The 72,089-nt window shown below is 40.0% G+C and overlaps 3 protein-coding genes across 3 annotated transcripts; all 3 read right to left on the bottom strand.

Moving 5' to 3' along the window:
• Positions 1-1,847: 1,847 nt before the first annotated feature.
• Positions 1,848-2,531, bottom strand: LOC114658431 (odorant receptor 131-2-like). The gene has a single exon (XM_051932462.1). It carries the CDS (start codon positions 2,529-2,531, stop codon positions 1,848-1,850), a length of 684 nt encoding a protein of 227 aa, XP_051788422.1.
• A 40,938-nt stretch (positions 2,532-43,469) lies between these two features.
• LOC127529438 (uncharacterized) lies at positions 43,470-47,132 on the bottom strand. The gene is made up of 5 exons (XM_051933001.1): positions 46,794-47,132; positions 46,511-46,648; positions 46,171-46,311; positions 45,423-45,578; positions 43,470-44,517 (listed from the first exon to the last, which is right to left on the bottom strand). Exons 1-5 carry the CDS (start codon positions 46,914-46,916, stop codon positions 43,837-43,839), a joined length of 1,239 nt encoding a protein of 412 aa, XP_051788961.1. The 5' UTR covers positions 46,917-47,132; the 3' UTR covers positions 43,470-43,836.
• A 23,033-nt stretch (positions 47,133-70,165) lies between these two features.
• On the bottom strand, positions 70,166-71,376 carry LOC127529439 (odorant receptor 131-2-like). The gene has a single exon (XM_051933003.1). It carries the CDS (start codon positions 71,360-71,362, stop codon positions 70,343-70,345), a length of 1,020 nt encoding a protein of 339 aa, XP_051788963.1. The 5' UTR covers positions 71,363-71,376; the 3' UTR covers positions 70,166-70,342.
• Between the last annotated feature and the right edge of the window lie 713 nt (positions 71,377-72,089).

The following is a 72,089-nucleotide window of genomic DNA, read 5'->3' as shown; positions in this document are numbered from 1 at the left end:
CAAATAAATTATGAAGTGTAAGGTGAGACTGAAACTAATTGGCAGCTACTTTTTCAAGTATTTTAGAGAGAAGGATACATTTGAAATGGGTCTATAATTATTAAGAGATTTGAGCTATGCGGAGAGATTATGGAGTCAACTTTTCCAGATAAAGCAAACAAGATTAAGAGACAAAATGATCAAAGTCTTTCAAATTATGAATGGAATTAGTAGAGTGGATCCCAGCTGTTACTTTAAAAAATGGTGAAATGGTTGTAAACTTGTTAAGGGCTGATTTTGTACAGAATGTTTTACTTCACATAAAGAACCATGGACACATGGAATAAATAACAAAGTAGTGTGGTGAAGGGATGGGCTATAGGTATCTTTACATCTTGACTTGTTGTTGAGCTTGAATGGCTTGTTCTCATCACATTTGTTCTAATGTTCTCATGCATATGCTGTTTTATCTAAAGAAATAAGTAAAATCACAAGATATATTTTGAAGATACTGTTTCAAGATGGATGTTTTCAGCATAAACAGGTAAAAAAGTTTATTTACGCTTTTATTTTCAGTTTCTAAAATGTACATTAGACTTGGTTTTTCACATTTGTTTTTTCAATGACCAGCCAGTAAGAACACAGAGGCTGCAATCAGACAATATCTAGTTAGTCTTATTTCATACTACAGTACATAGAAGACATGCAATGTACTATAGTATACAACAATACACAGCATTCAAATGATAAGTAATACAATCAGATCAGGGGCCTGGCTTTTCAGTTTCTAGATCAAATTCTCATTAGATCACTCTACTCAGAGATTTGCCTAGTTATTAAATATAGAAGCACAATAACTGACACAAATCAGGGAAGCTATAAACTGTAGTCAAAATCTATCAGAGAAGAAGCGATTCACAACATTTTACCACATTAAGGTTGCTACTCATGTTGTTTTTAAATAACTGTCAGAACTAAAAAGGTAATGACTGTATCCAAAAATGTTAAAGGGGCTATTTAAATGGATAATGGAAATGTTTGCTATCTGAAAGACAGTCTGATAAGGCAGGAAAGAAGAAACTTCATGTTTATGAAATCCATCAACATTTGAAATACAGTAGGAGGGCAAATACAAGCAAATTCATATTTGTGGTCTTTAAACAAAAATGAAAAATATAGACCATTTTCACTGTGCTAGGTAAAAGAAGTGTAGAAATTAGAAAAAAAAACATTTTACAAAGATATCCCATGTTATCTGTTACTGCTGTATATCTGAATCAAGAACATTAATCTTCAAAAAGTATTTTCAGTTAATTTCTGCTGCTTTGAGTGTACTTAAAATATTTCTATGAAAAGTCATGTTATTTTTGGTCAGATGAGCAACTTTTTGCTTTGTTATGACCTTAGATATTTATTACCTCATCCATCCATCCATCCATTTTCCAACCCGCTGAATCCGAACACAGGGTCACGGGGGTCTGCTGGAGCCAATCCCAGCCAACACAGGGCACAAGGCAGGAACCAATCCTGGGCAGGATGCCAACCCACCACAGTATTACCTGATTCAATCTATAATTTCATTTTTCTCTTTTGTTGCTATCTAGAGGGACTTTATTTTACTATAGTACAAACCTTCACATATCCTTTCAGATATTATCTGAAGTTTTCCTCCCTCACTCCATAAATTAGAGGACTCAAAATACGTGGAAACAAAATTATCAATAAATATGTGAAATATATGGATTTTGATTTTGATAGTGCAGCCAAAGATTGGTGACAAGTGGATGGAGGAACATGAGTGAACTCAGAGTGAGCTAGATGGCATGTAGCAGTACCTTATTGTAGGCCTTCCTAGCAGAAGATTTCTCTCAGTGACTGACTGATCGTGCTGCAATGACAATATGAATGTATGTGTAAGCCATTGTAAGCCAAGCAACTGCAAAATATGTAAGGCTCATACAGCTCCTTTTAACAGACAGAAAATAAGTCCGAACAAAACTTTCACTATAACATATGATTTTGGTGCTGAAGAAGCTCATTGGCTCTGCATTTAAGATAATTATAAGGTCAGATGCCGGAGAAAGAAAACTGATCAGCCATATTATATTCAGAATGATGTACGTTCTTCGGAAAGTGCAGATATTTGGGTGATGCAGTGGTTTGCAGATTGCAATATAACGCTCAACAGCCATAAGGGCCAGATTCAGGGGAGTGTTGTAAGTTGTGGTAACAGCAATCGCCATTAAAAAGTAGCAGAGTGACACAGGCATGATATAGACAATCTCAGCCCAAATATGCATGAAGATTGCAATACTAATTTCCATCACATCATTCAACACAATGTGCATAAACAAAATGTAACGAGGGTTCCTATGGAATATATGGTGTTTAAAAAAAACAGCAATGAGCTTTCCATTTATATAGTTGGTTACAATATAAAAGAGCAGAACAAGTGAAATCTTCAGGATGGACTTTGTTTGGTTACTGAAACCTGGAATAGACAGCTCATCAGTACTCTGGGTTGACTGAATTGTATATTCTATATTATTCATAGTAACAGATCCGGCATTTCTGTGGGAAAATAAATGTGGGGTAAAACGAGTATATACTTAATGGCAGAGTATTTGAACTATGAAGGAATAAGAATATTTTCTGAAATATACCTAATACAACTCAATTAAACAATGAAACAATAATTAAAAAGGGAAGAACTTTTAAAATTTATTCTATCAGTACAGTGGGTCAAATGAACATTTTCATACATATTATTACCAATGGTAAATTTCAGCCTTAATTTTACATGAAATATATTTTCATTAGAAGTCAAGTTCCATCCAGGACTGTTTCCTTCCTTCCTTTTAATGTTGTTAGGATAAACTTCTCTATGCCAAAATCCTAGTATGAACCCTGAAATATAACTAAATACATTCAGAAAATGTATGGATGAATGGATTTGTCCTAAATAAATATATAGCATGTTTATTCAGTGTTAGTTTAACATTCTTCGCAACATTTTTTACTTAAGTCTGAAGAAAAAGGTAACTTAGTATAAAAATCACATTTTAGAAATGCAACATTATTTGTCGTTAATGTATGTTAATAACAATTTAGAGTACAGGAAAAATTAAATGCAACCCTGTACTGGAACAAACATAATGTGAAAAGGAATGACAGAATTAAAAGCATGAAGTGCTTTACCTGCTTACAGTACCTGCTGTGCTACTAGTGGACTGAGGGCTAGTAGGCTTCTAAACATTGTATTTATGCAAAAATAAATTAATTAGGTTAGTCTGATAACACTATACTTGATATTAACATCATTAGTACATTTAGATAGTCAAAGAGGTTATGCATTGGGTGTGTTTTTATTAAGTGCTGCAGAGGTTAAGCATCTTGTCAAATAAAGGTCAAACAGTCACAAAAAGGTTTGGGGTAGCCACCCCGTATAATGGATGTTAGGTTCAAAAACAGAACAGTGAAATCTTTTTCAGAACTGAGTCCAAGACAAAACTGATTTAGGAAAGACAAAATGGCAGTTTTAAAATCAGCCAGAGGAAGTGAGGTTATCAGGGTTGGAACTGGATGTGACATCATTGGGACTGGAACTGGAAGTGATGTCATTGGGCCTGGAACTGGAAGTATCGTCATCGGGGCTGGGCAGAATTTCCCATGACTGTGCTGCAGAAGGAAGAGAGAAAGGGTTAGTACACTCTTGTCACCCCCTGGTCCGGTGTGGATTTACCTTCATTCAAGCTCTTAAGCTGCCTCTATATAGTACTGTTTTCATCTGGCTTTCTTAAATTATGAGAATAGCATAGCAAAACAGTTTATTAAATAATATGTAAGGAAATACAGATGTCATATTTCCTAAATTAGACCATTTCAGGCTACAGCAATGGTACACTGAAATATTAAGAACCTATGAATGTTAATAATAATAAAATAAATCATCAGGGCCAATCCATTTAATATGTTCAAAATAAAGGCACCCTTGGATTAACTCTGTTGTTTGCTTACCAAATTCCAGTTTTACAAAAGCACTACTTCTCTACAGTAGGCCCTGGAAGGTTTCTGAGGGTAGAATGAATGCAGCGAAGTACAGTGGCATCATGGGGAGTAGTAGTACCATCAGAAAGGAACGGTCATAGGAGGTGTTATGAATGATTTATGACCTTAAGCTTCGGACCCAAATATGATTGATGACTTTAAGCCCCGCCCCAACATATGAAAATATGAAATATGAAAATATAGTTTATGATAATATGAATTATGAAATGTCCCCCGCCCCTAGGTCTGGGGAGGGAAAATGAAGGGTTGTACCACCGTCATAATTGATAAGCTCTAAACCCCGCCTTTAAGGAAGTTTTTTTTGTAAACCGAGCCCTTATCACTCCCCATTAACAATACCCACACCCACGAGGTACGCCTTTGTCTCTCTAACCACCTATAGGGTTAGGGGAGAGGCGTGTTGCTCCACCCGACTGCGTCAGTCAACGAAAGAGTTCTTGTATAAAACTCTAGTCATTTAGTGAAAATGCCATGACACACAACCAGATAGAATGGACAGTCTTGTGAATGCTCCTAAGAAACTGAAAACAAACAGGTTTTACAGAATGCTTGAGTTACGGGACCCTCGATTCAGCTCAGCTTGGTACGATTCTAATTGTGCTTTCCGCCAGGTAGAATTAAAAAGAAATACTCGGGGACATCTCACGGTGGTTGTTTCCAAGAAGGAGCCTATCCTTCCTGAATATAAAGAGGACGGTCACGAAGAGGGGGAAACATATCAAGAAAATGAGATAAAAGAACGAGTGAGTGAAATTCATTTTTCTATAAAAGACTGGACTTTTTTTAAATCTCTTATTCCAAATAATGATGAGGCTATTCATCAAGGAAAACTGTCCAATCAAATGAAAAGAATTAAAAGAAAATTGGAGCCAATGTTTTCAGAGGAGGAGATTTGCCTGTTGAATAATTCATGCTCGGAGGAGGAGGAAGAAAATTGGGAAACACCCACCCCTAAGTAAGTGGAGATAAATACAGAGGTCTTTTTTTCATAGAACACACTAGCCTAAAACACTCTCGAGATGTCTTCAACCAACTATCTTACTGAAATTGAACTCCTAGAAGCCGTTGATAGATTGGACCGGTCATCTCCCTGTTCTCTCGGACTCTGAGATGTCAGAAGTCCTGCACACTTTGATGTGCTCCAAAGAACCAACAGCCACCGTTGACTACATGTTTTGGCCGATTAACCCTCAAAACAATGCCGCCTACTCTACTCCAAACCAAATGATGACCGACACTAACCTACAACCCAGCTATTCTGCTCCAGACCAGATGTTGACCTCCAACGATGTGTTTTGGCCGGGTAACAACCAGCCCCTCTCCGGGCTATGCTCCTGATCAGGTTTGTTGGTCTATGGGGCAGACGGCGGCCGCCAATTACCTGTTTTGGTCCGATGATATCGTCCCCAGCTCCGGGTACTCTGCTCCTAACAACTCTCCTACAGATCAGCCATCTTGGCCGGACCTTCTGATGCCTTCAACCGACCAGATCTATTGGCCTGAGCCTCAGTTACCTGACCCTGATGATATGTATTGGTCGGACAGTCTCCTGGAGAACCGCACAGTACCTGACATTTTTGTCCCTGCTGATGATGTTCCAGGGAACCTAACAGGGGGTGAGGAGATTGCCATTCAGGCCATGCGGCAAGAAGAGGCCGTGGACTAACTGGTGGATGCTCTGGCCGCTTGGAAAATATCTCCCAAGGATACTGATTATGCGAGTATGGACCTTGAACAAACTGACGGGCCCCTGGGTGAAACACTTCGAAAGACTCTGAAACTGGTCGTTTGATTGTGGCTCTGCTGGACATAATAGTTGATCGGGACCTAAAAAGTACCTGTCAGGGGTGTTTAATAGATCACCCCAGCCAGACACAGCATACGTGTCTGTTTGAGCCTGACTCTGTTTATCGGGTTGGCCACTTTCAAGAGATTCTGACTGTTTTCCACGAACCGTGGCTCAGGAGCCTGGTCATAAAGACTCTGGGTTGCTTCAACATCTTTCCGCCTTTTCACAAGACTCACTCATTTGTACAAAATGCTGTTGACGACCTGGAAAATGAACATTCTATTAATGAGGCTATTGTACAAGCCTTTCATAACATGGACAATGACTCTTACACAAAAATATGTGAAATAGTCGATGCTTTCTATAAACGCCATTTTTCTGTACCTGACATGACCGATGCACCTTTGGGGTTTTACGGGGAATACGACATAGAAAAATCAGATGAAGTGTCTGAACTGAATGTGCCTGTGCTATAATATGTTTTTGTCTGTTTTTAATCATGCTGTTTTAAATTTTAATATTGTTTCTGATAAGTACCAATAAAGCACCATTTGATTTTTAAACCGTTGACATTTTTCTTTCACCGTCGATGATGGAGGGTTACATGAAAAAAGTTTATTACAACCCGGCAAATCCTGGCAGCTTTGGGGGATAAGACTCTTTGAAAAGAGCTCTTGAGGTTTTGGGTCAGAAAAGTAATGACCATCAGGTGTCGGATTGGTTATCCAGTCAATATGCTTATACAATTCACAAACCCACTAGAAGGCATTTTAGGAGAAATACTGTTTATATATCTGATATAGACTCACAGTGGCAGATGGATTTAATGGACATGACAAATGTGTCCGAGCATAACCGGGGTTATAAATATTTGTTAACCTGTATCGATGTACTTTTTAAATACGTATGGGTACGACCCCTGAAGAACAAAACGGGTAAGGAAGTGACAAGAGCCTTCCAAAAAATTCTGAGCGCTGGTAGAACTCCAAAGAAGCTCCAGACCGATAAGGGGAAAAAGTTTTTCAACCAAGATTTTCAAAAGTTGTGAAAGAAGATCGGAATAAAACATTTCACCACAGGAAATAAATTAAAGGCATCCGTGGTGGAGAGATTTAACCGCACACTAAAATCTAAAATGTGGAAATATTTCAGTGCGTATAATATGAGAACCTACATCAATAAATTGTCGGGTCTAGTATACTCTTACAACAAAAGTTATCATTGAAGCATAAAATGTCTCCTTCCGATGTAAACACGTTAAATTCCTGGAAAGTTTTCAAAAACTTATATGATGTAGCCAACCCCCCCGGGTCCTCCGTTGTTTAAGTTCAAAGTGGTAGATACAGTTAGGGTGTCTAAAACCAGACATCCTTTTGAGAAAGGTTATGAACAAACATTTTCAGATGAAATCTTTACCGTATCAGAGCTGGTACCTAGGGCACCGGCTGTGTACAAACTGAAAGACTATGATGGTGAAGAGATAGTAGGATCCTTTTATAACCCTGAATTGCAGAAAATTAAAGTTGATTCCACAGATGTTTACAGGATCAAAAGCTTGCTAAACCCATAGAATTAGAAGGTTCTTGGGAAGTCGGTCTAGCAGAAATACAGTACCCACATACGTGGAATACCATAGACAAGCCGGATAACGCATTCTACATTTCAGCTCCGGGGATAAAAAAATATTACTACATTCCGTGCGGGTATTATGAAGGTATTCACGACTTACTGTCTTCGACAACCTTAAGCCTACCCACTTTGACAGATGTTGCAGCTGGAACTATCCCTGGGGGACTGCCTAATATCGCAGAGTTCAAACTGTTATCCTTACAGAGCTGTTTTAGAAGGGCTGCTAAATTACAGCCAGGAGACTCTTCATTCTCAGTTTGCTACGGGACTTTTTTACAAAGATATACTTAACAAATTGGAAGAAACAGATCATGATGGAGAAAACATCGGTTTTAATAACAGAAGCGCCTATACGGCCGGTAGCGGGACTGTTGAACTTCTGGGGCACATACATACAGATCTCTTTTTCCAGAAAAAACTAATATTGAATGGAATAGACGTGAAGATTAAAATGGTTCGGAACAAAGATGAATTCTGCTTAATGTCAGGTGATGCCGAACGTTACAAAATAATCATAACATCAGTCTCCCTGTTTGTAAAAAAAGTAAAAGTTTCACCGGCCGTGAAACTAGGGCACGCTCATGCCCTTACATCCGCCAATGCTAAATACCCTGTGGAAAGGGTGAATATGAAAGTATTCAGTATGCCCGCGGGAATCCGAGTATGCAATCAAGAATACCTGTTTTTGGGTAAACTACCAAAGTATGTGGTGATTGGCATGGTGGATAATGAGGCCTTTTCAGATTCTTATACAAGGAATCCGTTCAATTTCAAACATAATGATGTAGAGTTCCTGGCTCTGTTCATGGACGGTGAACAGATTCCTGCCAAACCTTTTCAGCCAGACTTTGCAAACGGCAACAGTGCCAGAGGATAACCTGGTATTGGCTACTGGTAAGCATTTGAAGGATCAAGCTCTGTCTATCACCCGCTCAGAGTTCTCGCAAGGATATAATCTTTTCGCTTTTGATCTAACCCCCGATCAAGAATGCGGCGATCATTTTTCATTAGTTAAAACTGGTAACATGAGATTTGAATTACGCTTCCGCGTCCCTCTTCCTCGGACCGTCAATCTAATAGTATATGCAGTCTTTGACAACATCATCGAAATCAACCAGAGACATAATGTTCTATATGACTACTAATAAACACCATGAATACAAAACAATTGACAGAACTACTGTCCCAAGATCCCTATATTGAAAGATATTTCCACGGGGTGCTGGCATGTGATCAACTACCAGAAAAAAATAATGGCGTGCCTGCCATGTTTGTAGTAAATACTCACCGTCAAACCCAACCTGGAGAACACTGGCTGGGGATTTACCTTACAGAAGACTGAAATGGGGAGTTTTTTGATTCCTATGGAAATCCTCCGGACTTTATCTACTTGCGAATGACATTTACCGTTTCTTAAGCAAAAACTGTAAACAAATCATTTACAACAACAGACAGCTTCAAAGTTGGATCACAGACAACACTGCCTCTTCTGTCTGCATCAGAGAGGAAAAGGAATTCCGTACACCTCTGTAATAAAAAAGTATTCTGAGGACCGTGAACAATAATGATGCTATGGTCTCTAAATTTGTTCGTTCCTGGCTTCCTTCATCGGGACGCTGTTTTTATCAGTACCCTTGCGTGCAAAGATCAGAGACCTATAAATACTGCAATAGACGGTTAAAGGATGACGACACTCTGTAATGACATAAAATTGTATTTAATAAACAAACAATTTACAAATTAATAAGCAATCCATTCCAGTCTTTTTTTTCTCGGTTTCCGCCTGTAGGGGCTAACTTCAGGTTGATGAACAGGAAGGGGGGTGGCAGGCAGCTTAAAACTTTCAAGGAGTTGTGTCGTCTCGTCATTAGGCACGACAAAAAATGGAATGTTCAAACCAGCCATGGCGTTTACAAATTTTTACCAACCACGTGGTCGCCTATGTTCAGGTATTGTATGAGACGCTGTCAAATTACGTACCAAATCCACCATGTTGGAGCCAACCAAAGGTTTGCCTTATAACAGCAGCTCTCCACGATTATTCCAAAACGCGTGGTTGGGATTGACAGACATTTTATGTAAAACAAATGCAACATTTTTCTTTACCTTTATAGGCGCACTTCTCAAAACCTCTTGCCAAACCCGGTCCTTAGACACGTTGATTGTTTTAATGTCCCCCTCGACATTTTCCTCTTTTGGTAATACGAGAGTCAGACTGTTAGTTTCTTTATCAGCCTTTTTAACTAACGACAGATATCTTTGCAAGATAGAAGTGTAAAGCTTCACCTTCTCATCAGCCCCTATATCACAGCGTTGAAGGTCGTTTCTCATTTCCTTGTCCAGTTCAGTTTCTGTGGCACTCAAGAGATCATTCAGATTAGCACTCTTTTGCCGAAAACGAGACATTTGTTGCTGCGGTACCAAATACATTTTTTGAGCGTATTCCATGTTTATGCTCTAGAAACTAATAAACTGGTTATGAAGGGCACGGGGACACTTAAAAGATTCCCCAAAAAACTTCCTTTCTGGTTCAAAATAGTTTTCTTCTTTTTTAAGGTTAGTTTTTGGTCACTTATTTTTCTGACAGATGTTTTATGAATCTTGAGTTGCTTACACTGTTTGGGTGAAAGAGGTATATTACCTTTTAAAGTATTACAGACTATTTCGGACAAAGCATTAATTAAATCGTCAGAAGAGGCATTTATAAGAATTTTACGGTGATGACAAGAGCAACGGAGTAAGGCCTTGAGAGGCTGTAGGTTTCTACTTATTCTGACCGACATGCTGACAGAATATGTAACTTTGACTCAGAACAGCTTCTTTTATCTTTTCACGGTGTACACAACCGGCCAATCAGGCGGAAACAGACCTGTTCTTAATCGCAGTTCATCGGGAGTCTGTGTCTTCAGATTCACTAAGAGATAGCCGTACGATAATTTTGTAGCATCTTAGAAAGCTTCCAAAAAGAACTTAACACGCCCCGGATACATCTGGCAGGACAAAGTAGTAATCTGAAATTTGTCCCTGGGTTTTTTAAAAAGAGTACTATAATTGCCGTTAAGATTAATCGTTCGGCTTTTCTTTCCTTGAAAGAATAAATTTTGAACCAAGTAAATGATAGACAGATTCCGGTGATGAGTATATTTTGTGAAAGCTTTTTCTGGCTTTCGCTAGCCGGTTCCATCAGATCATCTATAATGACCAAATTTATTTTCTCAGGAGGGAGAAGTTCATTGTCGCATAAAGATTTTGGGAGCCTCTCAATAACTGTTGAAATTTAGCCGATAGCTTGTCGTACATTTTCTGCCAGCAACTATAAAACCAAATTATATTTTGAAAAGGTTGAGAAACAACGTGATTTGAATGTTCCAGTAATTTTTTTACATAATAGGATTTACCGGAACAAGAGGAACCCGAGATAATATTAGTGAAGGAGTGTTGAAGGCGTGTATCAAAATCTCTTTTAGTAGCCATAAGGTCTTGTGGTGTAATCTTTTAGGGGAACCCTCTTGTTATACACCTCAAATCGTACAACTCTAACCGGGCATATGCAGTGGAGAAAGCAGCAATGACAACATTAACACTACCAGGTAGGGTATACTTTTCATTGGTGCACTTCCATTGTACTTGAGCAATCTCATCGCCGATAAATTCAAAATAAGAAACATTATACTGTTTGGAGAAAATATATTGCAAGAATTCCTCACCGTCCTTGACTAAGCTAGTAGTGAGATGGAGAGGTTTTTGCCCAAATTTACCCCAAAGAGAATTTAAAAACAACTTTGAAATCTGTCTCTTAGCAGGATTTATGGCGATGTTATTGTGGTCCATTTGTACACCTTCCTTCTGATAATAATCTAAAATATACCGGTCTCGGGAAGCCTCATCCGTACACCAGGCAGGATAATCCGATGCCTCCTGCTTTCCCTTTAGATGAAGCTTGATATAGTCCGAGAATAACTCATAAGTACGTTCGGGGTAATGCCAAATCTTGTGTACTTTTGAAACTTTATAACCTTTGTCAATGGCCTTTGCTATTTCCACACTACACCAAGTCCCAGTTAAAGCTCTCTCATCCTCTGTGTGACGGCAGTCCACAGTCTGAGATTCTGTCTCTGCGCTGGTGCGACAGAGGGTGAACATTAATTTCCCGCAAACCTGAGAGGAAGGACTGGAAAATTGAGACCACGTGGAGGCTGGACGGTGGCTTTAATCAATTCAAAATACTGGCCGAGATCTCCAAACTGCTGAAAAATGATGGTGGGTTGACCGATCAGGTACATTTTTGTTTTATTCATAAATGGTGTACAAAGTAGTGAAATCATATTAGTGACTCTGCTCGGTGCCCATGGCCTTGTGGTACAATTTTATGGCGTTGGTACGACCGCCAAACAACGAGTCCCTCGGTTTTATACGTTGAGGGAAATCGCAGTATTTTAAGAAAACTTGTAGTCTGAGGTCGTGTTTTTTCATCGTCTCCCAAGAATGCTCCCAGAGCATGCGCACATCTACATTAAATTTTGTCCTAACTATTTCCAATTTACGCATAAACTTTTGGTACATAACTGCACAAGTCATGCCGGTTAAAGGATGGGTACTGTTTAAATCATAACATTCTGGACAGCCGTGATAAAAACAACCGACAAATTCAAAGGTGGTCGGAATACCTTTAATTTTGGCATAGCCGTCAAGAAAAAAGGAACCCTTCTTTACTTCCCCAAGGTTTAGAGCGTGCTGAATGTTCAACTTTTCTGTTTCACAGAGATACAATAACCACTGAATAGAGGGTTTGAATAGTTTTTCTGACTACTAATGTAATGGTCAGAAGGAATTATACCAATAGATTTTGGAGGCATACAGTTTTGCCGGTACATGGCCATACATAGAGAGGCTAGGGTCATGCACTGAAATGGATCAATATTGCCAATTTTGATGACCTCGTCTCTGAATTTGATGCATGTGGTTCTAAGAATTTCAAAGTCATTTTTACAATAAAAAGCCATCTCTTTAAAATTAAAAACGCCATGTTTGACACTCTCATACCAGGTAAGAAATTCTTCTTTTTCTTTGGTCATCATGCTCTGGACACCGTAGCATTCAGGTTCAGGGTAGGTGCCGATATAATTCTGATTTTCAACCGTATTGAAGAAATGGGGGAAATACCCTTTTGCGGCTTCAAAACCCATGGCTTTAGGCATGACACTCAATTTCATTGTTAAAAAATTTAAAGAATCTATAAAATGTAATTGATAACCATCATCTGTGAAACTTATTTCCTTGAGTGGTAACACGAGGGTTCACACCATTTTCAAGCAAATACTTCATTAAAAAGTACCCATCATAACCTTTTGAATTGTGTGCTATGAAGGTATAGCCTTGATACTTGGGACGACAGTATCTGGCAAAGAACTGGTGTACACAATTTAACCCACCCAGAACCAGGATTTCCACCGCAAGGACTTACAGTATACATAATTCGGAATGTGCACACCCGTTTCTTGCCGACTTTCAAAATCATCAAATACGTATTTCTCACACCGATCCCCACACTTCAAGGTTTCTATAAAGCACTGATGGTTTTCTGCATCATTTTCAATTTTTGCTTTACAAACACGGCATTCCTTGGACCGACATTTGTGGGGTTTTGAGGTGGCATTCACTGTGTAAGTTTTGTAGATAGATAGATAGATAGATAGATAGATAGATAGATAGATAGATAGATAGATAGATAGATAGATAGATAGATAGATAGATAGATAGATAGATAGATAGATAGATAGATAGATAATTTATTAATCCCAAGGGGAAATTCACATACTCCAGCAGCAGCATACTGATGCAAAAACAATATTAAATTAAAGAGTAATAAAAATGTAATAAAATGTAACACAGGGGACATATTTTTGCAGTGTTGCAGGCCACTTCCATGTCATTGGTCTTGTCATTAAATTTAGGAATCGTATGCTGAATAAAACAAAATTGGGACCAATAGTAACGGTTGCAATCAACACACTTGATAAGCTCTTCAGGGATCGGCCTGCAATCGGGGGAGAAACAGTGGCCTTCACAGCGATGGCTAAGGATTGAGTGGTAGCTTGTGTAACAGTAGTCACACAAGTATTTCACACCCAGAAAACCCTTTAAATTCAAAATGCCGTAGTACTGGTTGTCATGCAAGAACATAAAATAGGTTTTAGGTCTGTTGAAGAAAACCGTTTACATTAATATTAGAGTCAGTCATCTGTATAAAAATCTGTATAAAGGAATCATCACGCAATTCTAACTGTACAACATCTTGTGGATTTAAAGTACCTGAAAAACTATCCAGAATTCTTTGCAGCGTCTCATGAATACTGTTAAACACCTCCTTGTAAGACTCTAGTTCATAGGCATCGGTGAAATTTAAGGGGTGTCTTATTTCTGTATGATTAAAAGACTGTCTGTCGATCTGCTGACAAATTCTCCAATTGTCAGCACTAGAGACAGCAGAGGGACCGGCCATAACTGTTACACCTGAAGTAGAAGTAGTTGAAGGTTTAGACACGACAGAACCACCGGACATAACTGATGCGACTGAAGAGGTTAAAGGGACAGCCACAACTGGCTGTGCAACAGGGGCTGAGGAAACAGGGGCTGAAGCAGAGGGGACAGAGGGGCATTCTGAAGCAGAGGTGTTAGCTACTGAGACTAAAGCAGAGGGCCTAGAAGGGATAGAAGCAGGGGACAAGACTGAAGCAGAGGTATTAGCTACTGGGACTAAAGCAGAGGGGACAGAGGAGCATACTGAAGCAGGTGTGTTAGCTACTGGGACTAAAGTAGAGGACCCAGAAGAGATAGTCATAGAGGTGTTAGCTACTGAGACTAAAGCAGAGGGTCTAGAAGGGATAGAAGCAGGGGACAAGACTGAAGCAGAAGTGTTAGCTACTGGGACTAAAGCAGAGGGGACAGAGGAGCATACTGAAGCAGATGTGTTAGCTACTGGGACAAAAGCAGAGGACCCAGAAGAGATAGCTACAAAGGTGCTAGCTACAGGGATTGAAACAGTTGGGCAAGACTGAAGCAGAGGTGTTAGCTACTGGGACTAAAGCAGGGGGCCCAGAAGGGATAGAAACAGGGGGCAAGACTGAAGCAGAGGGCCCAGAAGGGTTAGCAATAGCTGAAGTAACACAGACCGAGGAGACTGAAGCAGAGGGTACAAAAGGTATAACTGAAACAGATGTAACCAAAGGGGTAGCTGAGACTGATATAACCATACTGTGAGAGGGGGCAGCATTCTGGGTGGGTGGCCCAAAAGGCTGAGCATTAACCACGACCCGTTTGAGTATTCACATTTTCATTCAAAGACCGCTGAAACCTTTCTCACAAGTTATTTAATGTAAGCATTTCATCAGGGATGGCTACTGGACACAGGGTTTCTAAAAGGCAGTCAAGCTGGTTAAAGTCAATGGGAGTGGTAACAGGTAAAGGAACTCTCATGGTAGCTATTATATTATTCATTTCTGTCATGTTTTGATTTTGCCAATTAATATAGTCCAATTCATTAAAATATCGGGGTGGTGGAGTAGGCATTTTTGGGGGCCGAATAGAGTAACTAAGTTCATTCACCATTGCATGCAATAAACCAGCATTTTGAGAACCGCTCCCAGCATCCAAGTCCTCACTTGCACGCCTTTTCCTGTTTTTACCATCGCCACTCATATTGCCTAACATTATTTGGGGAACAAGTTTTCTAAAATAAAACTAAGGATTAATAAAATAACAATGGGAGGTCGAGCTTTTACTTACAGGGCCCCTAAACTGTGGAATGGTCTGCCTGCTACTATAAGAGATGCCCCTTCAGTCTCAGCTTTTAAATCCCGGCTGAAGACTCACTACTTCAGTTTAGCATATCCTGACTAGAGCTGCTGATTAACTGTACATACTGCATCTCTGTTGTTAGTCATTAGCACTAAAACATAAGTAACATGATAGTTAGAATTGGATACTAACCCTCACCTATTCTGTTTCTCTTCTCGGTACTCAAATGTGGCACTTGGTGCCACGGCCCACCTGCCAAATTGTTTTGCCTGCCTAAGGTAAAGTCATCCCTGATGGAGGATCGCAGGAATTGTGAGAAAGAGGGGTCCTTTCATCAGATTGGCTGGCCCAACACTGTCTCAGCCGTGGAATGGCCAAATGGGGGAGTCAGCTTGATGGATGAGGTCTCCAGGAGACTAAAATTATCCAAATCTTATTATGTGATATAATCTACTGTTAAATTCTGCTCCGTACTTCTAAAAAAATTTTAATTTTTTATTGAGGATTTGTTCTGTTCTGTGTATTGTATTGTATTGTATTGACCCCCTTCTTTTGACACCCACTGCACGCCCAGCCTACCTGGAAAGGGGTCTCTCTTTGAACTGCCTTTCCCAAGGTTTCTTCCATTTTTTCCCTACTAGGTTTCTTTGGGCTTTTTTCCTTGTTTTCTTAGAGATTCAATGCTGGGGGGCTGTCAAGAGGCAGGGCCTGTTAAAGCCCATTGCAGCACTTCCTGTGTGATTTTGGGCTATACAAAAATAAACTGTATTGTATTGTATTGTATTGTAAAATAGCTTACAATAAAATAACCTTTTCACATAATTCTGGAAAAAGTTGTAAAAGTTCCGGTAATGCACTTTGAAAATCCAACAGCACTAGTTCGATTTCAGCCTTCAGCTCAGCAGCCTTAGCCCCAGGGTCAATTCTTTCGGATTTGCCGACTATTTGGTTGAGAAGTACGGGTGTTGATACAAACGGCGGTGAATCCCCGAGTATCTGAGTCAGTAACCCTGGTGACGCGGGCTCTGGAAAAAACAAACAAGACTAAGTTTTCTTTAAAAATAAACATTTGCGGCACACTTGCACAATTAGTTCAACTTACCGGGCTGCATGAAAGAGATGTTCAATAATAGACTGTCTGAGGTCCTTTGCGCCAATTCTAGAGGCTGACTGGAACCTTCGGAAGAATAACCACTCTTTGGATGCATTGAGTTTTCTGTTAAAAATTATATATTCAACCCCCAATGCGTTATTTTTCCACAGACCCGAACCCTCAGTTGAAAAGTAATACTTACGGGTTTCTAGGGACTCTTTGTCTGAGGCAGGATTTTTAATCTCAAAAAGACAATCTGTGGTAGTTATTAAATCCTCCAATTGCGTGCTTGTTAGGTTAGAAGAATACAGGTCGGCCTCTGATTCTTCTACACTTAAAATATAAAGTACTAAATTTGTATGTACTTAAAGACATTTCCATTAAAAAGTAATCAGCCTGAACGGGCTTATAAAGTAATAATTTTGTACATACTTAAACACATTTTCATTAAAAGTATTAAATCTGTGCGGTCTTATAAACAACATTTCGATTTAAAAGTATGGCTGAAAGAAGAACTGATTCACTTTTTGAGCAACCAATGGGCCAGAAACTGCAACCTTCTGAAATAAGAAAAATACTTCATTTATAAACTTGGAGCGTTACAAATAGGTACAGTTTTTTCATTTAAAAATCAGAAAACCCACCTTCCGGTGAGAGGTATCTCGGAGATTGCTCTTCGTCGCTGGAACTATCTGATTTGAAATTGGATTTACAAAAGAAAATCATTTCAGCAGTTTGAAGAGGGACGATCATTAACATCATATATTTCGATAATCTACACTTTAAACCATCAATCACAAAAGTATTTTTTCCCTTGTCTGCCATTGCATAAGAAAAATCGAAACAGCTTACCTTATGGAAAGCTCTCTGAAGCACTTGTATGCTGAAAAAGTTTGCGTGTCGTTAGATGGTAGCGCAGAGTTCTTTATACAGCCAGTTTTGCTGTCACAGCTTGGACAGGGCGGAGCGACAATGCCCTGTACATTTGGGAGAAATCTCATAGGTGAAAAGTTGCTGATGTGCCGCCTCCTCAAGGCGGGGCCCCTTTGTAGCGGCAAAGAACGTAATGTCTAGACATTAGAAAAAAGCTCCCTGTTATGTTTTATTTTGATTCTCTCTGCTTGAACATTCAGCTTCATTTGTTTTACCGAGACAGCATCGTGGTATACGTTGACGTTTTATGCATGAAGCCGTTTCTTAGATTGCCACATGTATTTTAAAATTGATATAAATGTGAAACAAAGTCTATTTTGACATTTACCCAATTAACGAGGCTAAAATTCAACATCGGAAAGAGCCGGGTTTGTACTCGGAATATAAACAACTTTTTATCAAGTACCATAAGAGCTGGGGGGGGGGAGCTCGTTCGGTATGTGAGCAGAGACAGCGTGCACCCATTGATCATTGTGCTGCACGGTGAAGTTTTTAAAGTTGATGTAAAAAAGTCTTTTAACATTTAACTGCTTGTCGCGTTTTTAAAAAACCGTCTCGTGCTTAAGTTCGCAAAGTGCCAGGGACCTAATTTGAACGGGTTGACGGCATTTTTACTAAGTGCTGAAAAACAGATTTAAGACTTGTCTTATGTAGCAAATCATAAGGAGTGTATATTTTCTTAATTGCTTTTAATCGTGGTGAGAATAAGTATTTACGTTAAAATCTTATGATATAAAAAATAGAGCATGTTCAAATTAGATTAAGTACGCAGGGGGCTCATTATGAAAACAGAAAGGTAATTAAAACAAAGTGTAACGATCATATTCTTAAAACAGATTTGGGGAGGTAATTGATGCAGCGTCTGTGAATCTTATTGCTAAGGCTTAAAGCAGCAGGGCGGCATTTTTAGCGTTAAGAATTTTCTTAATTGTTTAGGTTAATAATGGCTCATCATGAAAACAGAAAGGTAATTAAAACAAAGTGTAAAGAACCATGGTCTGAACAATCATATTGTTAAAGCAGATTTGGCGCCTTCCCTGTGGGGAAGTAATTGCTGCAAAGTCTGTGAATCTTATTGCTAAGGCTTAAAGCAGCAGGGCAGCGTTTTTAGCGTTAAGAATTTTCTTAATTGTTTAGGTTTATAACGGGTCTTATGCCGGGGGCTCATCATGAAAACAGAAAGGTAATTAAAACAAAGTATAACAAATGATCATATTGTTAAAATAGATTTGAATCTAGGGTATAAACAATTGGCGAATTCCTGTTGGGGATGTATTTGCTGCAACGTCTGTGAATCTTATTGCTAAGACTACAACGGCAGCTATGCGTTTTTAGCGTTAAGACTTGTCTTATTGAGCATATTTTCTTAATTGTTTTGAATCGGTGAAATTTAAAAAGAGGCGTGCAGGCATGAGGAGTGAATATTTTATATCGTTTTTTAGAAAGTTACGTACATGCTTGGCTTTGTATTACAGGCAAGATAAGAGTATATTTCACTTGATTTTAATTTCTTAATGTAGTGTTTATAAATTTTTTTTGAACCGGTGAAATTTAAAAAGAGGCGTGCAGGCATGAGGAGTGAATATTTTATATTTTTTTTTAGAAAGATACATACATGCTTGGCTTTGTATTACAGACAAGAGTATATTTCACTTAATTTTAATTTCTTAATGTAGTGTTTATAAAATGAAGCCACGTGTCATAAGTTTCATAATTTATAAATCATATTTTCATAAATTATATTTTCATATTTTCGTAAATCATATTTTCATATTTCATATTTTTATCAATCATATTTTGTGGGCAGGGCTTAAGGTCATCAATCATCCCTTTGACAGTTCCTTTCTGATAGTACTACTACTATGGGGCAATCCTGGTTCAATATGCAAGAAACCTTCAACTTGTGTGGAGATTATTTTTTCTATCGTAAGGCCAAAGCTGTAAAGCAATGGCTTAGAAACAACAATGTGAGTGTCCTGGAGTGTCCAAATCAGAGTCAAGATACCAGTCCAACTTGTCCAATTTGTGACTGGATTCATTAAAGGATGTTTACCCACAATCCTCATGCAACCTGGCAGAACTTGAGCAAGTTTGCAAAGAAGAAAAATTGCACTGTGGAGGTGTATAAAGCCAACAGAGACCTGTGCACACAGACTGTAGGCTGTCATGGCTGCTAAAGTTACATCTACTGAATACAGATGCAAAGGAGCTGAAAACTTATGTGATTGATTATTTTGTGTGTAACCCCTGCACTCTCTTTCAGGTATATACATCCATCCATCAATCCATCCATCCATCCATCCATCCTCTTCAGCTTATCCGAGGTCGGGTCGCGGGGGCAGCAACTTGAGCAGAGATGCCCAGACTTCCCTCTCCCTGGCCACTTCTTCTAGCTCTTCTGGGAGAATCCCAAGGCGTTCCCAGGCCAGCCGAGAGACATAGTCCCTCCAGCGTGTTCTGGGTCTTCCCCGGGGTCTCCTCCCGGTTAGACGTGCCCGGAACACCTCACCAGGGAGGCGTCCAGGAGGCACCCTGATCAGATGCCCGAGCCACCTCATCTGACTCCTCTCGATGTGGAGGGGCAGCGGCTCTACTCTGAGCCCCATCCTGATGACTGAGCTTCTCACCCTGTCTTTAAGGGAGAGCCCAGACAACCTGCGGAGGAAACTCATTTCAGCCGCTTGAATTCGCGATCTCGTTCTTTTGGTCACTACCCATAGCTCATGACCATAGGTGAGGGTAGGAACGTAGATTGACTGGTAAATTGAGAGCTTCGCCTTGCGGCTCAGCTCCTTGTTCACCACGACAGACCGATGCAGAGCACCGATCCACCTGTCAATCTCACGCTCCATTCTTCCCTCACTCGTGAACAAGACCCCGAGATACTTGAACTCCTCCACTTGGGGCAGGATCTCGCTACCAACCCTGAGAGGGCACTCCACCATTTTCCAGGTATATACAATACAATACAATACAAACCCACATAGATCATACACAGACAATGCAGACAATATTCCTCTTCTGGTAAGTGTATTTTCCTTCATACAACTACTTTAAACTGGAACTCATCAGATTCAACACACTGAGCACTCTTTCCATTTGTGGTTTACTCATAGCCATATCCAAATTCTTGGCTCCTCTGGCCCATTCCTGTTTGGGAACTGTCGTTATTATTTCCTTCCTGTTAGAGACAATCTTGTGCACCAGACGTTTACCTGTATTTCACAGTTCCTTTGTCTCCTTTACCAAATAAAGTGCTTTGTTGTGGGATGATACACTCATTAATTCATCATTGACTCTGTAGAATTTCTTCCTGTTTCCAGTTCTTTTACTATTAAATTGTAAACTGAATGATCATTTTCCAGCTCATTAACCCCCAGAAATCAGTCCACTAATAAAACAAAATGAATACAGTGAGAACAAATACTGTACAATGGAAACTCAAGTGGCACAGTTGCATATTCAAAGTACGATTCAAAGCACAATGCTGAAAAAACATGTGCATTGCCACACGCATGCACATTGAAAACAGTTTAAAGGCTTTGGGGATGGTAACTACTTACCAAACCATGTTTTGGCACTGTGTGCTGATGCCTTTTCTTCTCCCCCCTCCAGAGAACAGAAGAGTGACAGCCACTCCATCACTGACATCACTTATATTGCCCGTTCACTGGGCATGCCCCTTCATGCCACATGACCTCTTAATACAGGAACTGGTCATCTTGTTTCCAGTTCTAGATTGAACTTACATCTGAAAATACAACTCTTCAAATATTTTGTGGTTTGGTTGCTTGCCTCATCCAATTACAGTTAGGTCCATAAATATTTGGACAGAGACAATGTTTTTCTAATTTTGGTTCTGTACATTACCACAATGAATTTTAAATAAAACAACTCTGATGCAGTTGAAATGCAGACTTTCAGCTTTAATTCAGTGGGGTGAACAAAACGATTGCATAAAAATGAGGCAACTAAAGCATTTTTTAACACAATCCCTTCATTTCAGGGGCTCAAAATTAATTGGACAATTCACTCAAAGGCTATTTCATGGGCAGGTGTAAGCAAGTCTGTCGTTATGTCATTATCAATTAAGCAAATAAAAGGCCTGGAGTTGATTTGAGGTGTGGTGCTTGCATGTGGATGATTTTGCTGTGAACAGACAACATGCAGTCAAAGGAGCTCTCCATGCAGGTGAAAGAAGCCATCCTTAAGCTGCGAAAACAAAAAAAAAAACATCCGAGAAATTGCTACAATTAACCCACATACGCATTTTTATTGTATTTGGAGAAGTCTATTTCAGCAGTAAGAATACACTGACATGTTATTAACACTAGAATCCCTGAAATTTATGAAAAAACTTGTAATCCTGGCCCACCTTAAATTCCTTTGCACATCTCCATCACTGTCACATCAAATGTGTCGATCAGCACAAGCATCAAGCAGCCTGCTATCCCATCCCCCCTTTTTGCTCAACTTGAATAAAAAGTTTTCCTCGCTCAAGCCTATACTCCTTATCTGCATGTGAGGTGCCTGGAGTTGTATACGGTAAATAATACAGTGTGGAGGATTGTCGGCTTCCCAGTCCGGCCCTCACCCCCAGGCCGCTAGGAGGAGCCCTCCGGAAAGCATATTCGTGCCCCGAGTTCCAGCAGGGCATCATGGACTTTGTAGTGTTGTTACACAGCCTTGCTGGATACCTTGGGGGCCGCCAGGAGTCGCTGTAGGGGGGCTAGTGGGCCCTTACGTGCCCTAAAACCTGGGAGTGCGTCATCATCACATGACAGGAAGAAACGACGTGCTCCCGGGCTGAAGAGACTGTTTACCCTGACCCGGAAGGGATAAGGACTTGGGGGTTTTGCCAGGAACCACTTGCGGGTCAGGGGCTATAAAAGGACTCTGGGTGAGCCCAGACATTTGAGCTGAGCTAGGTGGAAGGGTGGAAACGCGTCTGGGAGTGTGGAGGATTGATTATAGTGTATTGGTTTATTGATTATTGATTTATTTATATGAGTGTTGTGGAGTATAGGGTGCTTTGTGCACATTATTGTCTGAATAAAAGTAATATTTGGACTTTTATATGGTGTCTGACGTCTGATCCGGGGGTTCAAGGGGTCATGGAGACCTTAATCTTTCACAGTGGCGTAGTCAGCAGGATTCTCTGGCCGTCAGTTTTTGGCAGAGGACCTGAATTTAAAAAAATTTCTGTGGATAGAGAACCCTAAGAAGGTAACGTTGGAGCACCCGAAGTTTGAAGAAACACTCCATTTCAAAAGCGCTGCGACAGTGTGCCTTATACAGACCATGATGGGGAAGAAATCGGGAAAGAAGAAGGGCAGTCCCGACTGGGTAAAAAACATGACAGAAGCCGAGATGACCTGGACTTACCTGACTGGGAGTGAGGAAGACCGGGCACTGATAAAAGCCGAGCAAGCTCGAGTGGCCCAGCATCAGGAACACTGTCGGCCATCGGCCGTGTCGGAATCCCAAAAAGGGTTGGGAACCCAGCTGCCAAGTGTGGAGGTATGTGCCGGGAAAACGCCTGAAGTTTCGGGTATATTTTTTTCCTATTTTTCAGAGACATGCTTCCAGAAAGCAGACGGTGCATCGGATGCCTGCGTCATACCTTGGCAAGATGGCCGCGATACCCAGAAGGCAGGCCAGGCTAGGTGTAGACAATCAACAAGCCCATTCGAAGATCCTGACCACGTGACCTCGCGCGATGGATTGTGGGAAGGAGAAGGTCAACTCCTGTCCATAGGTGAGGTTGTCGTTTCCCCAATGGAACAAAGCTCCCTGAGAGGGAAAGGGGAGGCAAATGAAGCAGCGCTAGCCGTAAATAAAGGAAAGGAGGAGAGGGACGTGACTGAACGGGCTGCAGACAAATTTGAAAAAGCAGATCGCAGTCAGCCGCTGGAGGCTACCCGATCCTCTTTGGACTCCAACTCCCAAGAGTCTTTGCGTGACACTGAGCACGTGCCGACAACGGACGTGCCCATTGGCTCTCGGCCGGTAGCAGCACCCAGGCCATCTAAACTGCAAGACTCAAATGCCCAGAAGCCTCCGCGAAGCCCAGTAGAGCACATGACAGGAGCGGACGTGCTCATTGGCTCCCGGTCGGCAGGTGAGTCGAATGCGGAACCGAACTTACCTCCGGTTGAAATAAATAATATTTTGGACATGCGGGATCTCGAGAAGTTGCTCGGACCCGTGAGTCGTCTTTTACAGGAATTAAAAGAGTTGAAGGAACGCGTGGAAGAGCTGGGAGCTACAGCCGAGGCGCTGCTAAAGGGACTGATGGAATACCTGCGACGATTAGGCCGAGAAGCCCCGTACTCGCGTGATGCAGCGGTACAGGTAAGCCCAAGCCGTACCAAATATAATAAAGGGACACAGTGCGATCCGGCACCGCGGTTAATAAGTAGCGGCTGCCAAAGCGCTGTGTGCCTGACAGTTGAGAATGGCATGGTGACTGAGTGGACGGGTGAAGGTCCGATCGAACCGGGACAGCGGTACGAGATGGCTTACCGGAGCGATACGGACCTTGAGACCCCGACCCGCGTGAAGAGGGAGTTGTCGTTAGTTAATGGAGGGGCGGAGGAAGTGCCAATCAAACCGGGGCAGCTGAAAAGTGCTGTTACCCGGGGCGAGGGGGTACTAATGACGCCACCTCCGATAATGCATAGGACAACGGGCGTGCAAACAGCAAAGAGGCTCTCTCTTTTCCATAGGGAGCCTCACGCTGTCCACCAGCCCCAGAAAAGGCAAGAGATCCCCAAACAGAAACGCGGGTCTCCTGACAAAGAAAAGAAACGGGCTGAGAGCAGCAAAGCGGCCGTAATCCCCTCCTTGGCGGAGGAAAGGGCGGAGCTAACCTTGACTGAATTCCCGAGGTGTTTTAGGTCCCAGGAAGAGAGGCGACCAGGAGGACGGCGGCGGTGTTACAACTGCCGTCAACCGGGCCACGTATGGCGAAGTTGTCCCCAGAGGATAAGGGAGCGGTGGGACAGAAGATACACCGTTCCCCCAAGGTTCGCTGGGGGATCTAGACATCGTCGCCAAAGTCCGGACGACGCGTCCTCCTGGAGGAGGACGTCCCTCGCGGGGATCAACGCTCCGCCCCAGTTGGCTTCGCTAAGTGGGAGGAATTGTGGAGGATTGCCGGCTTCCCAGTCCGGCCCTCACCCCCAGGCCGCTAGGAGGAGCCCTCCGGACAGCATATTCGTGCCCCGAGTTCCAGCAGGGCATCATGGACTTTGTAGTGTTGTTACACAGCCTTGCTGGATACCTTGGGGGCCGCCAGGAGTCGCTGTAGGGGGGCTAGTGGGCCCTTACGTGCCCTATAACCCGGGAGTGTGTCATCATCACGTGACAGGAAGAAACGACGTGCTCCCGGGCTGAAGAGACTGTTTACCCTGACCCGGAAGGGATAAGGACTTGGGGGTTTTGCCAGGAACCACTTGCAGGTCAGGGGCTATAAAAGGACTTTGGGTGAGCCCAGACATTTGAGCTGAGCTGGGTGGAAGGGTGGCAACGCGTCTGGGAGTGTGGAGGATTGATTATAGTGTATTGGTTTATTGATTATTGATTTATTTATATGAGTGTTGTGGAGTATAGGGTGCTTTGTGCACATTATTGTCTGAATAAAAGTAATATTTGGACTTTTATATGGTGTCTGACGTCTGATCCGAGGGTTCAAGGGGTCACGGAGACCTTAATCTTTCACAACAGTAAATCTTTATTTGGAATACATGCATTTCGTGTGTGTTCCATGTAAAACTTGGGGGTTGGTGACAGAATTGGCACTCTAGCCACCATAAAAAATCTCACACTGTTCCACTCCATCTGAACTAGTGTGGTGGTGAGGTGTCACCCGTTGCATGGCTGCACTCGGGGTCCTAATTTGGGATCCTGAATTGGTTTTTCATGTGGTGGGTGCAGCAATGCGCTGTATCAGCACGTGCTCCTAACCTCCTCCTCCTCCTCCTGCTCCGTGTCTGCAAAGATCTGGGTAAGTATAGGAAGAAAGAAAATGTGAGGCAAGAAATGCTGAACACATACCTAAAACAGAAACTTTTTCCATGTTATACTTATAATGACGTGAACTGTATAATGTGTGAAGACTTTAGTCCAAATATCAAATAAACACATGCGCTTTTATTCAAAAATATAACCAAAGTTAAAAAAAAAAAATCATTCAATTTACATGTTGCTGTCAATGAGTTACAAACCCAAGCTCAAATGTCAATCAGCAGAAAGCCAATAGATATTCTTGAATGGTGCAGAGGTAAGAACTGCTGCCTTATAAACAAAAGGTTGCTGGTTTGAGACACCGCATTTTGAGTAGTGAGCTGCTATTATTATTATTACTATAATATAATAAAAACATACATTTGATTTGAGTCTGTAACACCCTGTGTAAATAATGGCTACTTGAAAAAGTTAGCACTTTTTTTTATTATTCAGTTTTATTCTCTCAGTGATGTTCACGTGATACAGCTAACTTACCTCTCCCTCTCTGAGTTGATACTGTTTATCTCCATTCTTTTCACAAGAGCAGCAATGACCGTGACCGCTATCAGACTGGACAGAACAGTAACAACAGACAACTTCTTCACAGTGCTTTTGCTGGCTAATAGATTGCTGCACTGCAATGCAACTCTGCTTAGCACCATATGTAAAATGGGACTTCCACCTGCAGCTAAAGTCACATTAGTACGAGAGCAATTCACCACGCTAGTGTTTAGATCTGGCAGTGACATGCATGTTCAACAACTTATGTTCAAATGGCATAGTGTTTTCAAATAGTGATGTTTTCATGTATGAATGTGTGTGTGCATGCGCAAGAGAGGCAGAGACAGATTTGATCTCATTCAAGTGATATATAATAATAATAAAATAAAATTGCAAAAGTAAAATGAAACAAGTGTGCTTTTATTCAAGAATAAAACTGAATAACAAAAAAATCAAGTGACAACAAGATACAAAACAGACATGATTCACCAGCATTTGTGTGTCTGCTTATATTCCTTCAACGATATCTTTTACAGGTAGCAGAACTTTACACCAGCTGTTATAGACTGAAATCAAAGTCTTCTTCTTTTTGGGCGCATACATCCTCAGCATGGCACTACCAGATCTAAACACACCAGCGTGGCGAATTGCTCGCGTACTAAAGTGACTGTAGCTGCAGGTGGAAGTCCCATTTTACTTAAGAGGGACCAGAGAGGGGAGGCAGGCTTTGACCAGAACAGTAGGGAGGGGGTCCAGTTGACAGGTGGATGGCTTAGACTTACAGGCAAGATCTGAGATTTCTGAGAAAGTAGGAAGCTGAAAAGAGGAAAATGAGTGAGTTGGTGGGTGAAATTCAAATGAAGTACTGGAGGAATCCATACAGAGAGACTGATGAATCTTCTGGATTTTTTCATTAAAAAAGGACATAAGGGAATTGCAAAAATCAGTTGAGTAAAGGTGGGAAGGTAAAGAATATTATTAAGTAGTGAAAACAATGACTTGGTGTTGCCTTCATTGGAAGAAATAATGTGAGTATAATAGTTAGATTTAGTTTGGGCAATACAGTCCTTGTAATAAAGTATATGGTTTTTGTACATCTGTTTGTGAACAAAGAGTCCAGTTTTTTTATACATCCATTCAAGTTGCCAACCTTTGGCTTTCAAAAGCAGAAAAGGAGAAAGAAACAGATCTAGTTTTTAATGGAGCGACAGAGTTAAGAATACCATTAAGTCCAGTGTTATAGTGTGAGACCAGTTCTTCAGGAGTGGATAAATTATGAATGTCCATAAGGGAATCAATACTAGATGAAAGAGAGTCTAAGTTAATATTGTTAATATTACAGAAAGACATGAGACGGGAAAGCTTAGTATTGGAAAGTGCAAGTTTAACATTGAATGAAACAAGAAAATGATCAGTTATGGGGAGTTCATCTGCAATACAATCAAGCGGGGTAATTCCAGAACAGCAAATCAAGTCCAAGATATGTCCTTTGGAATGAGTGGGAACATCAGTATGCTGCTGGAATACAAAACTCTCAAGGCAGGATTTAAAGTCTCTAGTAATAGGGACATTGATATTATCCATATGTATATTGAAATCCCCCAGAAGTATTATGTTTGGTGAAACAGTAGGTAAGTGTGTAAGAAAAACAGGAAAGTCATTCAGAAAGTCATTACAGTGGAACCTTCGTTTGCGAGTACCTTGGTTTATGAATGTTTTGCAAGACGAGCAAACATTTTTAATAAATTTTGACTTGATAAACGAGCGAGGTCTTTCAGTACGTGTAGTATGTATACGCTTTGTCTGCTGAGCGTCATGTGATCACAACTGAGCTGATGGTTCTTCTCTCTCTCTCTCGCTGCGGGATTGTGGGCAATCGTCTCCTATTCTCCGTCTGAGTCGGTGTGCCTCACTCATATAGTCAACATCCATACGAGCATATACTGTTTACTGCAGCATTAGCATTGTGACTGTGCGTGTGTGTGTGTGTATGTGTGTGTGCTCGCACGCGCCTGTGTGCTGTGACGTGCGAGTCCCTGTCTTGCACTCTAAAACACGAAGCTGAGTCTCAGTACTTTATCAACACCAGCTTTATTCAGCTTGAAACAGCAACAGCGCGGTTATTTATTGTAGCAGGATCTGCCACTCTCCTATGCACAGACACAGCAGTCAGGCAGGGCCATGCGCATTTATAATGTTCCTTGTTCCTTGTATCACCCATCGACGGCAGGCGCTTATAGCATATCCACGATCTTTTCGGATTCGCTTTTACGGCGAACTGCTACAGCGCTGGGAGACTGAGATTGCTTTGGGACGCTCTTCCGTGTGTCGTCCAGTTGGGTGCAATCCCACAAGAGTTTAGAAACTCACTCACACCAGCCATGATTCTTTTCAAAGGTAAAGTGTAGGTTAATTTGTCTTATGTATTTTTACTTTATATTTTGTATTAATCATTTTTATATGAATAGTTTTGGGTTGTGGAACAAATCATCTGAGTTTCCATTATTTCTTTTTTTTTTTTTTTTAATATTTTTATTTTATTAATTTTCATTGTAATCATTCCATACAAACAGATCAATTTATCACCCAACAAATTTGAAGACTAATCAAACCCCACCCCTGAGGAGAGCTTAGCTAAAGGAAAATTGCTTTAAGCTTTTTAATAAGGCAACATTAAACAAAATAAAGGCAGAAGTAAATATCTATGTAAATAAGAGATGGAGAAGGGAGTTAAATGCAATAATAGTTATTTCTCTTATTCTAAAATAATATTGATTAAATCCTGCCATGTTTTGAAAAAATGTTGTACAGATCCTCTAACTGAAAATTTGATTTTTTCCAATTTCAAATAATATAAAACATCGGTTTCCCACTGACTTATAAGAGGAGAATTAGGATTCTTCCAATTTAACAAAATAAGTCTGTGTGCTAAAAGTGTAGTGAGTGCAATCACCGTTTGCTTGTCCTTCTCCAATTCAAGTCCATCTGGAAGAACACCGAACACAGCTGTTAATGGGTTAGGAGGGATTGTGATACCAAGGCTGTCTGAGAGGCACTTAAAAATTTTTGTCCAAAATGATGTTAGTTTGGTGCAGGCCCAAAACATGTGACCCAGTGAGGCAGGAGCTTGGTTGCAGCGCTCGCAGGTTGGATCCTGGCCTGGAAACATTTTGGACAGTTTTAAGCGAGACAGATGAGCTCGGTATATAATTTTTAGTTGAATAATTCTATGCTTTGCGCATATAGAACTCGAGTGAATTCTCTGCTTTGCTACCTTCCACTCCTTTTCTGATATATTGATTAAGAGATCTTCTTCCCAATGTCCTCTTGGATCTTTGAAAGGTAGGGAATCTAATAAGATTTTATATATTGCGGAAATAGTGTTTATTTCCTCGGAATTGAGCAGTATTTTTTCCAGCATTGTGGAGGGTGCAAGGTGGGGGAAATCGGGCAATTTCTGTTTAACAAAATTTCTAATTTGAAGATAGTAAAAGAAATGTGTAGCTGGGAGGTTAAATTTTGAATGTAATTGTTCAAAAGATGTAAATATGTTGTCTATATAAAGATCTCTGAGCATTTTAATCCCAAAACTTTTCCAGGTATTAAAAACTGGATATACTTGCGAGGGTTGAAAGAGGTGGTTCTCTTGCAGAGGTGCCACTGATAAAAGATTTTCCATCTTAAAATGCTTCCTAATTTGGTTCCATATTCTGAGTGAGTAAAGCACAATTGGGTTATTAGTATATTTGCGATAACTTTCATTTATTGGAGAGCAGAGCAGGGAGTATAAAGAAGTACTACAGGATTTTACTTCTATTGCGGACCAAGCCTGTGTATGTGCATTTATTTGTGTCCAGGTTTTTATGGCTTGTATGTTTGCTGCCCAGTAATAAAACTGAAAATTAGGTAAAGCCATGCCACCTTCTGCCTGAGGTCTTTGTAGGGTCGCTCTTCGGATACGTGGGTGTTTTGAGTTCCAAATGAATGAGGTTATTATTGAATCTAACTGTTTAAAAAACGATTTATTGATATATATTGAAATGTTTTGAAATAAAAAGAGAAGTTTAGGAAGGATATTCATCTTAACAATGTTAATTCTTCCGGCTAGAGTGAGATGAAGGGTTGACCATCTATGCAAGTCTTGCTTAATTTTTTCCATACAGACGCCAAAATTTTGTTGATAAAGAGCTGTATATTTACTTGTGATATTTACCCCTAGGTATTTAAACTGATCTGCTATGGTAAAAGGTAGGGTGTCTAATCTAATATTATATGCTTGTGAATTCACTGGAAAGAGTATACTTTTATTCAGATTAATTCTAAGACCAGATATCTTTTGAAATTCTGTTAGTGCTGTTAAAACAGCGGGGACAGTGTTTTCTGGGTCTGATATATATAAGACCATATCATCTGCATATAGAGAAATTTTCTGTTCCAGTCCTTCTCTGACAATCCCCTTTATCTGATAAGAATTTCGGCAGTGAACCGCCAGTGGCTCAATAGCGATTGCAAACAACAGTGGCGACAAGGGACATCCTTGTCTGGTACCACGTTCTAGTTTAAAGTAGTCTGAGCAAATGTTATTAATACAAACTGAAGCTTCTGGATTGGTATAGAGTAGTTTGATCCAAGCACAAATATTCGGGCCAAACCCAAATTTCTCCAATGCAGTGAAAAGGTAATTCCATTCGATCATGTCAAATGCCTTTTCTGCATCTAATGATAGTAATATCTCTGGGGTGTTTGATTTTGCTGGTGAATATATAACATTAAACAAGCGTCAGAGATTTGAAGATAGGTGTCGGCCTTTAATAAATCCAGTTTGATCTTGTGATATTACCGAGGGCAGCACTTTCTCCATCCTTCTAGCTAGGATTTTTGAGAGTATCTTAACATCATTATTCAGGAGTGAAATTGGTCTATATGATGCACATTGTAACAAGTCCTTATTTTGTTTAGGAAAGACGGTGATTAATGCTTGTCGAAATGTTTGAGGTAGTATTTGGTTGTCTCTAGCTTCTGTAAATGTTGCCAATAAGAGTGGAGAATTTCTTATAAAACTCTACGGGGTAACCATCAGGGCCTGATGATTTCTCGCTTTGTAGTGACTTTATAGCGTCTAGTAATTCTGTTAGCGTTAGAGGTTTATCCAGTTCCTCAGCACTTAAAGTTTCCATTATTTCTTATTGGGAAATTCACTTTGATATATAAGTGCTTTGGACTACGAGCACGTTTCTGGAACGAATTATGCTCGCAAACCGAGGTTCCACTGTATTTGATTTAGGGGGCCGGTAAACAGTTGCAATAATAGTAGGAATAGGTCCAGTTAACACTAGAATTACCAGAGTCTACGAAAAAACTCGTAGATGCGGCCCACCTTAAAACCGTTCTCACCTCTCTTTTGTCTTCTAAATGTGCCGATTAAGAGGAGCAGCGAGCAGCCGGGTATTCCATCCCCCACCGTCGCAGAACGTTCACTAAGTTTTCCCAGCTCATGCATTGTTTGATTATCTGGGAGTGACTGAACTGCTGGAGTTTTAGAACAGAAATAATAGATCGCCATTTGGAATACATGCATTTCATGCGTGTTCCGTTTCTACAGTAATCTGTGTAAACACATTGCTAAAACAGAAACTTTTTCATATTTTAGTAATAAATGTTACAAAATGTAGGCATAAACTATAGAATGTGTAAAGCCCGAGTTCCTAAGATCAAATAAACACTTCCACAAAAGCTTCACACACCATATAACAGCTTCCGTGGCGTAGTGCGCTAAGATTTGCCTCTCAGACCGAGTAGCTTTTCTCTGCCTCACAAACATGGGTTCAATTCCCCGCTGGGGATAAAGTGTTACTTGTTTTTTTTCTTTTTAACCTCAAACGGACATAAAATTTGTAAATTGGTATGCACTGTCAGTTAATGAGATCGTTATATTTTCATGTGGGATGCTCCTTTTAAAATATTTTTTTAACAATTGAGACTGCAATTAACATGAACAACTGTCCTTATAACTTATTTTTTTCAAGATCCATAACACACAGACAGACAGAGCACTGCGTAATACAGAGACAGACAGGCAGATATATACAGACAAACAGGGAAGGCACATGTACTGAAAGAAAAAAAAATCAACATGCGCATTGTTTCTGCAGCACTGAATAAGCTCACCCGCTCTAACATCACCCCTCCCCCGATCTGGCTCTCTAAGTAACAGCGCAAGTACAGACGCAAACCAAGTGTAATCAAGAGTCCTGGTTCGATCCCCACTCACTCCTATATTTGCCGTTTTCAGTAGTAAGCTGCTCTTTTTGTTAATATTATACAGTACACACATGCACTTGATTTGTGTCTGTACTTGCACTGTTACTTAGAGAGTCAGATCTGGGGAGGGGTGATGTTAGAGCGGGTGAGCTTATTCAGTGCTGCAGAAACAACGCACATGTTGATTTTTTTTTTCTTTCAGTACATGTGCCTTCCCTGTTTATTTGTATATCTCTGCCTGTCTGTCTCTGTATTACGCAGTGCTCTGTCTGTCTGTGTGTTATGGATCTTGAAAAAATAAGTTATAAGGACGGTTTGCTGACTTGGAGCACCACTGCCTTACTGTGCCAAAGAGACGTGAGTTCGATTCCCAGCTTTGAAGAAAGTGGGTTTTTTTTCCTCAAACGGACATTGAATTTATTAATTGGTATGCACTGTAAATCGTTAACTTTAAAATGTCAATCGCGGTTATTTCTGTTGATTAATTCATGCTTTTTTACTTAGAGTCAGAACAGGAGCTTTTTCAGCTTATTCAGCTTCTGATCTGACTCAAACAGCGCCAGTATAACTTCACACCCAACCTGACACTGTTCGTTTTCAAATAATATTGCATTACTTCGACAATGTTTTCTGATTGGTACTATTCGCGTCATAAAATGATTTCTTCAAAACGTCACTATATTTGTCTCTTTCTTTTTTTAAAATGTGCGTTGTAGCACACAGCAACTGGCCACCTGCATGTTCTTGCGCACACTAAATCAGACAGCGCTATATGCAATCATCAGATTCAAATGTTAAGTTATATAGCACAGAATGGAAATCAGCAGTTCTTAGCATTCCACCTACTGTAACTTGCTTTCTTTTTTCTTCGGTTATAGTCTTGAATAAAAGTGCACTTGTTTTGTTATACTTTTACATCAACATATGTTCCTGTGTTTGAGCTACATGGGCATGCTCAAAAAATACACGTATAATGCCACGAAAAGTGCATGCAGACACTTCAGTTCGCAAGCATTGGTACGACAATGCAGTCACAAGTACACTGCAGGGCTTTAGCGCGTCTTTATGTGAAAACAGCATCAGATGGGGAGTGTCTGATGATTGCATATAGCGCTGAAGTTACTGCTCTTTACTATGCTTTCCTCTGCATGTCCCGGAGTACAAAAGAAACAGCATACAGCAACATGTGGGGACTGGCAATATTGGGGGAAAAAAACACGCGGTCGTATGTATCGTGATACACTGCAGAACTATAGCGCGTCTTTATTTAAAAACAGCAGTGTCAGGTGGGGGGCGGTAGGGATGGATCCTGAACGCGACTGAGACAATGAAAAGTGAATTTTAAAAAAATAAAGCTAACCTTTACAAATATCATAAATTACACCGGCTGTTACAGACTGAAATCAAATGTATCATTTTATTCTAAAATAGTGAAAATAAGAACACTTCTCAAATGGGAGTTGTGTAGGATCGAACTCATAACCTTCTGATTCTCAGTCAGCGACTGATACTGTTACACCACGGAAGCAGTGAGAGTAAAGTCATGTCAATGTCTCACACTAAGACGGGTTTTTTTGACGGTGGCTTTTTTTTGTACCTTTTGTGAAAGTGTTTCTTTGATATTTGGACTTCAGGCTTCATACATTATATAGTTTATGCCTACATTTTGTCATTTGCTACTAGAATATTGTAAACCGTTTCTGTTTTAACAATGTGTTTACACAGATTACTGTAGAAATGCAACACATATGAAATGCGTGTGTTCCAAATAACAATCTTATTATTTCTACTCTAAAACTCCACTTCACTCTCAGATAATCAATCAAGGCATTAGCTGGGAAAAGCTTGTTTACGTTCTAAGTCGTTGGGGGGATGGAATAGCCGGCTGCTGGCAGCTTGTCTTTATCAGTACATTTAGATGACAAAAGACGCTGGCGGAGAGGTGAGAAAGGTTTTACGAAGCGATTTAAGGTGGGCCGGATCTACGAGTTTTTTCGTAGGCTCTGGTAATTCTAGTGTTAATTGACACACAAGAGGTTCAAAAGAACTGAAGGAAGGAACAGACAACTGCAGGACTTTCCACTTCTCAAGTTACATTAACGCGAGACCTCCTCCCCAGACAAACCCTGGGGGAGTGGATTTGTTAAGTTGGGAAAAGTCATGAGGTTGTTGTCTCGGTTAGACAGAAAAAGCCAAACTTACAATCAGTGAGGAGATCGTGGATGAGAGGCCCTTTGCTTGTAAGTGAGCAGATGTTCAACAGACCGAAGTTGACAACGGCGTTATCGCATTTAGCAATGGTGTTAGCCAACTGGGCTAGGCTGCCTAACACACTGTGGTCAGCGACTCTGCCTAAATTATGTGGAGGACATCGAGAACTGGACCAGATAGAGTTTATTATTTTCGAACTGTCAGCTAGAATACTCCGGCGGGACCTGTGGTGGATGTATCTCTGACGGGGGAGGAATACGATGTCCGGATGGAGATACAGCCCAGTCAGAGGAGGCTCGGATAGGTGGAAGTGCAGTCAGAAGAGCTCGGCAGCTGAGTACTAAAGCAGGCCTGACACAGGTAGGATAGCAAGCGACAAGAGGGACCAAACAAACACGAATCAAATAGATATCCTACCAGTCCACATGTTAAGCAAAGACGCAGACAACTCAAATGTCCGGAGAACAATTACTTGCCCAGAGAGTTTGGACACGTCATTGTTGTTATTGTATACATTACTCCTCGGGCGGACGTGGAGTCAGCGAGTGACATCATCTATTCCGCTGTTGCTAAGTTACAAACGCAGCACCCTGAGGCGCTTGTGCTAATTGCTGGAGACTTTAACCATGTGATGCTGGACAAAACATTACCTGCATTCTCCCAGTATGTGGACTGTAACACCCGGGGAAATAAGACTATTGATTTACTGTATGCAAACGTTAAAGACGCATACAGCGCCACCCCGCTGCCTGCGCTTGGGAAAGCAGATCATAACCTGGTTCTGCTTCAGCCTCACTATAAACCAAAAGTGAGAGTCCTACCTGTAACCACACAATCATTCAGGAAGTGGACCCCGGAGGCTGAGAATACTCTGAGAGAATGTTTTGGAACTACAGACTGGGATATCCTGCAGGGATCTCTTAGTGAGAACATTGAGGAAGTTGTTGACTGCACTACTGACTACATCAACTTCTGTATGGACATTATAGTTCCAGTAAGAACTGTACGCTGCTATGCTAACAACAAGCCATGGATTACAAGTGACATCAAGGGCCTTTTGAACCAGAAGAAAAGGGCTTTTAAAGACGGTGATCAGCATGAGCTCAAGCGCATGCAAAAGGAACTCCGAGTCTAGCTCAGGGCGGTGAAGGAGCAGTACAGGAGAAAGCTGGAGCAGAAGTTGCAGAATAACAGCATGAAGGAAGTGTGGGATGGGATGAAGATCATCACTGGCTGCAGCTCGAAGCGGGGTACCACCATCGAGAGAGACGTGAAGAGAGCAAACCAAATGAACAACTTCTTTAACAGGTTTGACCACCCTAAACCACTCTCACTCTCACCTCGGAGTACTGCACCCTCCACACATCCTTCTGCTGATACCAGCATAGGAGAGACATCCACACCCATAATTACAACAGTGCAAGTGAGCAGAGAGCTGAGGAGACTTCGTGCCAGCAAAGCAGCGGGTCCAGATGGAATATCGCCACGACTGCTGAAGGTCTGTGCATTAGAGCTGGGGGGTCCTCTACAGCGCATCTTCAACCTGAGCCTGGAACAGGGGAGAGTCCCGAGGCTTTGGAAAACATCTTGTATCACCCTGGTCCCAAAGGTATCACGTCCTAGTGAGCTGAATGACTTTTGGCCTGTTGCTCTGACATCACATGTGATGAAGACCATGGAGAGGCTGCTGCTTCACCACCTTAGGCCACAGGTTCAACACGCCCTTGACCCTCTGCAGTTTGCATATCAGGAGAAGGTGGGAGCGGAGGATGCCATCATCTATATGCTACATCGATCCCTCTCTCACTTGGACAGAGGCAGTGGTGCTGTAAGAATTATGTTTCTAGACTTCTCTAGCGCCTTCAACACAATCCAACCTCTGCTCCTTAGGGACAAGCTGACAGAGATGGGAGTAGATTCATACCTGGTGGCATGGATCGTGGACTATCTTAAAGACAGACCTCAGTATGTGCGTATTGGGAACTGCACGTCTGACATTGTAGTCGGCAACACAGGAGCGCCACAGGGGACTGTACTTTCTCTGTTCCTGTTCAGCCTATATACATCGGACTTCCAATACAACTTGGAGTCCTGCTATGTGCAAAAGTTCGCTGATGACACTGCTATCGTGGGCTGCATCAGGAATGGGCTGGACGATGAGTATAGGGACCTAATCAATGAATTTGTTAAATTGTGCAACTCAAACCACCTACAACTGAACACCAGCAAAACCAAGGAGCTGGTGGTGGATTTTAGGAGGCCCAGACACCTCATAGACCCCGTGATCATCAAAGGTGACTGTGTGCAGATGGTGCAGACCTATAAATATCTGGGAGTGCAGCTGGATGATAAATTAGACTGGACTGCCAATACTGATGCGCTGTGCAAGAAAGGACAGAGTCGACTATACTTCCTTAGAAGGCCGGCTTCTTTCAACATCTGCAATAAGATGCTGCAGATGTTCTATCAGACGGTTGTGGCGAGCGCCCTCTTCTACGCGGTGGTGTGCTGGGGAGGCAGCATTAAGAAGAGGGATGCCTCACACCTGGACAAACTGGTGAGGAAGGCAGGCTCTATTGTTGGCATAGAGCTGGACGGTTTGACATCCGTAGCAGAGCGAAGGGCACTCAACAGGCTCCTATCAATTATGGAGAATCCACTGCATCCACTTAATAGTATCATCTCCAGACAGAGGAGTAGCTTCAGTGACAGACTGCTGTCACTGTCCTGCTCCACTGACAGACTGAGGAGATCGTTCCTCCCCCAAACTATGCGACTCTTCAATTCCACCCGGGGGGGTAAACTTTAACATTTAACATTATACAAAGTTATTGTCTGTTTTTCACCTGCATTATTATCATTCTTTAATTTAATATTATTTATTGTATCAGTATGCTGCTGCTGGAGAATGTGAATTTCCCATTGGGATTAATAAAGTATCTATCTATCTAACAAAGCCAGGTAAGTTTTGAAGCGGTGATAGGCTGAAAAATAGTCCATACACAGCCAAATCACCAGTTGAGCTAGAAATCAGTTTAGCTTTAAATGATTGAAAAATAAAACTCAACGAATAAATCTGCCCTAAAATGAAAATAAAAACAGTTGCTTAGTCCATTAGATTGTAAGTTAATCGTAAAAATATAAAAAAAAATTAAAAGTTAAAAAGTTACCGGCGAGCAGCGGCGACCAGTCACGCCAGCGTTCGCTCAACCGGTCATCTGGATAATATCATATTGGAAAAGAATTATTTTTGGCAGACGTTTTTAATGCTGACTAGGAACTAGGAAATAATTTTCCAAAACACTATTTGTGAAGAAAGGAAGAACTAAAGTCATATCGTATCAGAAGAAAGGAAAATCATATGCTTATTTTCAAACATTTAAATAAATAGTATATCACATTTAAGATATTTGTGTGTGTCATTGTTCTCTTTTCTGTTTCTTGGAATGATTGTTTACATTTTTTTATACAGAACAAATTAATGCATTTGTTAATATGCTTTCTGAAGTTTTCATTTCTAGCCCCATATATTATGGGACTCAGAACACGAGGTAAATTATATATCAAAATATATGTGCTATACATTATGTCCACTGGATTCTCTGGAAATAATGATCTCCAAAAGCTGTTCACAAATGGAACTAGAAACATGGGCTGGCTGAGAAATAGCTGTTTTTCATGCAGCAACATGGTGTTATAGGCCTTTTTAGCTGAAGATCTTTCTGAAAGGCTAGCTGATCATGCAGCAATAACAATTTGAATGTATGTGCAGATTATATTGAGCCAAGTATGGAGCCCCTGAGGGGACATGGTGTAATTTTTTTTTCTGGGGATTTTTCTGGTGCGCACCAGATAGTTTCAAGTGCGCACCAGATAGTTTCAAGTGCACAGTAACTGAAAAGGGGCTCCATACCTATAAATAATTTGTGATGCATATTAGTTGTGTTTTATAGTTGCACTTAGGAAAAATGGAAATTGGAGACTTTATAGAAGTATAATTTCAGCTTGGTCTTAAACACAAAGACATAGTGTTTGTTCTTGCAGTTCGTCATGCATACATTGTCACTGAAAGGCATTTAAAACGTATATTGAAGTCTAAAGGTCTATTTCGTCGTAAGGTCTACAGCAACATTGAGGAAATTATTACATTTATACAGCAACAATTGCAAAGTTCAGGTCAGCTTCATGGCTACCGATGGATGCACGCAAAATGTCAAAGAAATGGTTTGCATGTGAAGAAGGAAGATGTTCGTCTGATATTGAAGGTGCTAGATCCAAGAGGAGTTTGTCTTAGAAAAGCCAGAAGACTCCATCGGCGTAACTATTTTGCAAGAGGACCAAACTATATATGGCATTTTGATTCTTATGACAAACTTAAGCCATTTGGTATTTGTATTTTGTGGTTGCATTGATGGGTTTTCCAGAAACATTATTTGGTTAAATGCATTTACTACAAGCAGTAATCCAAAAATTGTGGGAGGCTACTTTGTGGAAGCTGTAGAAAGACTCGGAGGTTGTCCTAAAATAGCCAGAGGAGATCTGGGTACTGAAAATGTTTACATCAGAGGTTTTCAAAGGTTTCTCCGCTGTAATACAAATGTACAGAGTGCCATAGACAGCTACTTGGATGGAGCCAGCACTGCCAATCAACAAATAGAAAGTTGGTGGGGACTTCTAAGGAGAGAGTCAATGGAATTCTTCATCTCTTTGTTCACTGATCTGAAGGACAATAGCATGTTTGATGGATGCTTTCTAGATAAAAGTATTCTTCAGTTTTGTTTCATGGGAATTGTCCAGGTAAGATAATTAACATGAAACACTTTTTTTATTTTTTAATATACCACAAGCATTGCTACTATCTGTTATTGTCTTAATAACTCTTGTATGCGTTTAAAGGAGGTCATTTTATGCTATTATGTATGCCACTTTGTCTTGTATATGTCCTTTAGAATGTACACAACCAATTTTCTGTGACATGAGTGAACTAGTCGCCTGCATTTTTAAATTAGGACACTTTACTTTTTTGACAGAAAGCCGCAATACTTACAGCGAGTGTAATGTGTGTGCCTGAAGAATGTATATGATAGTTTAGCGATGTCACATGAGACGTGATAGCTGTGAAGAAAAGAAACCCTTCTGAGTTTTTAGTCCAATATGCATGAAAGAAATGTTGCTTTCACAAAGAGAAGCTGTTTACAATTAAATGCATTTATAGAGTGTTGTAGACAACTTATAGATTGTTTATGTCTTATAGAGTGGGCAATGACAGCAACTATGGTATCCAACTAACAGCTAGAAGCAGCACGGCTATTATTTAAGATGATGCCAAAAAAAGTTATTAGCGGAATATATCCAAACAAACGATTCAAATGCATTTAAAAGAATGTATCCGTTGGGCCGGGCTCATGCAAAATGAACGATCACCTGGATTAGTTTAAAGCACTGGTCATAACATGTTACCGGTATGCGAAAAAAACAAGTATAATTGGATATTTGGGCTGTACCGTTGGCTTCGAGAGTTACAGATGCTCCACGTTAAACAGTTATCAAAGCACAGTGCTGTGTTTAATATATGACAGATGGGTGTAATGTTTCAAATGATAAATAGAACATTAGCTAGCATTTGAATCAAAAGGAACAGGTACTTGTGAGCACAATCCCAGGCACTCCCAGGCGCTTACCCAGTGCTGTACCATTCACATGCTAAATCATATGCAACCAATTTTTGTAACCGTTTGGCAATCTTGCGGTTATATCCATTTCGAGAAATCCTTAAATTATAGAATGGAGCTCAGTAAGTGTTTAAACTCTGACAGTTTTTAAAAAAAAATCTGCAAATACTATATCACTTTGCTGTCATTCATTGGTAGTGCATGTTGTGTAATTTACTGTACTGGTTTATTGCTTCCATAATTTGAACTATATAAATATGATTTTATTATTATTGTTTTACTTCCTTTGTTTCCATTCAGATAGCTTTGTCTTCATTTAATTAAATATGTAGATGCTACTGTTGCATTTATCTTTTTATTCACAGCATTTAAAACCTTTTGTCAAACCTGCTCTGTTTACCCTCAGGTATCAAATTCGTCCATTCATCCAACCATTTTCAAACCTGCTTCATCCTGACCAGGGTCGTGGAGAAGCTGGAGCCTATCCCAATAAATGTAGGGTGCAAGGCAGGAAACAATCCCTGGATAGGGTGATAGTTCATCACAGAGTGAACACACACATACACACACACAAATGCACACACAGACATTAGCACCAATTTAGCATCTTTCTGTAAATAGTTTTGTTCATTGAATTCAATATTCAGTTCTCCTTTATGGACAGCCTTTGAGTATGCTATATGCATTTGAATGTTGTATTTTATGTATTGCATTTTATTATTGCTTTTTATGTAAGATACTTTGTTTCACACTTCACATTTAATAAATCCAGTTTATTCTGGTTGGTAGGCTACATTCTTAACAACAAAGGCCCCAAAGTGTTTCTTCAGATGATGCAATGTGGGAACCATTTTTAGTTCCTAAAACAATCATTCACAAGAAGGGTGCAGAAAGAACTTTTATTTATTTAGATCTGTAACAGGTTTCATAAATAACCATGAATAGATGATAACAGATTTTTCAAATCTGAAAGGATTTATGATTTCAAAAGGACTCTTGTTGCATGCAATACCACAGGATAAATTCAGGTTTTCTTGATCTGTTGTATCCTGCTAGACAAATAACTTGTACATTAAAGATTTCAGTTTTGTCTGCATATTAGGAGCCATTTTCAAAATCCAAAAAAAAATTTCATATAAAAACACTCACAGAATAAAATAGCTTTTATTTCAAGAAATGGTTCTACAAGGAACTATGCACATAATACAATAAAGTGTCACATTGGAACCATTAATTTTAAGAGTGTAAACTATGAAATCAGGGGTGGTATTAGGATTTTAAGGCAAGTTGGGGGCTATAATACAACCTTGTCTAATATCCAAAATGGCTTGGACTGGCCCTGGGCATTGTAATGTTTCTAAATAGATAAATAAAACAAGACTCAGACACGGAGTTGATAGCTTTTCTCAACTGCCACGTTCAATTACACTGCTGTACAAGAACGTTATCCAGTGCTTTTTGTCATATTCTATCTTGATATAGCACTTGGATTCAATTGCTTAACTTGCTTTACTTTCCCACCCCCTTCCAAGCCATCACCCCAAAAACCCCCGCCAACCACTTCGCGTCTCTGCTTTTCACGTTGTGAAGAGGGGGGCTGAACGCAAGCTAAGGAAATGTGGTCGTTCCTCAGAAACCCCCTCTTAAACGGTGATACAATGGGAAACAAATACATTTTTTTACCTCCTCTATGCTCGATCAGCTGGCTTGCTGCTGCTGCTTGTGCCGTGCTGTGTGAATTTAAAAGCCTGTACAGCAGCTGTCCTTTTGCCTCACTGCCTTGTCTCGTGTGACGTTAAAGTGTCTCTGAGAAAATCATGTCTCAACCCAAGATTTTTTTTTATAATAGAGATATTTATAAACAATACAGTTTACAGAGTAAATATTGCACCCATTTAACTTGGTTTCATAAAGCAATTTTCCACTGCCCAATTTGTGCAGCTATAGCCACATGTTCATCATCAATGTATATCCTACTCCATTATCTTGCCTGTCATTTCCAAATGTTTTAAGTAAGAAAAATGTAAGTAAATTTTATTTTATAAAGGGTAAAAGGCCTGTGTACTAATGAATAAATTCTGTTTTTTTAGATATACAAGTGGTAATGCTTTTTAGCTAATTGGTTTATTTTTACATTCTTTTAATAGGATGAACTTGATGAGACTGTGCAAGTATGGAATTCACATATTATCAGACCTTCAAAAAATGACAAAGTTCCCAGCGGTCATCCAAACATCATGTACTTGATGCCGGAGTTATATGGGACTGAAAACTTTTTGTCTCCTATAGACAAAGCTGATCTTCAGCTGTGTAAGAGAGCTTGTATATTTCGATCAACAGTTCCATGTGACCCTGATGTTTACGAGCTCTGTAATATTACCATGGCGGAATTGCAACTGGCTTTCCCAAAAGACACCTATGAAGCATTAGATTTATACGTACAACTGAGAAATGGTATAAGAGTGTCACTCTGAAATTGCATTCAGGTTTAACAGAAATGTAATTCTGAACTATCATCTTTAATCTCTAATCCACATTAATGTAAAATGCACATGTAAACATACTGGCATACAATTTTTAAGAAATAAATTGAATTTGGATAAGAAAATTTTTTGCATGTAATGAAATGTGTAAGACCCTGAAGTAAAAGTATACCACAAACAGTTGTTCAAAAGTGTTTAATTAGTAGGTACTATAAAACATAACATTCACACAATAAATCAGTTGCCTTTATAAATCTCTACATCAGCTACAAAATTATGCACTTCTCACCAGTGCAAACTGAAACATTTTCAATGAACAGCACTATTGTAAGGAAAATATATTTTCAACTATACAATATGTAATAACTTCACTTTAAATTTTTGGATGAATGGCTGGTCCATTAAATACAAAACTGGTAAACTGAGAGCTCAAAACCTCAGGAACCAGGTATTCTACATTATCTAGAACCTATGCAATTTCCTAAATACCTCTTTAGAAAAACAGAGAAAACAGTCAATGTATCAAATAGCAGATCTTTCTATAAGATTCAAAAAACAATTCATGATTAATGTATGTGGACCTTTATCAAAATATTTTTGTGGTATAGTATACAAATTCACTCTGAAACATTTTAGATAAGTCAATCAACTTGCTTGTGTGGTATAATTCCAAAACTGAATTTAAAGATCATGTGTGGTACTATTATACATCTCCAGAGGTAGGGTAGATTCTGCAATAATGGGACATTACGTGATAGGTAACAATTTCCTTTCTACAGTATTTACAGCGGATTCTTACTAGTGTACTTCTTTTAGTTGAATAAAATAAAATACCAAAGACACTCTAAGTAGGAAATGTATTTGTTGAATTAATGAATGGGTTTTATCATTCAGGGTCTCTGCTGTATAATCTAAATACTGTCCCATATTACATAATATTCCATAGTACTTGGCTCCACACTGCCAAACCTTGGAATAGTGACCTAAAAGACAAAAAAAAGAACACCTGAAATTCCACATTTTATGCAGTGTGTATGCCATTGCAAAGCAATTGCCAGACAGAATATTGTCGAATTCTGTACGAAACTCTGGATATGAATTATAGGTGCATGGCAACTCAAGAACTGCTCCACAAGTATGAGCTACAGGCCTTCGACTAAGACCGGACAAATTATTGAATGCTACTTCAATTTTCTCTTTGCACATAACATTTGAACCTGTGCAAAACCTCAAGAAGGTCTCAAGTCTTCTCTGGTCTACACTTCGCACATAGCGCAGTAAATGATTTAAGACCACTTGCTCATGCTGGCTCAAGAATTCTTTTGATGGTTTTAAAATTTGTGCTACTTTCCTGTTTGTTGCCTTCTTTGACTCCTACAGCTTCAGTGTGCTTTCTTTATTTATCAGATTTCAGTGCATGACTGCTCTAACAGATATGAAGCAATCAATGATGAATTTTGGCTCTTGCAGTAAATCTTTGTGCGCCATTGTCAAAATGGCAGACTGCATATTATCTTGTGGAGGCAGGTTGTGAGATCCCATTCTTGTTAATAGGTCAATTAAGTCTTCCTTATTAATTTCATCCATGTTGCCCTGTAATGCCTTCTCAATGCATTCTTGTTCTGCAGAAGACAAGTATTTTAGAAAGGATGACATCAATAGGCTTTCATCCACTGCATCAATTCCCTGAATACAGGCAAAGACAAATGCCTGTGAAAGTCTGACAGGTATAATACCGTGGTCCACATAACCTTTAGACCATATTCTACCAACAGCCTGCCATTCCTTCTCTGAATAGTCTGGCCTGAGTCTGGGGACCCGTTCCTCCTCTCCTTCACACTGTTCCATAAACTCCTCCCAAAAGGCTATGTAGGCTTCCCTTGATACTCCATGATCACCTATTGCCTTCTCACAGACAAACTCAATTCGCAATATTACATCCAGAACTTTAGGTTCCTTGAAAACATACATCATATCCTGAATTATATTTACACATCTTATTTTTATTTTCTGGACCTCTTTTACACTTTCATCCCTAGCTGGTTCATCTGTTGAAGCCACAGGCAATTGTTGATCATTCATTATGAACTCCTGCAAGACAAATATTGTATTAGACTTGATATGACATATTACAGGATAAGAGCAAAGCCTACATGGTACAACATATCAAATATGGCAACAAAATTTTGGTGTTCTCTGTTTAGTACTGGGAAATTTCTTATTCTATACTTATTCATAAATGCAATATGCTGTACCTCTGGACCAGGAAGCAAAGAAAAATAAATCTGCTTAACATAATAGGTCAATAATATTATTCATATTTGAAATCACATCAAGCAGTGTAATTTGTAAAAGAAGGCATTGATTAGTAACTACAATAATACAATGCAGTTAGTAGTATAACTAGGTTTATCAGTGTGCTTGACTTATCAGAATATTCACTTGTAAATTACAGAGAAGTGGGTTTTTAATTTATTTTTTTTGGGGTGGGGGTACAAATGTTTCATTCCAAATAAAATATAGGCAGCACGGTGGTGCGATGGGTAGCGCTGCTGCCTTGCAGTTAGGAGACCCGGGTTCACTTCCCGGGTCCTCCCTGCGTGGAGTTTGCATGTTCTCTCCATGTCTGTGTGGGGGTACTCCGGTTTCCTCCCACAGTCCAAAGACATGCAGGTTAGGTGCATTGGCGATCCTAAATTGTCCCTGGTGTGTGTGTGTGCCCTGCGGTGGGCTGGCGCCCTGCCTGGGGTTTGTTCCTGCCTTGCGCCCTGTGCTGGCTGGAATTGGCTCCAGCAGACCCCCTTGACCCTGTATTAGGATATAGCGGGTTGGACACTGACTGACATTACTTATTTTAACATTGTGCAACCTACACTGAATGTAGGACAATTACAGATACTAAAAGTTGAACTGACCATAGCATATGTTATTATAAACAATACTGAAGAGTTGACTTATGAAAGTTTTTCTGAAACTCAAGAAAGTAACCTACATACCTGATCTGGGAAATGCCATGAAAGTGTAGACATAAGAGCACTCTCACTGTTATCATACATGTTGCCAAACTGAATCTCAGGATCTTCCAATGATGTGTCAATAGCAAGTGCAATTTCAAGTTTTTCAGAATTGTCAATAGGCGAGCTGGATACAAACTGCACAGACAGATATAAACACATTTTACTCTCTTATTATCCATCCATCCATTTTCCAACCCGCTGAATCCGAACTCAGGGTCACGGGGGTCTGCTGGAGCCAATCCCAGCCAACACAGGGCACAAGGCAGGAACCAATCCCAGGCAGGGTGCCAACCCACCGCAGGACACACACAAACACACCCACACACCAAGCACACACTAGGGCCAATTTAGAATCGCCAATCCACCTAACCTGCATGTCTTTGGACTGTGGGAGGAAACCGGAAAGCCCGGAGGAAACCCACGCAGACACGGGGAGAACATGCAAACTCCACGCAGGGAGGACCCGGGAAGCGAACCCAGGTCCCCAGGTCTCCCAACTGCGAGGCAGCAGCGCTACCCACTGAGCCACTGTGCCGCCCCTCTTATTATTTAAAGTAATAATATCCTGTTTCCACGTCAGTAGTAACAACAATTAGAGGCAAGGCCTTGGGTAGCACTAGGTACATAATCCCACAAACAAAGAGCTTGTTGTTCCTGTTCTGATCATACTATATATATATATATATACTGTATATATTAGCAAAAATGAAATCAGACTATACCTTACCCTGCTCAGCTGCTCATGTGGGCATTCAACATGGTCAGTATCTGAAGATATTCTTCCATGACCACTACCATCATAATTTTCATGCACTTTATTATCTGTCCACTTCATCTTTCTTTCTGATTTCCTTTTTACTGTAATGACCTGTTCAAAAGAATACAAATAACCCTCAATTACAACGTACTTCCACAATGTAAAGCTACAGAACTTAAAAAAGAAATTAACAACTTAAATTCAGATTTTACATCTTAGAAAGCATAAAGCTTAGAGATCATATATTTTAGTGGCTGAATTGGAGATATGTAAATCTGAAGAACGTTCAATGAAAACCTACTATGCGTACCACACTGTGCTCTTTGTGTTGTGATTCATCCATCTCAGGAACTGAAGACATGTTTCTGTGGGAATGACCATCAATCTTTTCATCAACTCGAACATAGCTCTGCTTTATTAGTTTTGGTTTTCTTTTCATTACACTGGCCTTTTAAGAAAAGTATTCAGCAGTGTGAAAGCACTTTTAGAAATATGTACTGTAGTATTATCCCATTATTTTTCACAAACTCTTCCAATATAATTTGAGCCCAGGTCTTGTGATAAACATTTAGGATATAGGGTGTACTGCATACCTTTCTCAGCTTGATCTGGGTTGACCCATCAGGCACAAAGTCAGAATCTGTATCTGAAGAAATGACAAGGGCTAGCAGCTCATCAATATCTGTTTTCTTTGAACAAAGATATAGACGTAACATTCGTAGTTTACTCTGTTCATAAAGCTGACACAGTGTGACTTCTGGCAACACAATATTTTGAGCAAAGTCACGAATTTCAAAAACAAATTCATCTGCAGACCCTTTTGAAGAAATGCCTTTTGGGAAAAACAGCTGCTTCCCAACACCAAGAAGTTCTTCAACTGTTGTATTTTTTTTTGGCAGCCAGGTGTCTTGTTCCTCCTCCGTTTTTTGTTCGTATTTCCATCCTGGAAATTCAACCACTCCATTTCCAGACGGCAATTATCTTTTGATGCATACTTATTTCCAAAGGCAAATGATCTTTTGGATATATACTTGTTATCAGTAACCTCTTCTGCTGCTTTTTTAAACTTTGCCTTTAATCTTTGCAGAATCAATGATTTTGCAGTTGATTCTCCCTCATTGGCACCTAGAGCAGTGTTTTGAATGACAAAAAGCTCTCACTGCAATACAATCTCCATATTTGGGGATATATGCTCTGAGTTCTTCGTCACTCATGACAGTTATGACACTCATGTCAATCTGCAATGAGAAAAAAATCATGAAAACACATATCTTGCTGCAATTATTTGGTGTTTAAAAGTCATTCTGTTCTAAAGTCTAATTGTTTTAAAGGTCCCTTTGTCCCATTCCCATCTGACAGAAGGTAATGAGCATCCAAACCAGTTCTGCCAGATACTACATCAGATTCTACCCCTTGGGGGTCCAGACTCTGAACTCTGTGCTAGCCTCTTGCCCTCTATTCTGCGTCTAGTAGCTTATTTATATGCAATACATTTATTACTTGTTGAAAATTATTACTATCTATTCACTTATCTAGTATTTATTTTTTGTGTATTGATGACATGACAATTAAGCTAGTTGATTTTACATGTATAGTGTATGCCATGAACAATTCACAGTAGGATATTGCTGTGGCCTAAATTTTCTGATATTCTACTTTAGCATACTCTCAGCAGCCACTTTTTAGAAACATCTACTCTACTCAAATCAGAACATACCACACTTATTGCCATGCATAATTTGTGGTAGCCATTCTTAAGCCCCCCATCAAAATTAGCAGCTCACCACAGGACCTCTGTTGGAAGGGTATTTTAGATGGTAGGACAAAACAGTGGTTACAGCAATGCTGTTGTTCTTGATACAACTGCATTAAAACCATACCTACTACCATAACACTATGCGAGTGCTGCTGTTCTAATTACATCCTCTCAAAAGTAGTTAGCTAGCAAAGTTAAAACAAAGCAAATAAATGACATCTGCATTCATTCAGATGGATGTTTTAGGGGTGTACTCCACTAGAAGAAACAGCTAATGCAATGCAAAAGTTTACTCACACAAACTACTAACCCACTTACTGTACAGAATCTGAAGAGGTGAAGCATGCTTTACTTCTGTGTTGTAAATTGTTCCAAATCTAATTTGCACGTCTTAAAGTTAAAATATCTGTGTAAAACTGATTAATAAATGTTGCTTTTAATAACCAAATGTAAAAATACAGAAAAAATTACATCCCTTATATGATTAATACAGAACATAACAACGTAAACATAGCAAAGCTTATTTCGGTCCATTAAGTCTTCAGATTTCATTAAATGTGATTGAGTGTATTGATGTACCTTGCAGTGGACTGGAAACCCATCCAGAGTTGGTTCCTACATTAAGCCAGTGCTGCAACAAGTCCTACCACCATTTCATTGGATTAGGAGAGTTTAACAAAATAATAAATTAAATGTTTGTCAAAAACCCTTTATACTAATATCCAGATTAGAAGACACTAAAGAGAACACAGTGCTCAGATCCAAATTTCCCTTTGTCACTGAGCAAAAGGGTCTAAATTATAACATCCAGATAATTTTGGGTATCTACTCTTGCCATTTTAACAAGAATAGAACTACACAGCTATACATAGTATTGTATAACATACTGTATTTATTAAAAAGAAATAAGAATGCAAGATTTTCTGAATACTGAAAATATGTTATAAATTTCTCTCAATTGCCAAAATATTGTTATTCCTACCTTCCTATTACTACATTCAAAAACTATAAAGTTACAATGGGCCAGTAATGATCTCAGCAGCACTAATAGCAACAAACAGTAGGAAGCAAACCCTATGGATGATGCACTATTGCAATGTACAATCATACACACACAAGCAGAAAATTCATCAGGGGTGTTGTGGGTAACAACCATTACTATTACTATTATACCAGTAAAATCCCCAGGAAAAAATACATAATTTCCCCTCATTACCATTACTATAAATAAAGTATCAGTTTATCTTTAATGCTTTATTAGTAATAACATTTAGAAATATGGCAACCTAATGGAGCAGACACTTTTTAGAAACATCAGTGATGCAGAGGTAGTCCTTCTGCCTCAAAGTAAGGAGACTAGGGTTTGTGTCCTGGGTGCTCCCTGTGTGGAGTTTTCATGATCTCCCTGTGTCCATTTGGGTGTCCCCAGAATACTCCAGTTTACTATCATGGTCCAGAAACATGAAGGTTAGGTGTATTGCTGATGTTAAATTAGCCCTGGTGTGTGTTTTTGTGTTTACCCTGCAATGGACTGGCGCCTTATCCAGGGATTGTTCCTGCCTTACACAATAATTTCTGGGATAGACTCCAGTTTTCCGACACCCTTGCTTTTGATAAGCATGTTTAGAAGATGGATCTTCTGGAGCTTAAACCTAATTCCGACATTGTCACTGGCTGTGCTTGCAATGCGTGAACCTACCCAGTGACATACAGGGGCTGTTTACTGTTCAAGGCACTGTGCTGCAGTCATATCAAGCAATAGCACTGCAAATGAGTAAATGTCAGTTCTGTGTGAGAACAGATGTCTAAACAATTAATAATGTAAGATATTACTATAACAACAAAGATGCACTGTATATGATACAAATGTGCCCAATGAAATGCACAATACAGTATATGCATTTAATCGCAAATATTTCTTCTACATTTGATGTTAACACAATTCAAGCAGTGCCTTCAACAGTATATGAGAAAAATAATAAAAATGAAGAATTTTATGATGAAAAAAAAACTCTAAAGTTTATAAAATTACCATTGTCACCATCAACAAATAACTGGGCTATATACAACTATATATGTTGCAAAATCATTAACTACTCATTTACTTTACCATCGAGTTCAAGTTCAGCTGTTGTCCTATGTATTTAAACATTGGTACAAGTATAAAAAGTCTATTAAGCAATCAACAATTGTGACATGTGTAGTTCAGTGATTGGAGCTGCCATCACAGTTTCAAAATGCTGGTTTTAAATCTGATAGATCCATTATTCTAATAAAGGGTGTAAATGTATACAAATTTTTGTCTTTCAAATGCTGGAGACAAGGTCGCACTTTGTGGGTTTCGCTGCCACATAATGATGAACATATAAAACTAATTCCATCTATCCCTTTTTCAGGCTTTTTTCGGGCTTGTGGGGACTCAGTTTTTATCCCAGCATCTTTGCGAGAATTATGGAAAAAGTCCGGACCAGTATGTCTTTTAATTAACAACTTTAAAATGGACCCGTGTTATTCAGTGTGGGTCTCTGACTGTGTCGATAAAGCAGGTCTTGTTCAGAAAGTGGGCGCCACTTGAGACGGCCTTCCCCTCGCCCAAACACTAACCTTAAGGTTAATAAAATAGGTCCCTGATGTTAAGTCACTATTATAGGGCTAAAATGATAACAGGAATGTGAAACCTACTTATATACCTAATTTTAATTATTGTGAAACAACCAAGTGGCGTCCGCTTTCTGAACAAGAGCCCGATAAACTAACCTAGCTGAGTGAGTCGCGAAAAAAAACGCAAAGCAAGGGGTTAGTGAAAAAACTGTCAGTATTTCAATCAAACCGCAAATTCTCTGAAGGTACTGTACTAACAACTATTAGCTATTATGTGTAATTTAGCCCGGTACGTTTATGGTCTCAGTACCCCTTTGGAGAAATGAGCGTGATTTCAACCGGTAAATAAAATATAACTAAAGAGCAGGTGGAGTTTGTACCTCTAAGTGAAGCGAGCGCGAGTAAGAACAGGAAAAATATCACAGATCGTGTCAAGCAAGTCAATAGTGGTTGAGAAACACTGATATTGCCTACATTTCTGTCAATACTAAAAAGTATACTGCTTAAAAATTAATTATTTTAAAAGTATTGGAAGTTGCCAAGACAAATTGTCCTATTGTCGTCTTTGAGTCTCTGTACGTCTTCTTTTGCAACGTTTCTCGACTCTAAAAATTCAAAAATGCCTTTCTCCATTATGAACTTTACACGTGAAACTGTGCACTGACAGATTTTTTTTTAAAATATCACATAATCCCTATACAAAGCCCATATGCGAGGCCCGCAACAGTATCAAGGGGTGCGCATGGAATAGTTTCTGGTGCGCACGCGCAAGTATCATTCGCGCGCTTGACACTATATGGTGCTCACTTGAAACTATCTGGTGCTCACTTGAAAGTATCTGGTGCGCACTTGAAACTATCTGGTGCTCACTTGAAACTATCTGGTGCGCACTTGAAAGTATCTAGTGCTCACTTGAAACTATCTGGTGCGCACTTGAAACTATCTGGTGCTCACTTGAAACTATCTGGTGCTCACTTGAAACTATCTGGTGCGCATTTGAAACTATCTGGTGCTCACTTGAAACTATCTGGTGCTCACTTGAAACTATCTGGTGCACACTTGAAACTATCTGGTGCGCACCAGAAAAATCCTCAGAAAAAAAACTGCACAATGTCCCCTCTGGGGCTCCGTAGGCCAAGCAATTGAAAAAGAGTTTATATTTATATGACTTCTTTTATCAGTCTGCATAGGGATCCTCAAAAAGCTATCTCCATTGTAATAAATTGTGCTGAAGAAGCTCAAAGGTTCGACAAGGAAAACAATGATAAGGTCTGACGTTGGCGAAAGAAGACTAATCATCCAAACCATGCAGATGGTAATATAAGTCTTCTGGAGGGTGCATATTGAAGCATGATGCAATGGCTTACAGATGGCAATATAGCGTTCAAGAGTTATTACTCCCAGGTTTAATGGGGTGTTAAAAGTAGTTGTGACTGTAAACATCATGAACTGATACTGGCATGACATGACTAACCTCTAACCAGATGTGCATTATCAGTGAAGCACTGAGATTTAGGATATCATTTAAAACCATGTATATAAATAAAATGTACAGTGAGCTTACATAGAATACTTCATGTTTAAAGAAAATCAGAATAAATATACCATTCATGAAGTTAGTTATGATGTGCAAGAATATGACTACTAAAGTCTTTATAATTTACTTTGTATTATATGGAGACAGAAAGAATACATAAAAAGCTTCTTTGATGAGAACTGGTTGGACAGTATAATTGGAAGTGTTCATGTCAATGGATCCAGTATAGCTGTAGAAAACAATAGAAGAAATTCAGCTTTTTTTGAGGATAAGGAATCACCCTTCCCCAGTCCCTTTCTAAATGATGTTTTTACATTCTTCACATGTCAGCTTGGGTTCTTATTTAATGCTTCAATTTTTCATTCACATCCCAAAGACATGTATGTTATGTTAATTAAACTGGTCCTATGTAAGTGCAGCTGTATACACAAGTGGACCCTTGGATTGTCTGGTACCTCTTTCAGGACTAGGGCCTGCCTTCCATCCTCTCCTGTCAGCGTAAGGTTCTGGACTGCAATGACATATATTTGGGATAACCAGGATTGAACTTGTAATGTTATTTAATCCAAGGGATGTGCTGGGTAGATGAATTTGTGTTTGAGGTTGTGTCCTGCAGGTTAACCATTGCATCATCAAGCAGGGGTGTGGAAATCAAATTTTTTTCTACTTGTCCACGGACAAGTAAACTTAGAAAATCCACTTGTCCGCCAGTTAAATTCACTTGCCCATAAACAAATAACAAAAGTGAAAAATAGTTTATTTGTTCTGATCTCTTTTATTGATACCAAAACTGCCTTCCATTATAAAACTGAAAAAAGTTCTTTCAGGGAGTAGTATTTTGCCACCTTGCTCTAGAACATTATGTAAAACATTCCCTTATCATTTGAACTTACTAATAAACAATGCCTTCATTATAGCTACACTAATTCTGTTTCACATATTACAGTTACATAACAGAACACTGTCCTGATTCATTTTCTGCCATGTTCTTCAGCTTTTGTCTTACAACATCTTCTCCCCCAAGAATCTTTACCATCTCAGACAGCATGGGCCGAATGCTGTTCATTTCTGCTTGAGCTGAACTGCATGGTTCCTGGACTGATGGTCCTGCAGAAGTGGATGCTGATGACTTTTCAGGTTTTTTATGAGCTAGAATTACACAGCTGGTAGTGGGTCAAACTCTTCTAAAGGTTTGCCAGCAACAACAATGCGCATCTGGTTTTGAATGTTTTCCTGAGTCAGGCGGGTTCTTAGAGAACTCTTTACTAAATTCATACTGGAGAATAATCTCTCACAAGAAGCTGTGGAAGGAGAAACTGTTAAGAAACAGTGAGATCAGCACATTAACATTCTTCAGAGACTCTTCCTTCCTCTGCAGAACTGAGGTATAGACAGCAAGTGGATGGTACTGCTGTTGCATTGATATCTGCACTTTAAGTGCTTGCCATTCAGATGGTGCATGTTTAACTTCCTCATCAGTCAACAAATCAGTATACTGCTGACACAAGTTCTTGGTTTCATGGTTTCCATAAGTGCTCAGTTCAGACAGTGTGTGGCCAGATTCTGAAATCAAACACCCTCATATCTGACACAGGAGGCTTATCAAGGTATATACTTACCAGAGAATCTGGTAAGTATATACTGAACCATGCTCTCCAGGAGATCATGAACATCTCTGTCTTCACAAAAATCTCTGAAACCACCAGACAGCTGTAAGTATCCATCAAATGTACTAGACTCCTTCTCAAACAGGTTATAAAACTTTTCTCCTGGCTCCTTTGTCATGGCATGCAATCTGGTGTACAAGGTGTCAATGGCCTCCTTAATTTCAAATATCAGCAAGTCTTTGCTCTGGAAAAGAGTTGAGGTGGCTGTAATAGCAGAAAGTACATCCATCATCAGATATACATGTAGATACTTAATAAATTTTACTTGCTTGAGGTCATGTAGGATGGCTTTAGCCTGCCCCAGTTCATCTGCCTTGTTTGATGTGGAAAGTATCTGTTCCATGTGGGTAACAGTTACATGTAAATCCTGGCTAACAGCTTTCAGTGCTTTGGACTTTGATGATACCCATCTGATGGCTTTTATTTCTGAATGCATAAGCAAGGTTTCATTCAAAACTGACGCAAGATTTTGCAGCTCACTTGGTCTCTTTGGTGAAAAAGAATAAAACTTGCAGATGCGCTTAATGGTGTCTTCAAACTTTTTCAGATAGCCTATGTCTTTTACAGCATCAAGTACACCTAACTCCAGTTTATGTGCCACACAGTGTGTAACAAAAACTTTTCTCAACTCCTCAATATATCACAACCTATGCGAAATCTTTCAGGAAAGATTAACTGCCTAACAAGCTTTGTTATGTGGTGAAAACATTTGCATTGTAAGTAAAATGACCGCATTTTTATATAGAAACAATGAATTTTATCAATAATATATAAAAATTACCGATTATAATGAAAAATCATCAGATTACATCTTAATGTCGGCATGAAAAAAAAAATTACGGCATCTCCAAGTGTGTAAATAGTAGGGTGAAATACTTATGTAAGACCGTAAGAGTGCTTCCCCTTTGAAAAATCAGCCGTCATTTTGTAAACAATATTGAAGACGTGAACATGCCTAAGTAGACTGTTTCCGCACGAGGTACGTACCCAAGTGTTTAAAATTTGAAAGTAATGGTAAAAATGTGCCCTGCACAGCACATATAATTCTTTTTTCTCCAGAAAATTGCACTTGTCCGCGGACAACTGAAACCAGAAAAACACGCTTGTCTGATGGTCAAGTTACCCGTGTCGGACGAGTTGGGAGTTGGATTTCCGCACCCCTGCCAAGGTCCAGTTCATAACTCATGCTCAGTGCTGCCCATAATAGATTCTGGCTCCTGCAGTTCTGAATTTAAAAAAGTAAATTTGTTTGATAGATGAGCGTGTGGACTGATAATGGAACTGCTTTAAGCAGTGAATGAAGAGGTTTTCATAATGCTTTTTCATTTATTGAATAATTTTGGAAATTTACAAATATAAATATAATGATACAGTTAGCTATAATAATTATCCCCCCTTAGATGTTTTCACATTTTTTTGTAATGCAACATTGAATCACTGTGGATTTAATTTGGCTTTTTTGACTTTGATTAAGGGCGGTACGGTGGCGCAGTGGTAGTGCTGCTGCCTCACAGTAAGGATACCTGGGATTGCTTCTCAGGTCCTCCCTGCGTGGAGTTTGCATGTTCTCCCCGTGTCTGTGTGGGTTTCCTCTGGGTGCTCCGATTTCCTCCCACAGTCCAGAAACATACAGGTTAGGAGCATTGGGGATCCTAAATTGTCCCTAGTGTGTGCTTGGTGTGTGGGTATGTGCCCTGCGGTGGGCTGGTGCCCTGCCCGGATTTGTTCCTGCCTTACACCCTTGCTGGCTGGGACTGGCTCCAGCAGACCCCTGTGACCCTGTGTTAGTATATTGTGGGTTGGAAAATGACTGACTGCTTTGTAAAGAAATTTTTCAATATCTACTTTCAACTGTTTTTGCTATATTTAAAAATAGAGAATGTTATGTATTAGCACTGAAGTGAAGTGAATGAATGGTTGGTTTCTAGCTAATTGTGGTAGACTAGTCCAAATAGAAGAGTAGGGTCAGTTTATGAACCCAGTTTCTAAACATAAACTTGACACTGCTGTAGACTTCTTCAAAATTCTTAACACACACATGTATTGCATTTGCTTTATGCATATTGTGCTTTGCTTTTTTATTTCATTGTGTACATTTTGATCACTTAGGGCTTTATTTAGGAGAAACTAAGATATTTAGTCCATCCATTTTCTATACCAGAAAAAGAAGTTGGGAGCACTTGGGAGCACTGGGGAGGGAAACGTAGATGGATTAAATCAAGAATCTAATATGAGGTGCCCCAACTTAGCCCAAAGCTTAGCTCAACAATGCTATAAGGGATGTTGTAGTGTACCTGTTTTGAATAAATACAGAGAGACAGCATTACAACACTCCAATGATGCATGATAAGCAAGTTTGGGTGCTGCTGCCCACAAGCTGAAGCATATACTTTTATATAGTAATTTTTTTGTTTGTAAGTAGGGAAAGTTCACATTAAAAAAACTATAGAAAATATAGTATAGGACTGGCAACACAATTTCTTTATATACAAGAGACATGAGATTCATGTTATGTGCAGGAGGCTGTTGCATTTGCTATGTCCGGATATGGTTATTACTTTCTGTTCTCCGGTTTGGGTTTTTGAAGTCTACTATAATCTTGTTGGACCACAGATGTACAGTATATGAATTTGGACATTGCCTGAAGGGACATTATGTGGTGCATAGTTATATATAGTACATGACAATAATGACACTATAAACCTTTATATATACACCAATGGCACAGAGGCTGAACAGCAGCTCATCAAAAACTGCACAAAAACACAGTCCCACAAGGTCCAAGCTTTCACAATCAAGAATAATATACTGTATTTAAAAAGTGCAATGGGTATCATTACTTGTGAAGTTTCTGTGAAAACAAATTATTTGAGGGAAAAGTTTAAAGAAAACTCAAGATTTATTTCTGGTACACTGCAGTACAAATATGAAATGTTATACACTCACTGTGGGTACCATGTTGGGACAATTGTAGCGCTAACAATAAAGAGGCCAAGGTTCATGGCCTGGGTCATCTGTGTGTGAAGTTTGCATGTTCCCCTCATGTCTGTATGGGAGTCCTCCAAGTACTCCGGCTTCCTCCCATAGTTCAAAGACATGCAGGTTAAATGGATTGGTAAGGCTAAAATGGCCCTTGTGTGTTTGTTTGTGTGTCTGTTTGCACTATGATGGGCTGGCAACTTGCTCCAGGACTGCTCCTGTTCTTGCTGGGATAGGCTCTAGCTGCCCTGCAACTTTACTCAGAATAAAGTGGGTTTGGGAGATGGATGAATGAAGGATAAGCTCACTGTAAGTTAATATTATTATGTATTGTTATTTTTATTAACCAAAAGGTTTCTTGCCTGTGATCAAAATGTGTTTTGTGTGTACTTTTGAAATTAAAGATAAAAGCTTTAGAGCCAGTTAAAGGCAGAAGTCTGAGGGATAAAATCCCCGGGCACACGGAGAGGCTGGCCAAACACCAGTTCACTGGTGAGACTTGCAGATCCTCTTTTGGAGCCATACACAACCCCAACAGCACCTACGGCAGACGGTCGACCCAGCTGTCATTGGTAAGGGAGGCCTTGAAGGCTGACTTTAGCGACCGGTGAAATCGCTCAAAAAGGCTGTTAACTTGGGGGTGGTAGGCAGTGGTAACAATGCAGGGTCATCCCAAGGTCTTGTGCCATTGCAGCCCAGAGCTGTGAAGTGAACTGTCCACCTCAGTCGGATGTGATGTGGGATGGAGTGCCGAACCATGCAACCCAAGTGTTGATAAAGGCTCTTGCCACTTCTGCTGTAGTTGTGGATGTCAAAGGGACAGCTTCTAGCCACTTAGTGGTCCTGTCAACCACAGTGAGCAGATGTGTAAAACCACGAGAAGGAGGAAAGGGGCCTACCAGGTCCACATGAACATGGTCGAAATGGCGTGCAGGCACCAGGAATGGTGTCAGTGGGGCTTTAAAATGGCAATATATTTTAGCCATTTGACATGGAACACAAGCCACTGCCCAGCTACGGACATCTTTTTTGAGGCCCCAACAAACAAATTTGCTCGCCACCAAACATTGGGATTCCTTTCATCCCGGATGTGAAAGGCTGTGTATAGTGTCAAAGATTTGCCGTCTCCAGTTGCTGGGGACAACTTGGTGTGGGTAACCTGTGCTGGTGTCACACAGGAGCTTATCAGCACTGACGTCTAACTGCACCTTTGACAACTGCAGACCGTTGTCTGCCGAGTGAAGAGTTTGGACCTCAATTGGAGTCAATTCCAATGTGTATGGTTGCCAATGCGGGCCGAGAGAGACAGTCAGCCACCACATTGTTCTTACCCTCGACATGCTGGGTGTCTGTTGTGAACTCTGATATGTAAGCCAGATGTTGTTGCTGCCGTGCAGATCACGGCTCAGTGACCTTGGACATTGCGAGAACGAGTGGTTTGTGGTCGAAAATGCAGCGAATGGCCGGCCTTAAGGCAAGAAGCAGAAATGTCAAATGGTCAAGTACAAGCTCAGTAGTTCCCTGTCGAAAGTGCTATATTTGCGTTCATGGGGCTGTAAATGTCTTCTGAAAAACATTCAGAAGATTTTGCCACACATCATCAGTCCACTGTTCAAACACCGCCCCCACCGCATGGTCCGAAGTGTCAGTTGTAAGAGCAATCTGTCACCAGCTAAAGCATGTTTGGTATCCATAAATGCCTCATCCAGGTCTTTAGACCATGTGACAGGAGACTTTGTGGACTGGCCCTGTAGTGCCTCATATAAAGGTTGCAAAATGAGTGCTGCCCGAAGGAATGAAGTGGTGGTAGAAATTGACCATGCCGAAGAATACCAGGAGAGCGTGTACAGTGCAAGCTTGTGGAAAATCGGTGACAGCAGAGACTTTGGAAGGTAAAGAAATCACACCCTCTTTTGAAATGCGATGTCCCAAGAAATCTATGACAGGCAATCCAAATAAACACTTAGCGGGATTGATTATCAACCCATGCAGGCTCAGGCGCATGAACAAGGCTCAGAGATGGGGGAGGTGCTCCACTTTGGAGGAACTGGCAACCAAGATGTCATCTAGGTAGACAAAAAGGAAGTCAAAATCGCTGAGGACAGAGTCCATCAACCTTTGGATTGTTTGTGCAGTGTTTTTAAGACCAAATGGTGTTCATAAAAATTCAAATAATCTGAAGGGGTGATGACTGATGTTTTGAGGATGTCCGCCATGTGCACAGGTACTTGGTGGTAGCCGCGAACCAGGTCCGCCTTTGAAAAGATTACTTCCCAGAGAGCTGTGCTGAGAAATCTTGTATGTGTTGTCACAGGTAGCTGGGGGGGCGACCTGGCCGGGATGCCCCAGAGGACCGGAGGAGGGCTTACGCCTCCCCCAGACCACGTGGGGGCGACTGCCCTGGTGGCTATGGGGACCACGGGTGCAGAGCTTTGAAGCTCAACCCTGTAGGGACCCGTGGTCACCACCAGGGAGTGTCCCAATGCCTTGGGAGCCCTGGACCTTAGCACGCTGGGGGGAAGAGGATCGGGGACACCCGGAGTGTTTCCAGGTGCGCAGCCGGCACTTCCGCCACACTGGGAAGTGCTGGCAGAAGATTGTCGGGAGGCACCTGGAGCACATCCGGGTGATTATAAAAGGGGCCGCCTCCCTCCATTCGGGGGCTGGAGTCGGGAGAGAAGGAAGGACAAGGTCTTGGAGGAGGCAAGGAGGCGGCCTGAAGGAAGAAGTTTGTTTAAGGGCCTGGAATTTTGGGGACTTTAGGGGTTTGTGGTGCACTTATGTAAATATGAGTAGTATAAATAAACGTGTGTTGGGTGATTTGAACATGTCCACCTGTCTGTGTCCGGGTCATCTACCACAGTGTAGAATTGGGTAGCGGTCAGGGACAGTGTGATCGTTCAAGTGGCGGTAATCCCCATATGGTCGGAAACCTCCACCTGTTTTGGGAACCATATGGATCGGCGCCCAATCCCTAGCCGCTCCATGTCGGCAAATTCAGCCTTCACAATAGCCAGCTTGTTAGGAGCCAGCCAACAGGCGTGGGCGTGGACCAGTGAACCAGAAGTAGAAATGTAGTGTTCCACTCCATGCTTGGTTTCTGCTGTGGAAAAAGTGGGATTTAATAACTGGGGGAATTCGTTGAGAAGGCGGGCGAATTCACAAGTCGTAGCTATCATATTATACAGGACAGCGGTAGTGATACTGCTGAGTGTGGAGGGAAGGGTGGAAAAGTCCTTTGCATCTACAAGGCGACTGTTTTTAACATCAACTAGCAACCCATTCACACGCAGGAAGTCCGTGCCCAGCAGTAGCCTGGCCACCTTGGCCAAGACAAATGTCCAAGTGAAACGCCTTCCACTGAAAGATAAGGTTGTGTGCTGTGTTCCATAGGTGGGGATCCTAGTACCATTAGCAGCCTCCAAAACGGGCCCTTTTCTCCCTGAAGCCACATCAATAGGTGATGCAGGAAGCATGCTCACTGTGGGATCTGTTATGTAGAATAGGTGCACTGCAGGTTCTGACTCCATGAGATCGTATGTCTCTAAAAGGTATGCCTTTAAAGTTGCATACTTTTCCGTGTCTGGGGGATGTTCAAGCAGACTCACCACCCTGGACGCTGTAGAGCCGCTGAGAGCAGCAATGATGTAGTAGTACTTTGTGTCATCTGCTGTAATGTCCCACAATGCAAACTGTGCATCTTCTTGGGTGAACCACATTGCAGCTTGCTGTTCCCAAAATTCCAGTAACTTTAATGCCACCACGTTGGCAGACATGATTATCGTAACTCTGGAATCGTCCAAGAGCGTCGGGGAGACCACTGTAGTGCCCTGTGAGGAAAGAAAACATGCCAGACACTGATTTCTTAATGCAGGCCAAAACTACTGAATGTTTAATGAATGTACGTTAACTATATACAACTATTGCCAAGTCACTCATCACCCCACCTTCTCCCACACTGCAGCGCATGTGAATTGTGTCTTTAAAGGCGCAGTGCTTCTAGCAGCTACACAGGTCCCACCAGAATTCACATGCAAATAGCAATTATATAACATTTTAGTTTGGGATTTGACTTATTATGTCTTATCCATATAAAGTATAATTGATTGTACCCAACAATTTTAATGTGTGTAAAAAAGCCTATGTTAATCACTAGAATAGTTCAGCATGTTACTGGACTTTAAACTACACTGTTTCAGTGAATTTCAACCTGTGATTGAATTTGAAAAAAAGTACAAATATAGTAATGGGGCACAAAGAAATGCCAAAAAATTCAGTTACAGTACATAACATTATCCAAACTGCATAATCAACTTCAAAATAATGGGTAGCAAATATCCAAAATGATATCAAAATCAATTATTTATTTTTATAATAAAAAGCACAATGGGGATAATCTTAAGGAGATGATGAACAAACAAAAAACAAACCCTGTTCATCTCAATAGAAATAATTAAACAGGGTCTAATAACAGACTTACCCACTTGCCTACAGCCCAAAAACATGAATACATACAATACCACAAGCGCCAGACATTCCCCAGACCCTATCTTCCTCTCTCCATTGTATCTGTATTATCCCCTTGCCATTTGAGATGTATGGAAGCGTAAAATATGCTGACGATTCTTACCTTGAAAGAAGGCTCTAGGAGTCAAAGGATAGGCAAACAGAGTAAATAATTTTATTGCAATAAACAATCACACAGATTCAACCCAATTAGGCCAAACTGAGCTGAGCCCTGAACAAGCCAAAAAAAATCACAGTTTATATAATTATTTCTTATCATCTTGACCTCGCTCATAACAATGCATTTGCTGTTTATTCTGACTCACTACTTCACCTGGCTTCTCACTGTTCCTCTCTTGGCCACCAATATTGTTCTCAGCTGATCTCTTACTTTCATTCTTTTGCTGCCCTTATTTCCTAAGTGGACTTACAAACAACAGGTGTTCCCCCTGTTCCCCCTTCTCTGTCCTCTGGCATTTTCTGTACGTCATTCTCTTCCTTCTCTGTCTTTCTGAGTTACTCAGTATTGGTGGTTTCTCTCTGAGCTTAACTAAAAAAGAAATATTGCATATGCCTTTATTTAATTATTTATTTAACATATCTAATTCACATTGTTTTAATGCTTACAATAGTTCTTACTAAATTAACATCTTTTTGTGCTAATACGTGATATTTTATTTTTCTATAGATGTTGGCCTAATTCACCTCCTGACACCAAGGTCAGCGCCCCACTGGCATTCTTTAAACCTCACTTTAGAATGACTTTGAACAAATCCCTGGAACTACTTCTCTATGAACGTCCCCAGGGCTTCATGCATTTCTGAGCACTGTTAAATGGATGGCTAACTTTTGGTCCAAGTTTGGCATGTTCTCTGAAACATGCTGCAAGGCACCCAAGATGAAGCTTTTTGGTCACTAAAATATTGGGAGGAATTCTCTCTTCCCTTTATACCTGTGCCCATGAATGAATTACTTTCAGGGTGCATTTAAAACTCAAAAGAACCTCCTGGTTTCAACAAAAGAAAATAGAGGGGCTAACATCAGCATGTCATTATCTTCCCTGAAACCTGTCACTGTATATATGCTATATATGTATAACTATACAAATTATTGAAAAAATAAAAAAAACACACAAAAAATATATATAGTGTATACATTTATAGTACAATAACTAACTATGATAAATTACATAGTATAAATATTTATATACATATATATAAACATTTGCACTATCAGCCTGTATTGACAAGGTGGATGATACGTAACACACCATTTGAAAGCCATATTTTAAGTTTCATTCTGAAGTATGAACTACTTGTGATATTATATGCCATCTATTTTTGGTGGCACAGTTCATCTATTTTCACAAATTAAAATCAGTTTTCCAATAGTTTGTATTTGGGAAAACACAAGTATTGTTAAAACTTTCAGACGTACATCACTGAAACGTAATGATTATAATTACAAGTCTCCATATAACACTATGACTTTAATGTAAATGCTTTCAGATAACATAAGAAAGATAAAGTTTACTTTCATCTTGTAACTGTGCAAATAAATTATCATTTACAATTAAACCTGATAATAATACACTTATGAAATTTCTTTTCAACACATTTGTGTCAGCAGTATATTTTATTGGATTTTGTAATTATACTGATTATTTTCACAAAAATGTAATAAATAGGGTATATATATTTTAAATAATTAAAATTTTCAGAAAATACTATAATATCAATTGACGACACACATGTTAGTGGGTGGGATTTTAGAAGAAAAAAGTAAGTTCTTAAAAAACTTCCTTTTTCCTTCTCAAATCCCACCCACTAACATTCTACTGGAAACTACCAACAACAGGAATGTCAATCAAGATCAATATAAATTTAACTTGTTAGTGAACATACAAATATACAACACTTACCTAATGCACCAACTTGGCAAAGAAGAATGTGTTCATGTATATATGCCCGGATTATTTAGTTCATTCTGATGTCACTGTGATCTTATGCGATTCTGGGAATAGAAGATGAGGGAAGCCTGTTACACAGGAAAATCACCAGTGAAAATTAACCCTTTTAATGCTAAAGAAGCCATCAAAAGTGCATATATGGAAACTTTCTTTTAAAATGACATAGTTGTAATACGATCATTCTAAATCGAGGTAACTGTTTGAATAACAAACCTAAAAATATCTCAGCATTCAGACATGTAAAAAATCATATATGGCAGGGGTGGGCAAAGTCATTCTTGGAGGGCCGCAGTGGCTGCAGGTTTTTGTTCCAACCCAATTTCTTAATAAGAAGCACTTACTGCTCTAGAAACACTTCTGCTTCATTTTAGTTATCTCCCTCATTAAGATTTTGAACCCTTATTGCTTATTTAAGTCTTAAACAGCTGCATTCTTGGTTTTTAATTGCTCCTTATTAACAATAAGATGCAAATGACAAAAGAAACCAGCAGTTATCCATTTTGCTTGTTACCCTTTACACCTGTATGTATTTATCGTGCACTATTTGGTTTAATTAAATACTTGGAAGGAAAGAGAAGAGAAAAAAGTGAAGGACTGAGAATTACCCATCCGTTTTACACTTCAAAGACAATACAATACAATACAGTTTATTTTTGTATAGCCCAAAATCACTCAGGAAGTGCCGCAATGGGCTTTAACAGGCCCTGCCTCTTGACAGCCCCCCAGCCTTGACTCTCTAAGAAGACAAGGAAAAACTCCCAAAAAAAAACCTAGTAGAGAAAAAATGGAAGAAACCTTCGGAAAGGCAGTTCAAAGAGAGAAAGTATTTGGATGATATCCTTAGAATGGAAAAAAAAAATCTATGATATGAGAATGACTTGACATAGCAGAGTTAAAGCACTAACAAGCCATGAAATGTAATTATTGGCAAGGATTGTTTTCTAATTAAGCAACTGGGTTGGAACAAAAACCTGCAGCCACTGTGGCCCTCCAGGAATGACTTTACCCACCCCTGATATATGGAAATAAAACTTTCAGCTGCAGTTCAGGTTTTTTATATCCTTGAGTTAAACAAAGCAAGGTGTTAAGACTGATCGTTTATTTTTTCACACAAGTGATCTAAGGAGCCACAAAATATTATGGCAGTCCGTTTTAGTGTTAGTTTTTTATGTTTGCTGCTTCTACTGTCCTTTATCTGCAGTTGCTCCTTCCATTAATGGCTGACAAAGAGGTAGTGTTTATCCCAGAAGCACAGAGTGCCAGGCAGGAATCAACTGTAGAAAGGTTGCCAGCTTATTGTGGGCACTCTTTGTACATATCAACAAGGGACCCATTTACATCCACCAAATAATCAAGGCATCCCAAACAAAAGACACAAGAAAAGTGCAAATAGATAATACATCTCTGGACAGTATCATGTATCATTGCGACTTTAAAACTTGGACCCCTGGGTTTAACACTAGGCTGTGTACCTTCTGTGTGGAGTAACTTGATGCATTTGAAATCAATTCATTGGGTCCGGCCTATATTTTTGGCTTGAGCTTGTATTTGCCTGTCTTGAAAATCTAGAAAAACATTTTCTCAGAGACAATTTTTGGGTCTTCTTACAAACATTACTCTTCTTTGTTTTTTTTTTTTTTTGTGAGTAACAGATTCTGTCTTGCCAAGTTACCCCACAGCTCAAATAAGTGGAGAATATGCAAAATGGTAGTAGCATTCAGTGACTGGCCTCTACTGCCATAGATCCTTGCATCTCATTTTAGGTTGTCCTTGTCCCTCCATAGTTTCTCTGATGCCTAATCATCAATTCTTGAAGGAAGTTCTCATCCATCCATCCTCTTCCGCTTATCCGAGGTCGGGTCGCGGGGGCAGCAGCTTGAGCAGAGATGCCCAGACTTCCCTCTTCCCGGCCACTTCTTCTAGCTCTTCCGGAAGAATCCCGAGGCATTCCCAGGCCAGCCGGGAGACATAGTCCCTCCAGCGTGTCCTGGGTCTTCCCTGGAACACTTCACCAGGGAGGCGTCCAGGAGGCATCCTGATCAGATGCCCGAGCCACCTCATCTGACTTCTCTCGATGCGGAGGAGCAGCGGCTCTACTCTGAGCCCCTCCTTGATGACTGAGCTTCTCACCCTATCTTTAAGGGAGAGCCCAGACACCCTGCGGAGAAAATTCATTTCAGCCGCTTGTATTCGCGATCTCGTTCTTTCGGTCCCTACCCATAGCTCATGACCATAGGTGAGGGTAGGAACATAGATCGACTGGTAAATTGAGAGCTTTGCCTTACGGCTCAGCTCCTTTTTCACCACGACAGACCGATGCAGAGCCCGCATTACTGCGGATGCCGCACCGATCCGCCTGTCGATCTCATGCTCCATTCTTCCCTCACTCGTGAACAAGACCCCGAGATACTTGAACTCCTCCACTTGGGGCAGGATCTCGCTCCCAACCCTGAGAGGGCACTCCACCCTTTTCCAGCTGAGGACCATGGTCTCGGATTTGGAGATGCTGATTCCCATCCCATTCGCTTCACACTCAGCTGCGAACCGATCCAGAGAGAGCTGAAGTTCACGGCCTGATGAAGCAAACAGGACAACATCATCTGCAAAAAGCAGTGACCCAATCCTGAGTCCACCAAGCCGGACCCCCTCAACACCCTGGCTGCGCCTAGAAATTTTGTCCATAAAAGTTATGAACAGAATCGGTGACAAAGGGCAGCCCTGGCGGAGTCCAACTCTCACTGGAAATGAGTTCGACTTACTGCTGGCAATGTGGACCAAGCTCTGACACCGATCGTACAGGGACCGAACAGCTCTTATCAGGGGGTCCGGTACCCCATACTCTCGGAGTACCCCCCACAGGATTCCCCGAGGGACACGGTCGAACACCTTTTCCAAGTCCACAAAACACATGTAGACTGGTTGGGCGAACTCCCATGCACCATCCAGGACCCTGCTAAGGGTGTAGAGCTGGTCCACTGTTCCACGACCAGGACGAAAACCACACTGTTCCTCCTGAATCCGAGGTTCGACTATCCGACGGACCCTCCTCTCCAGAACCCCCGAATAGACTTTTCCAGGGAGGCTGAGGAGTGTGATTCCTCTGTAGTTGGAACACACCCTCCGGTCCCCCTTCTTAAAGAGTGGGACCACCACCCCGGTCTGCCAATCCAGAGGCACTGTCCCTGATGTCCATGTGATGTTGCAGAGACATGTCAACCAAGACAGCCCTACAACATCCAGAGCCTTGAGGAACTCCGGGCGTATCTCATCCACCCCCGGGGACCTGCCACCAAGGAGTTTTTTGACCACCTCGGTGACCTCAATCCCAGAGATGGGGGAGCCCACCTCCGAGTCCCCAGGCTCTGCTTCCTCATTGGAAGGCATGTTAGTGGGATTGAGGAGGTCTTCGAAGTACTCCCCCCACCGACCCACAACGTCCCGAGTCGAGGTCAGCAGCGCACCATCCCCACCATACACAGTGTTGACACTGCACTGCTTCCCCCTCCTGAGACGCCGGACGGTGGACCAGAATCTCCTCGAAGCCGAAGAGTTCTGATTCTCATAATTTCCTAGTGGTGCCATATTACTTCTACAACTTATTGATGGTACTCACTGTGTTCCTTGATAGATGATCTGTATCTTTCAGCAGCAAAATCCTGTAAATATTATGTTAGCTCTTTCTGGACCATGGTTGTCTCTGCTTTGTATAGACAAAAACACATTTATGACTTTTCAGAATGATTTCTGTTGATGTCAAGTGATGACAAAATACCCCTGTACATGATTTGGAATGTGACAAGTGAAGTATGAGCACAGTTACCAATCCTCCCTTCTAAAAGATGTATTCAGGCATGCAACCAAGGCATTGAAGGTTTGTATTTACTTATTTATTTCCTAAAAATGACCTAATTTTAAAATTAGATACCATTAGCTCCAATGTCTTTTTAAAAGTAAAAAAGGGCTGACATCATTTTTTCTTAATTTCAGCCTATTATGATTTTGGATCTTTATATATTTTTATGTATTTATCTCATTCATTTTAAATGATGCATCACACTTTTTTGATGTTTTGAATTTAATTGTGGTGTCAGTTTTCATTTTTTCATTCTTTTTAGTAGTTATTTAATTTTTTGTGCCATTTTTTTTTCTTATTGGTCATCACCATTTTGGTCACTGTCATTAGGACAATGTTCTGTGTTTATAAAAGGCATAGCCTCAGAGGTCTTGTCTCGAGGGTAGTCGATGTGACAGGTTAAAAGGTCAGCTTAAAGTTAATTTTCTTATCTGATTTGCACATTCAAAACCTTTTTCCAAACATTCTTTTGCTGAAATCTTTTTTTATTGTTTCCTGTTTATGGTTCTGACTTTTGTCACTGGTTTTGTCTCTTGCTTTGGCTTTTTAATCATGTTTCTCATCTCCAAAGTTTTTACTTTTTTTTTTACTTATACATTTATCTCCTGGATCACTTTCAAATTTCATTGACAGAACACGGTCAATATTTCAGCAAAAGACAACATTTCAATAAAAGTCTACTGCAGAGTCATACAGAAGGGAGAACAGCATGGGCAAGGATAATGATAGTGGTAGCGACTCTCAGCAGTTGTATTTAAATAGAATAGAAGTTTAAACACCAATGTCAGTATGGTTTTGCTATTATATGATTGTTATGATTCTGTTTTTCCTTTAATTTTTCATGAATTTATGCATTATTTGTTTAATTTTGTTTATGTGTTTTTGTGGTCTCTGGAATATGGAGAATACATTTTTAAGGTTTATCCTGTGCTAAAGGTCATCACTAAAATTAAAAAATATGTATATTTGCTATCTGCCATGTTTCAGCCAGGGGTCCTTCTCTGGCTGTAGTTCAAATCTTTGTTTTATGTTCTTTTTGCTCATTTTCTTTTGGTCACATTAGTATTGCTTATGTTTATTTGTATATTTTGTTTTTCATTTTGTCTATATATCAATGCCTTAGTTATGTCTCATGTGTATTTTACAGTATGTCCTGATTATCTGAGACTGCATAGAAGCCTAAAAATCTTGAGAGTATCTATATAGTTATGGTCTTCTTGGTTGTAGATACTGTATTTGTGTAATGGTATTTTGACTATGTCTTTGTTTAGTGGTTTGCTGTGATGACAGATAGCAAAGTTTTATGGTTTTGAGCTTTGTTTTGTGACTTATATTTTATATATGGTTTTTCCATCTTAGGGGCATGCAATGATAAACTAATTTATTTAGTTGAGTGTCCTACAAATAAATTTGCTCAAGTACTTTAATTACAAGAAAAATTCAAGGGCAACTCAAGACTAAAGTTAATCAACCAGGGCAAAAAAGCAGGGTACGTTCTATACCCTTAGGGTAATGAACCATCAATAGGAACATCATGCTAGAGAAAATTCAAAGCTTTTGATTTACCAACTAGTGTAATCAATTGTTCACATGACCCCAATAGAACAGGTTTTCAAGGAGCCATACACAACATACCTGTGAACTCAGATCTGAGATTATGGAAATAACAAGGACTACTGAGCAGTGTTGGGGCCAATTGTATGAAAAGCAAAACATTTGAATAATGTGAAGTTGTTTCGCTGGACAAGCTGGGCAGTTATGCTGTAACCAGATAATGATTCAGATATACTGTAAATTCAATGAAAGAGAACTGGGGTGCCTTTATGGTTTTATTTATCATATTGCAAGGAATATATAATGTTGGGCATTTACTGATTTGATCACTTCTATCTATCTATCTATCTATCTATCTATCTATCTATCTATCTATCTATCTGTCTGTCTGTCTGTCTGTCTGTCTGTCTGTCTGTCTGTCTGTCTGTCTGTCTGTCTGTCTGTCTGACTGACTGACTGACTGACTGACTGACTGACTGACTGACTGACTGTACTGTACTGTACTGTATTGTATTTCATGAAAATCTTTACAAATTTGCCCTGGTTGCACATATACGTAATTTGACTGTGTCTTGTGAAATTAATGGTAACAGGTTGCAAGATTCTCTAATTGTGGAGTTTTTTTTTCTCATAAATTTAGGGATTCTTTTTAAACACATAGATATTAAGTTTCACATTCACACCAGTACCCTGAATTTTTCTCTGTACTGACTTTTTGATATATCTTTGTTAACAATCAGCTCTTAATAAATTTATGGTTTAAGATGTTTATGGTGTTAGCTATGTTTTAAAATACCTTATCAGACATTACAAAAGAAAAACACTAGCTATGCCAAAGAGAATTAAAGAAACATGTTCTTTATTAGGTTAAGCTTTGGAACAGAGTTACAGCTCTAGCACAATAAACATTCCATACTAACAATTGATTATGCGTGAAGAATTACAAGTGTCATTCAATAAGAAAACGCCTTTCATAACCATACATCACTGCAGAACATTTGGAAACTTTGCCAGACATTAAGAAGCACCTGCATTCCGTTTTTACAAAAAGCAATGCTCAGCTGATAATAAAATTATAACTTGGAAAACATCATACTGTGCTCAGGTTCAGATTCCTAAAATTTACAAGAGAATGAGTGTTCTGTGTAGGACATGTCCTCTATAGAGTATACAAGAAAATTCCTCAGCATCACTGAAGTTAAAGCACTTATTTCATCTTTACCTTAGTGAGACACATAAATATAGTTATTCCGTTGGAACACAAAAACTGCTTTAGTACTTTTAAAAAATGTTTCACCTTTGTTAGTATTTGTATCATTTCTCTTTAAACCAATCTTATTTAAAGGGTTCCACCAGGGAGCAACTGCTTAAGCAGCCACACTTATGCCATCACTCTGTTTTATGACACCATATAAAGAAAAATAACACATTTTGGAGACAATATTGCCACATAGTGCCCCACTCAACGGTATAAACTGGATAGTTTAAAAATATGTTTAAAATAATTTCTGTAGTTTTGTATGTAACTAGTTATATGGATGAGTCAGTGTGGGTCACTTAATGATATTCTAAATGGTAGTTAAAGCACTTTATTACCTTTTAAACTAAAAACATATCTGTGAATCTTTGTATCTTCTTCCATTAAAAGACTACCTTTCCCTTATAGTGAAAAAGCCTGAGAGGATGAATGCATTTTTATGAAGTAGGACACCTTAACTTGCTAACTTGCTCTCACTCTCTTGTCTTTCTTTCCTCTTGGCTTCACTATTATGTTTAAATTGAGAGGCCTGATATTGTTTAGCCAACCTGGCAAGCATTCTCTCAGATGTTTTCTAAAGTTTTCCTCCCTAATTCCATAGATAAGGGGGCTCAATAATCTTGGAATGACATATGCTATAATGTATCTGAAAAAGGAGAGGTCTTTCTGGTACTGGTTTGGCAGACTCCAGATAAGATTGTCAGTTAGAGGAGCAAGGAAAGCAAGCATGCTAAGCATGAGCTGTATGCCATGTAGCAAAACAGTGTTGTAAGCTTTCTTGGCTGAAGATTTTTTGGAGAGGCTTGCTGACCGAGCAGCAGAAACAATCTGTATATATGTGAGAATAATTATGAGAGTCACACTAGTGAACAATATCACTTGTGTAATCAGCCTGTTCTGTTCTTGAAAAGGGGCTCTGAATAAACTTCCACGGACACAGTACATTGAAGTTCTGAAGAAGCTCAAGGGTTCCACACAGAAGACAATGATGAGGTCAGTGATTGCTGGGATGGCACTTATCACCCAAGCCAGTCCTAAAATTGCAATGCATCGATAAAAGGTGCAAAATTTTGGGTGGTGTAGTGGTTTGCAAATGGCAATGTAGCGTTCAAGTGCCATGAGTGCCAGATTTATTGGGTTGTTTAAGGTGGAGGAGACAGCTATCACCAGAAGAGTATAGCACACTGGAACTAGCATTAAAGGAGTGGCTTCAAGCCAGATGTGCATTGTTAAACCAATGGTTAACTCAAATGAATCATTAAACACCATATGAATGAAGAGCACATAGCGTGAGTTCTCCATAAAAATAGGGTATCTGAAGTAACAGTAGATCAGTATTCCATTAAAACAATTAGTTAGTACACAGAGAAAAAGCAGAACTGACATTTTAATAACAGCCTTTGCTTCAAAAGAGGTGTAATTTTTGAAAAAAAGTTCATCATTGCTGAGGGCCACTGTGACCATATGTTCAGATTTGTTCATTTAAATGCCTTTGTGTCTGCTAAAAACAAAAAAAATACATGTCATACTCATGAATCAGTATATTTTATAAGGTATTCTATTCATTGGGAGTTGAGCTTTTAGTATTTTCATTTTAAAATGACCCAAATTGCATGATAATATTAAAAAAACAATATCTTGGCAGCATCCAATCTGTTTTGCTGAGACAGATGCACAGATATAGCTTCAAGCTCCAAATGCATATAACTTGTTGCATATAACTTACTTGTTTTTGAAAATAATATGCTCTGTTTTGTGAATATGTCATCTTATTTAGAGAAAAGGTACCTGCAAACTTGTTACATCATGCAGCACCATTGTACTTCACTTTAAAAAGTAAGTTTTCAGTAGCTGAGTAAAAACATCTGACTTCTATGATTGAAAACCAGGTCTTAAAGTATTAGAAGCTCAGAAATATCCTGTTCTAGAATGAAAATATTGCCAGCTATATTTTTGCCTTCCTAGTTATTTTGATTCAAAAGATTTCCATACGGTGTATCACATATGGTATTAAAAATGACCAAATTTATTATGAATATGGTTTATATCTTAATACAAAAGTCTGTGAAATCGCTGGAGCTTTGGAGTTCTTCTTTTGAAGTGTCAATCAGCACTTATCTTTTCAGTTTTACTTGATCTTTTTCTTCTTGAAAAATGTTTACAAGCAATACCCTATCACAACCAGTTGTATTCACTTCACATTTAACAT

Source organism: Erpetoichthys calabaricus, chromosome 10 (assembly GCF_900747795.2).
Source record: "Erpetoichthys calabaricus chromosome 10, fErpCal1.3, whole genome shotgun sequence".
In the NCBI taxonomy this organism is placed as follows: domain Eukaryota; kingdom Metazoa; phylum Chordata; class Cladistia; order Polypteriformes; family Polypteridae; genus Erpetoichthys; species Erpetoichthys calabaricus.
This window is presented reverse-complemented; position numbering and strand designations above follow the sequence as displayed.

Coding starts and splice junctions, on each gene's coding strand:
- LOC114658431 (XM_051932462.1), bottom strand. CDS start 2,531: ATGAATAATATAGAATATACAATTCAGTCAACCCAGAGTACTGATGAG.
- LOC127529438 (XM_051933001.1), bottom strand. CDS start 46,916: ATGTTACGTCTATATCTTTGTTCAAAGAAAACAGATATTGATGAGCTG. Junction 46,312..46,510: donor AACACAAAGAGCACAGTGTG/GTACGCATAGTA, acceptor TCTTTTGAACAG/GTCATTACAGTAAAAAGGAA. Junction 44,518..45,422: donor CATGGCATTTCCCAGATCAG/GTATGTAGGTTA, acceptor TTTGTCTTGCAG/GAGTTCATAATGAATGATCA.
- LOC127529439 (XM_051933003.1), bottom strand. CDS start 71,362: ATGAACAAATCTGAACATATGGTCACAGTGGCCCTCAGCAATGATGAA.